Source organism: Haliaeetus leucocephalus, unplaced genomic scaffold (genome assembly GCF_000737465.1).
Source record: "Haliaeetus leucocephalus isolate CR32 unplaced genomic scaffold, Haliaeetus_leucocephalus-4.0 Scaffold228, whole genome shotgun sequence".
Classification (NCBI taxonomy): domain Eukaryota; kingdom Metazoa; phylum Chordata; class Aves; order Accipitriformes; family Accipitridae; genus Haliaeetus; species Haliaeetus leucocephalus.
Window position 1 is genome coordinate 24,056,243 of NW_010972664.1, and position 72,089 is coordinate 24,128,331.

The following is a 72,089-nucleotide window of genomic DNA, read 5'->3' on the forward strand; positions in this document are numbered from 1 at the left end:
GCCAACCAAAAAAAGTTACATTGTTGAGGCAAATTTTTCTTTTTGTCCAGTAGTCCATCTCCATGTGTTTCCCTCCTCATCTGAACCATGACCAAGTCTCTTAGTCTTGTCATAACTACCCAAAGTCCTATCTGTTTTCTTGTCAACCTTAAGTCTTCCACATTTTTTCAATTCTTTATATTGATGAGTTTAAAAACAAGATTCTGCTTTCACATTTAAATGCCATGTAAAAGGAAGAGTTCAACTTCTTGCTAGATTAAATTTAATAGATAAACTTCTTGCCTTCATTAACTGAGTATCAGTAAACCAGCAATTAGTTGAGATTAGAACTACATTTATCTTGAAGATACAAAGTCAAATAATTTTTTTTAGGGCTTTTGGTGGTGGTGGTGGTGTTTTCCCAAAGTTTTCTGCTCTGATGGAGATGTTTCACTATCATGTTCTTCTCAGACTATTATATGTGGAGTACCAAATGCAGTTCAGCAGGTGCTTGGAATTGAAAATGCTGAACAAGACCAGCTCTATTTTAGTGCTTTGAGTGGTAGTGGCAAGCTTGGCGTAACATGAATCTCTGCCCAAAACAATGATTCTAAGCAACTGCACATGCTATTTAGGAGAAAAGCAAGCTTCTGTGGTTCAAAACAGCCTCAGAGCTTCTTGTTTTTCAAGGTTTGTGCTTGGATTTTTGGGGGCAGATCTGAGATTTGACTTTCTAGCTGAGTGGGAGGGTCTCACTGCTGATGGTACAGATTCAGGGGGATATTTTGGGTTGGGGAAAAAAATGATTTTTGTGTGTAGGTAGCCAAGTCTGTGCTGCTTGGATAGGATGAGAGATGCAGGTTTTAGAGTGACAGATCAGCATGACTTTGCCTGGCAAAGGTTTCAAGTTTAAACTTTGAGGGGGCATACTGGGATTGCCTGAGAGGGTGCAAGCTTAAAGTTCCCTTGACAAAGGTCCAGTGTCAGTTTACTGCACATTTTACACCTATTAAAGTACTTGGCATCAGCTCAGTGAAGATTTTATTGGTAGAATGGAAGTGGAAACTTCTTCAGCCATCACAAACCATCTCTGCAGTATGTTTTTGTCCCCTCCTGGCTCCCTACACACATTCATGTATGCATACTTTTTCCCAGGTGAGAAAATGGTGCAGATGAATGCTGCTTCTCCTCCAAGGGTGGGGGCATACCTGGAACAGATCTTGAGTAATGCCTCCAAAGAATAGCAGTAACACCCACTTTTCAGCTTCCCCACAGAGAGCAGACCAGCTCCTCATGCTACCTCTGGGACAGCTAAAGGCAATAGGAATGGAGAGAGAGGTGTGTGTGCACATACGGGCACACATGTGTGTGCTTTTGTACTCTCAAGTGGCAAACCTCAAGAAACTTTACAGGTTAGCTTGTGTCTTAGTCTGAGCTCCCCAAGCCTCTCCATGTGTATCATTTTTTTGTTCCAGATTCATCTCCCCCAGCTCACAATCTGTCTGTCATGACTCACACACTCTCTGGCTTTGATTTAGACTCCATCTGCTTTCTCAGCCAGTCAGATCCCAGTTCTTCTGTAACACACCGTAGGAGAAGTGTGGGACTGGAGCAGAACATATATCTGTATTCAGGAGAGAGGAGGGGGAGATGTATTGACTCCAGCCTCAAAGTTTCTCCTTGTCTCATCTGTCTTGGTGCAAGCATTTGGCTAAGCTGCAAAATGTTAAGTCTGTACTTGCTGGTAATAAGGCTGGGGCTGACTTGGAGAAACTTGTCCTTCCTGAGGTGTGTGGACCCTCAGATCAGATTTGGTCTCAGAGTGTTGCCACTCACCGCACATTTCTGGGTTCTTAAAAGGAATGTCCTTTCTCCGCTGCTTATTTAAAGGACTATTGCAGTTCCCTGAGAAAAAAATAGCAGTTGTTTCGCCTCTTCTCTGCAGGCAGGGGAAGGTGACACAAAGGTAGCAGGGACACTGTGTGCTAATGCCTGGCAGCCAGAAATGTGCCACAACCCTCTGGTGGAGGCAGGCAGCTGGTGTGCGCAGGAGACTTGCCCTCAGATCACCACTGTCTTCTCACAAGGACAGGGTGACCCTCAGAGCACTGAAGATCACTTGGGCAGGGAAAGGCTGTCCCCAGTTAGCTTATAGACAGGGATCACGTCTCAAAGACAATGCAGAGCTGGTGGGCTCTGAATTGCAGACAGCAAAAATGAATCTCTCCCTCTTCAAAAGACTAGCTGGGCAGATTTCCCTCTACTTCAAGCTTGTCACAGACTCTCCCACCCATGAGCATCACCAGAGAGGAATTGGTGCAAGGTCAATCCTTGGAATTAAAGCCAGGAAGGAATTTTCCTAGGAGACTGGGTTAGAGGTAATGATATTTTTCACTTGCTCCTGAGACAGCTTATGAAGAACCACCCATTAAAGGTGAAACTGGTCACTCTAAGTTAGATAATGCTTTACTAATCAGGAAAGGGGATGTGGTCCAACATCCAGGAGAATACCCCCAAGAACATGTTCTCAGAGCTTGGATTTCTTCTCTGTTGCTGATAAGGGGCAACACATCCAATAGGCTGCTTGGGACTGCATCTAAGTGTTATGACACACCAAATATATGATAGAGATGTAGAATGTTAGAGGAAAGCTACAAAATACACAGAATTTGATTTTGCCTATTTACTGAGAAAACCTCACAAGGACAGTGGGTTAAAGAAAGCAGCGTCTTATCTTTGGATGCTAAGGTTTTGCATGCATGACACGAACTGACAAGACATCTTTTTGCAAGATACAGATCAAGATCTGCTCCAGATTTAGAACAGGAATAGAGGGGGATGCTGCAGACAAAGGTTGAGGTCTCTGCTGTTAGTCACAATGGAGACAAGCTGGCAAAAGTGAGAGCTCACAAAAGTGAGATTCTCAGATCTGAGGTATGCAGAAATATGCGGAAAGTAGGCAGGGTAGAATTACCAGGAGAGAGCGCAGGAGTTTTCAGAGAGAAACCTGTTTTCAAAGTGTAGAAAATGTGGCCTCCCTCTGCTGTATTTCTTGGCAGCCTGCTAGCACTCCATAATTTATTTTTTTTTCTAGTTCTTATATTTTAAGACTATAACTTTGTAAAAATTGTGAACAATGGTTCAGAGCGACAAACACAAGTGTTTGAAATGTAGGTGCATACATGCTGTTTACTCCTCTTCCTCCAACACTGAGGATGCTCCCTCTTAAGATTTTCCCATTCTATTTAAAAATTCCAGGGATGATGGGAAAACAAAGAGGCTCTCCTCCCTTCCAGTGCTTTTCTTAGAGCCCTGGCTGAATCCAAGACATGAGACATAGACCAGATATTTTCCTTCCATCTGTTTTTAGGGCATGGCTCAGCTAAAGGACAGAGGAGAAGCTCCGAATTGCACCCCCATCCAGGAAAATCCCAGAGTAAAAATTGAGCAAGAGGAAAAATGTTCTACATGGGAATGTTTGCGGGGGGGGTGCAATATAAGAACTAGTGAAAAGGAGCTGCGGCAGCATGGACACGATTGCAGTCAGAAGCAGCAATATGCTTCTAGGCTGTAGGTCTGGCCATGTTTACAGTTGTGCATGCAGGCCAGGTGCGACTGGAAGGATGACTCCAATGGAGAATGAGAAGAGCTGCTCCTCCTCCACTTTCCACAAGGCAGATTGACCCAGAGCATCCTGACTGTGTCCAGCAGTATTCATGTCCTGTTACAATCCCTTCTGCCATGTTATGTAGACATGGTAGAAGCCTAAGCATTATAAGCTTGCCCTTAGCCACCTTGCAGTCCACATCTGACTCCTGCACACAGCCGTATAGTCCAACAGCCTAACAGTCTTTGCAGAGAAAGAAAACAGCAGAAGAAAGGGTCAGTCCAATGCCCCTTCTGCCAGCTGAATCAATCCTCTGTGGGGATTGTAAAGAACATCCAAAAGTTTCTCTTTGAGGAGCAAACACAAAAAGACTGGCTCAACTAAAGAGTGTGATGGACCACTCCCCTCACACCAGCTATAAGGGGACATCCTCATCCTCATCTTCATCCTCATCCAGGTCAGTGGAGCGTAGGCTTATGTCCTTGAGGATGTCTGAAATGTTTTCAGCCACTGGCCCTGTCAGCTCCATCTCGTCCAACTCAGTATCAGTGGCATAAGTAGAGCACGGGACTTCCCCCTCTTCGTGGAAGTGTGAGGACTGGGGGGAGTGCGAGCAGGGGGGCAGTGGGCTCTCTGTGCCCAAGTCCGCTCCTTGCTGTGCTGCCACCATACAGTTGTCCTGCCGGCTCCACATCTGAGTGGCCTGACTGACCTTCTCACTGCTGGTGGAAGTCCGGTTGGTATCGCGGAAGCTGGCAAGGGGTGGGCGGAGGCGAACTCCGGAGCGTGTGGAGCCTTCTATTGCCTTCTGGAGCTATGAGAAGAGAAAAAGTTCAGAAAAAATGGATGAAAGGGAGGCTGACCCAGCCCTACCCAGCAGAAGTTCATCTATCTCCAGGGTAAGGGGAATACAAATAGAGAGAGTCACAGCTCTACCTCTGGGGCCTGTGGAGATCATCTTTTACAGTGGTGGTGTAATTTTTCGTTCCATGGTAAATAACTAATTCCACGCCACTTTCAGAGACAGTAATAGCCACCCAGTTAAGAGCCCTATGTTCATGAAAAGGATGAACCATCTAACATCCCTGTGAACAACTGCCTCCTCTGAAATAATGTAGCAATCACAGTTATATACGTTCCCAGCTGAATCCACTAGCACCTGTAAGTTATTGCAGTGATCCACAGTACATTTGCAGTTGATGAGGAAGAGATGAAAGGATCTGTACTTACCTCTTCCAAAGCCAGTACTCCCCTTAGCTTCCCCATACTGGTTACATAGGCATGGCTGAGGCCCAGTAAGGAGAACAATGTATGCGTCTATGAGCAAAACCACAAAAGACCATTTCAGGGACTTTGGCAACTGGTAACATGGTACTTGGTGCTAGAGCTGGGACTTGGGATTTAGAAATGGGAATCACAAAGGCGCACAAGTCTGTAGTTATCCCAGTGAGAAACTACCTCTTCCCTTCCCCTTTTGTAGCTAGCAAATACTACCCTTTGGTCCTTCTGCTGGGCAGCCATAGTTGGGAGTGTGTTGATGATGGAGAGCACATTCTTAAGGTCACTCTCATCCTGCATCTGCCAAACAGAGATTCACATGCAACACCCTGTATATGCAGGGACTTAGACAGATCCTGTTTCATTTTGGTGCTGGAAATTAAACTATCATATGTAATATGCAAAGTCAGAACCTACTTAGGTTATTTATTCCAGCGCTTTCCTTAACACTAGAAGATTTCTTTTTTTCCTGTTCCAGAATATTTCATGTCAAAACTTAAGCTTGTTGCTGCTTATCCAGTGCAGTGAGAACACTGAGAACAAGGTATTCCCTTTCTTTTACAAAGCCTTCTTAAAAGGACAGATATCACACTGCTATCAGTCTTCTTTCCTTCAGCCTAAACATCCCTCATTATTTTGCTGTTCTTCATAGATCAGGCTTTCTAAAAGTTTCAGCATTCTCAGTGCTCATTTGTGGCCTGTTTCCAACATCCAAGTTATTTACGCCGAGTTCTAGCTAGACTTTACCTGTGGTCTTACATGAAGTCATTCTTTCACAGCTCGTGTTTGCCTTTTTTTTTTTTTAACATCACATGAGATATTGAATGTCATGTTCAAGTGTAAAGTAGGGAAAATCTCATTTCTCAGGAACAAGACATTTTACCCTAATGTAGAAGAAAATCAAACTGGTTAAATACAATATGATCATGATAAGCTGTGATATTCTTGCTATTGTCAGTAGTCTCACATTTAGTTCTAACTGTGCATACCTCAGATGGTTTAATTATTTATTCCTGCATTTTTTGTGCATCCAAGTTTACTAGTCTGTAATTTCAGAGTTTCTCATCTGCTCTTTTTTATGAGGTATGAATCCTTCCCCATTTGCAGTCTTCAGGTATAATTTCTTGGTACCCCTGTATTCTCAAAGACAAATGCTAGTGGTTTTCAGATTACTTCAGCCAGCCCTTCAGAAAACACCAAACTCTTCTTAAGTATATGCTAACCTGTTCTTATTTTGCTCAAGGCTGAGATCCTATCCCTTTGATAACAGTAATTAATTAATTTTGTGCAAGGCATATGCCGACTGTTCATGTTAAATTAATATTGATAAAAATATGCACTGTGCACTTTTGCTTCGGTAGACTGCTTTCCCTTTCGATTGAGTGAAAGCCCAGTCCTCTCTTACTCCTGATACACAACAGTTGCTTTTATCCCCAGTCATCCTGTGGTAACTCTAGAAGCTGTATGATCCAGCTTCCTCTTTCCTTGTGCTTCAGTTCAATGAAGAGCCTATGGTATAGGGTGGTTTCAGGCAACTCTTCTCAGGCACTGTGGCAGACTCTACATCCTGACAGAAATGCTCTGAGAAATCCGGGACTACTCATTCCAGTGCTGCACACTGATAAAGTAGAGTGTAAATCTCAGTGTAATGCCCCCAGCAGCAAGGCATACAATGCTTCTGTTAATGTAGTGGCTGGAAAATCATATGTGATGTCCAAAAGCTATTTTAATAAATGCACTCAGACTTCTTATGTAGGCTTTCATTTTGCAGGAGATTGGAGGTACACGCAGAAGGTAATAGGAGCAAACTGACTTCTGTAGCTGGATGTGGAAGTAGCTGGTGATAGTAGTTGTAGGTGAAGACAAGGAGAATAAGTCATAGACTAGACTTGCAATGACAGATAGGGTGGAGAAAAACAGTGTATGCCTCAGAGACATCTGCACCCACCTTGTGCAGGGAAGTTCTCTCCACTAGTTGGAAAGGGGAAGGGTCAATGCGGCAGCTGTCAAAGCACACGTTCTTGTTCAGCTCCTCCTGTTCCCAAGCATCTATCTGACACAGGAAAGAAGAGGAATCACTCTTACAGTAATCAGCAGTGTTGCTGTCTTCTGTACCCAAACCAGTCCCATTCTCCTGTTAATGCTTCTCCCTTCCTATGTAGATCATTCATCTTGCCCATTATATCACACCCCTCAGATTTCCCATCCTTTCCTTGCCAGATGTCAAGTCCCTGTGGAAACAGAGGAATTCCAGTACCTCTGAGGTACTTTCTGAGGAGGTGAGGTTTTGCTCCTTCCTGCTTAAAGAGGAAGTGAACATCTTAGCTTTCGTTTCTGAGTGCACCTTCCCCTTGTCATTGCAAGATAATTGTTCCTTTGTGTAAAAAATGAAGGAACAACATAGACACACAGAAAGATTTAGGTGAGGGGGCACGTGTGGAGGTCTCTAGATCAAAACCTGCTCAGAGCAGGGCTGACTTCAAAGCTAGATCAGATTAGTCAGAGCCTTACTCAGCACATCTAGCAGAACAATCTCTTCTCTTATTGGGGGAGACTTGCCTCCTGTGCAACTCTAAGAAGAAAATGGCTTTAGCTATGGCTGTATGTGTCAATCACTGAGGTTGTCGAGTTCAGGAAGTATTGCAAGTGATAGGAAATGGGCAAAAGAAGTAGTCAATTAACCTTACTCCCTTTCTGCACACAGTCTTACCTCTTCTGGCCTCATTGTGTCAATGACTTCCACCGGCTCCTGTAGGAGAAAACACCGTTCAGGACAGACAAAGAACCCACAGTTTCACGGAGTACAGAAAGGAAAAAATTGCACAGCCTCCTCACCGCATGTGGTCCCCTTTTTGTTCCAAATAGTATGTTACTGAGTGTTTAGATTTTCTTTATACTCATACATTATAAAATGTACCCTGTACTTGCTGTGCTTCCCTTGCCAATGAAGATTGACTATGGAACGCTGGTGGAGCAATTCAGGTACCTAAACATGGTCATCTAGTACTGTTTTAGATGCTCTCTGATATCCCATGTGGGGTCCAACCACTGCCCTAAAGTGGATGGCTCTGTGTGATATCCACCAACCCTGCACAGCTATGCCAGATATCCAAGGTCATCTAACATAGCACAAGGCAAAAGCATTTTTTCATTTTTTATCTGTCCAAAACTGTTTGCCAAATGGAATAGAACTGCACTTTATTCCAGGTTAGCCAAAATAGCATTAAGTTGTTCACTGAGAAAAAGATGCCCACACTCAGTCATGATGGTAGCCTTGACACCTGAGCACAGATGGCTGTTTAGGAAGATGCACACTCCTTTACAGTAATCACACCCTTTCTCCTTGGAGAGAGTTCCCCACTGATGCTGTCAGAGTTCAGGACCATAAGCGTGTCCACGCTTTGGCCAAATGCTGAATGGCTTTGAGTAGTAGGTTCTATTTCCATTGCATTCCTTCCTCTCTTCAGGGTTTGACTAGGCTCTCTGTATCCCTAACCTGGACGGCACTCTCTGTTTCAAGTGGACGGTTGTAATGGCACAAGAGTTGCTGGATCAGTTGCCTCAAACTCCTGAAATTGCCTGAAGGATGAAAAGAAACACATGGCTAAGAAAGAAGAATATGTGAGAGACAAAAATACAAAGCCCCATGCCCATCTCCTTGCCCCAGACAAGCTGGGAAATAATATGAGGGACATAGTAGATGATATATGACAGGGCTGAGCCAGTCACAATCTAGCATTCAATTTGTAAGATTGTGTCTGGGACATGCCAGAATAAATATTCCCATGCAGTATCTTTTCCTCAGGAAGAGGAACCAAACCATTACAAAGTAGCCCTTGCAGATAATAGTCATAATCAGTGTTCCTGAAGAAAAACAACCAGAAGCAAGACCACTAACACAGCAAACAATCTGATACAAGGGACAGACTGCTGTGACGAGAGGTTTCTGCAGTCCACAAAGAGAATGTGGTTTGGAGGATGACTATGGGAAGGGGAGGTGAGAATTTGGAAATACCTTCAAAGAGTATCAACAGCCTGAATGTGATAGATACAAAGGGGTGAGAAGTCCATGGGTTGTGCCAGTAGTGTAATGGTGGGAATGAAAAAGACTGCAGAATTATTCTCTCAGGCAGAACAGTCAAGAATTAGCAAAGAGGATGAGACAGGGTTTGGTGCTGTTGTGAAGTGAACAAGGCTGTGGAGGAAGGTTGGTCAGAAACAATGACAGCTGTGAGCCAAACTAAAAATTATGTCAGGGAAAGCCTCGTGAAGTCCCCCCTGCTCCACTTCCTCTTGTCACTCCTGATCACTCAGTACTAGCTCCACGTAAAATGTCTCACACACTGTCCTTGTTTTGATGTGATTCTTTTTCTGCTTTGGTAAGGAAGGTGGATGGCTGTCCCACCACTATACTGCCCTGGAAGCATGAAGTGGATTTTCCTATGCCTTAGAGGTTTAGTCATGCGTGAGTGGTGTTAAGGAACCAGTATGTGCTATATGCTTATATTACATGCTAACCTGCGGGGTGCCCAAAAGCACGAGCCAGAGCCCTATTCCCTGTATTCATGCTCAAGATTGGGCTACACCTCTGTGCTTACTCACTCTCTGCATATTTCAAGACACATGAAGGAAAAAAACCCCCACCATCCTGCATCAGATACGTATGATATACAAATCAGAAATGAGCTATGAGTACAGCCTTGGAAGCAGAGCTAATATAGGCTGGGGTGGCACACAAAGAACACAATACATCAGTGTTTGTCCATCATATTAATGTAGCTGAATCAAAGAGATGCGTGTTCAAGGGAGGAGCTGTTCAGTTTTGGAGATGGCTGAGCAACAGCCTAAGCTACTCAAAAAACAGGTACAGATGTTTAGTTCTCACGCTGCTTTTGCCAGGGAAATTCATTCACGGGGTGAAGGAGGCAAGAGATGGGACCCTTCCATGCAGACTCTCCAGAAAATATCCAAGGAGATGTTATTGCAAAGGATGGAGTGGGGACTACTGACAGGAGAGAGAGCAGCCTGAGTGGCCTTACTTTTACCATGCTCTCTGAGGGATCACAGACAGAAGATATTTCCACGTGCGTTACACCAATGTTGAGGTGCATTAACAAAGTACCTTTAATAAAGGAATAGCAGAGAAAGCTCCTCTCAGTCTCTGGGAAATCAGCACCTCACACAGGCATGTACACACAGTTAGCATGAAAGCTTCCACAAGCTGGCTAGGATGTGACTGAGGCACGCCAGAAGTTACCATACCCGGCAGTTGCTGTGGCTCCAAAGTTTCAGGCATTTGTTTAAGAGGACTGGTCGGGCCATTGGGCTCCTCTGGATAACTGGGAGTGGGACTTGGGGGCCGAGGCAGCTGTTATGGAAAGGAGAAAAAATAAAGTCCACCCTGTGTCATTCCTTTCTCAGCCTCTCCAAACACCTTACTGCTTCTTCAGCAGCTTCTGTGTTGCAGTCTCTCCACTCCTCTCCCTCACCTCTCCTTTCTCATCTGTATCCTCATCCTCATCAACATAAGCAAAAGATTCATGCTTCAGCTTTGGTAGGGTTGCCCATGGTCCCTTGCTGTGCCCATCGTAGGGTGCCTCAGACAGCTTCTGCTGCATTTCTCGGTTGAGGAGCCGTCGCCGTTCTGGGCTTATATGTCTCTGGAGCAGAGCCTGCAGTTCCGATCGCTCTACAGACCCCAGAAGGATCATGGTCTCTGCATAACACAGAGCAGAGAAGCCATTAAGCTGCTTCAAGGTTTTGAATGGCCCCTGCCACGCACTGCCCCTTCCTCCCTCTAACCTCTTCAGAGTGCTTGGACTCATACTATCTAGAGCTATAGAAGAGTCATTGACAGCCCTGGTAGTTGCTGTTAATACACTGTGGGGTTGTGGGAAGCTCACCATCCCTGAGTTGTGCCACTCCTCAGCACCACATCAGAAGCAGGCTCTTTACTTATGCAAGAGCCCTCCCTGTCATCACAGTTCAGCCCACAAACTTTCCCCACACCTCCCTTACCTGCTAGAGCTGCTTCACTGCTCACACTCCAGCTTACCTGTCTGACCAGCAGAAACAGCCTTCTGTCATACATCATTCATAGCGGAAGACTTTTAGGATGATTTTTTATGCAGTGGGTCACACTGTCTCCTTCACAGCGTGTGATTTGAAAGCTAGTTTCTTTGGCTCTTTAGGCTGAGACAGTCTTCAGGAAGGACTAGTTTCTCCACATTGCTTACCTGGTGAGTCCACCAAAGGCAAAGTCTTAACAGTGGTGCTTTGGAGTAGAGTTTGCAAGTCTCGGTATTTGCAGTTGGAGGAGACGAATTTCACATCTTGGACCATAATATCCTCAACAAAGATATTGTATTTGCTGTGAATTTATGGAAAATAAGGGGAAGAGTTAGCATATTAAAAATGTCTAGCAGATAAATTCTTTAAAGAAACATATAAATGACCACTTCTTTAAGAAGTGTTCTCAATACAGTTGCTAAATCTTCTTCTGTGAGAGTAACCAAAGAGGATTCCACCCCATTACCCCTCACCATAAAAATACACACATATATACATATATGTATAGATGTTTTATATATACATACCCATGTATATTACATTTACAGAGAGAGGAAGACATGTATATGAATAACTGAATTTTGTTTTAAGCAATATATCCAAATAAAATGATATTTCAAACATTTTCTGGAGGAAAAAAGTCCAAATCGCACTGAATTCAGAAAAAAATAGAAATGAGACACTTGATTTTTAGATTTTTAAGCTGAAGCAATTTGGCAATATTAATGCAAATTCAGTAATGTAGCAGATTATTCAAACCTGTGGTTTCAGTGAAAAAAAGGACTTTTCTCCGTTTCTGTGTAGGAACCCTAATTCTACTCCACCACTTGTTTTTTCTCGCTGCAGGCCTATTCTGCATTTTCATTTTCTTTGTAGTACTATCCCCTTTTCATAACCTTTTATTCTCCCATGGTCTCATCCTCTTCTGCCTTATTTCTTTGCCACTCCCCACCTCCTCCTCTGTTTTACTACTATACCTTATGTGATTCCAGCCCAGGTCTGGCAGGTAGGGCAACTTCTTCACCTGGATGATGCTATCGTAGAGGCTGGGCTGCAGACTCTGGGCCACCATGTTGGCAAGAATGACAGCCACCATCATGGGGAGGATGTGAGAGATCTGACCCGTCAGCTCAAAGCAGATCACAGCAGTGGAGACAGTGTGGCTCACTGCTCCTGTCAGAGCTGCTGCACCTTTCCCAGGTAGGGTGAAAAAGGAATAGGGAGAGAAGAAAACTGTCATATAGAAACAGCATGTCATATCGACCAGGAAAGTCATGGGGATGGGACCAGGCGAAGAAAAAAAAAAAAAGACATGGAGACTCACCAATGACAGCATACCCTCCAGGTAAGATTTGATAAACAATACCATCAAAGAGGATCCCATTGGGAAAAAGCGATGCCATGATTTCCCCAATAAGACGCCCAAATGCAGCACCTGGAAAATATCACTGACAATTATGGAATTAACATCTAAGGAGCACCCAGTCTGTGCTGTGCAGCTGTGCTGGGCAATCACTTGCATATTTTCTAACAGAAACAAAATCAAAACTTACATTAAAATGGTACTGGGGATAAAGAGTAGTTCTCAGTTACAGAATATAGAAGTTAGACTCCAGGAGGGGAAAAAGGTTCTAAGATGTGTAAATACAGTTGGCCCCTCATTCTTCCACTTAGGCACACCAGGCACAGCGGTATTTGTGATTCCCAGATAGGAGGAAATATTTTCAGAATATGTACAATGTCAGTCCAGATCACCATTGAGGCCCTTCACACACTCATTCTATGAATGTCCAGACAATAGAATCACCACTTACAGACGAGTTTGGGTGGGAAGGGACTTCTGGAGGACTTGTTCTAACCCCTGCTCACAACAGGGCTAATTTCAAAGTGAGATCAAGTCACCCAGGGCCTTGTTCAGACAAGTTTTAAAAGTCTGCAAGGATGGAGATTCTCCAGGCTTTCTGAGCACTTTAACCAAGGAAACAATTTTTTTCTTATGTCCCTTCAGAATTTCCCCTGTTGCAACTTGTGCCTTTACCTCGTGTTTACTGTGTGTATCTCAGAGAAGTCTTTCTGTCCTCTCTATCTCATGCTGCATTAGGTGGTGAAGGCTGCAGTTAGATCCCCTCTCAGCCTTCCCTTCCACAGGCTGAACAAACCCAACTTCTTCAGGTTTTCCTTGTTTGTTTGGTGCTCCAGCTCCCCAACAATCTCGGTGGCCTCCACTGGCCTCATTGCACTTTGTCAAAATCTCTTGTACTGGTGGACACAAAATGGCACATACTCCAGAATTGTGTCCAAAGTGCTGAATGCAGGGAAATAACCAATTTCTTTGCCTTGCTGGCTAGGCTTTTTCCTAATAGAGCCTTGTTTGTGGTTAGCCTTCATCACTGCAAGGGCATGCTACTGACTCATGTTCAGTTGCTGCCTGCCAGAACCCAGAGGTCCTTAGCGCACACCGTTCCATTTAAGAGCTGTGGGTACTTAATGCTGAACTTCATGAGCTTGTATACTTTTGTCTAACATAGCCTCTCTTTCTTAACATTAGCATCATATTCTTTTTACTTTTTGGACTTAGAATTAAAGCCACTTAAAAAACAATAAACTCTTGTATGTTACTGCACTTCAGTCAGAAGAAATTCGTAAGTGGTGGATTACATTGCAGGTAATAGTTTTGAGGTTATCTCTTCTAGTTGGCCTTCAGGGGTGAAAGAAGCAACTACTACTAATAGGATGAAAGTTTCTATGTAGGAAAAGGCAGAGAAATTAGAAGGCCATGGCTCAGCATGCTTTCCCACAGTGTGGCTTTCCTTATGTAAAAAGACAGGGATTTCCTCCTCAGCATTTGGATTTGGGGGCTGGGAAAAATGACCAAAGCAGAGCCTCAGGTGCTGGTATATGGACTGTTAACAGAGCTTGCCATAGACATCAAGTGATGACTCCTTATCCACTAGAAGATACCTACTGGGTACGCACACAAAGTCTCTTTTATTCTCTCCACCTGTCAGACCTATATGTTGCAACACAGAATTGAAACTCACCTATAACAAAAACAGGCATGAATCCTCCGCAGGGTATTGGCATTGTGGTAGCAATGACAGCCATCCAGAACTAGAACAGAGGCAGAGGATGTGGTTCTTACTGAGCAGCAATAGCATTTCCCATAACCCCACTCTACCACCCAGCCTGTGAATGCATGAGAAGACACGTTCTGAGGGATTTGGCAGTTCAGCCAGAAAGTGAAGGGTAAAGGGGCTGTGGGGTGTGAAGGGGAGCTGGAAGATCTCTGGCAACACACCAGAGCGGCTGCTGTGGTGGCAGGGAGGCTGAATCACCAAGGGGATGGATGAACATGAGAACTCCTTTGCCTTGGACCTCAGAAGTTGAGATTTCCTACTGCTCCAAACAGCTTAGATTTTCACAGAACAGGGTTGTCAAAATTTCACAGACTTAGAAAGAATTCGGTGTGAAGGGAACTGGAGGTCTCTCTCCCAACTCCCTGCTCCCAGAGGTCTAATTCCTAAGTTAGATCAGGTTGCTCAGGGCCTTACCCAGGTGAGTTCTCAACATCTTGAAGGGTGGAGATTTCCTAGCTTTTCCGGGCATTTGTGCCACTGCTGACCCACACTCAGGGGAGATTTTTTTCCTGAAGTCCAACTGTCATAAGTTTCCTTTATTCTAGCTGGTGTCTGTTGCCTCTTGCCCTATGACTATGTTGGGCAAAATGATGAAATCCGTCCTGGTACTACTAAGACCAATTCAAACGCTGACTTAGCCCAGCACATATAGAGTTCTTCTGGAGGCAACAGCCTAATCTTACAAACAGCTCAAAGGCCAATACGGTCAGACTTTCTCAGGCAATATGACGAGATTTCCGCAGTTGAGGGAAACACAGACAATGCTGCTGTTTCAAAAGTTTGTACAAAGAAGTGTACTGGCAAGATGTCCCTTGCTGCAGCAGTATCATCCATAGCAGAGAGACAACCATGGACCAGCACATCAAGAGCAATACTTTCAGGTATTTCAGGACCACATTCTCCTCAGAGTGGGCAAATCCTTCCTGTTCAAGGTCCATCTTTGAGGAGGTGATGTCTCTGCAGACATTGTTGTAGCTGTAGACAGATGAGATGCTAATCTGTAGACAGTCAGTTTGTGAGAGGAAATCCACCCAAAACAGCTTTTCTGCTGTAACTCTCATAGGATGGTTGGCATAAAAGGGAAAATGAAGCCAAGATATAGCCTGCCATTTAGGCAAGTCCTCTATGAAGGTACCAAAGAGCCATCAGAACAGCATTTCTCAGCCCATGGTAAAGGAACATACTGTGAGGATGGGTTGGACCATCAATTTGATGCTGGCTGTTGCTCTTCCTTCCATAGCCATTGGAATATTCCAGAAGAGAGGTTCCTGGCTGGCTACAGAGGCCAGCAAGCTGCAGCAGTGGAGTACTGCTACCTAAGGTCTGCCTTTGCAGTACCAAACCCAGGCCAAATACAGCTGAGAAATGGGACTATAGTGCAGTGGAGAATCAGACCAAGTCTTTGCCCAGAGTCAAAACAGCGGTTTCATTTTTACGTGGTCTGTCCCAACTCTGAATATATCCAGAAGGAAATAAACTGCTTGGAGCAGTTAACTAGTGAGTTGAGAAAGCCTTTAGTTAATGGGACAAGGCCAATGAATCTAGTGTCTGAGGATACAGCTCTTCCAAAGGAGAACAGATGAACTCAGGATAGATACACCATGTATTCCATCCCTCTTTTCTTCAAGTAAATGAGACCTTATCGCTTAGTATGCTATAATCAGAATTATCACAGAAGCAGAACTCTCAACTCCCTGTCAGAAATTCAATACAGTGTTTTACTTTAGGTGGAATCAGCTGTGTCAATCAATCATTGATGTCAATTCCTGATCTACTGAAATGTTTAACTGATATTGCAAGGGGGCCTCAGCTCTTTTGCTCCTTTGCAACAACAACAACAACAATCACCATTTCTGTAATATTTTTACACTTATATCTTTTTTTTTTCCCCTCTTAGGAAAACGTCTTTCTTGCTACTTATATTTTGAACACTGGAATATAATATTTTCTTCTTTCAAATCTCTTCTCTTGATCTGTCATGTATCAGTTACATTGCTGATCTTTTCAGAGGCTGAACAGTTTCAACTTCCACAGACCATGTCAGCTCAGAACATTTAATCTGCTGTTGCTTTCCGAGAAGTGAGCAGAACTGTTTTCAGCTGCATTTCTCCATGAAGTTACGGTACTGCTAACAAATCCGTGAGCCTCACACAACTATAGATTGTGCTTGGATATTCTTATTTGTCTCCTATCTGTAGTCAGGAATATCAAGTAGACTGTATCAGACTTTATTTAGACCAAATGTAAATTATCTGAGAGCTTTTTACTCAGTTATTCATTTTTGTGGAACTTTAGAAATCTTTCCTGACGTAGTCCTCCCTACCAGGTACTACACAGTGGGTACCAAAGGTCAGCAGGACGCAGGAGGAAGATGATCTAGGGAGCAGTGAAGGAGGTCACTAGATTAAGGCCAGGAAACTATTCCCTATAATTTTGGTAATCTTGCATTCAAGGTGGGCAGACATCACATCAAAAGATGTAAGAACCTATTGCAGTTGTAGTGCTTCATTCCATACCCAGCAACTCCTCATTGGCAGTTCACAAACTATTTTACGAAGGATTAAGAACATTCACTCTGAGTGGCGAAGGGTTACGGTGAGTTGTGTTTCCTACCTTCATGAGGAAGAAGAGCAGAATGATGATGAAGACGCTGACTTTAGGATGGATCCAGGCAGCAGATTTCCCTAGGATCTGAAGGTCCCCTGTGTATTTTGCCCAGGTATAGTTATCAAAGAGAGAGCTGATGGCTTCCCGTGGCATCAGCTAAACAGCAAAAAAAACCAGGCATGACTTATGAGATTAGGTGGAGTAAATATTCTACCACTATCCCAAGAAAGTGGAGGAGATTTTTACTTCAGTAGTGCATGATTATGAGACTTAATTCACATTTTTAATCTTCAGGAAGAGAGACGGGACTTTACCTGAACTGGTGAAAGGATAACTACTTTTACACATGGGGTAACATTGTCCTTATTACTTGCTTAGGAGAGTAAACCTTTTTCAAGTTTTTTTATGAAGGAGATGATAGCAGAGATCATGAGTCTCAGAATATAGCCCCTCCTCAATCCAAACTCCTCTCATATCTTTCTTCCCCTTTCCATGACACAAGGTTATTGGGGCACAGGATAAGGCGAGGCTGTTCCACAGAATTGCAAACACACATCCCACTCTCACCTCTCCTGCCATGAACTGCCCAAATCCGGGAGGAAAGGTCACAGTTGCTATAAGGAAGGTTATAACCCCAGGGTATATGAGGCGGCTGAAAAGAAAGAAAAGTTTGTTAAAATATAGCCTCACATTTTTTTCTTGTAGCACTATCACTTCAGGACTTTGAATGCTATTTCTGTATAAGCTCTCTGCCAAATCTGTATCCGTTGCTTTGGAGTCTGTTACTGGCAATTTAATGCCCTGCTCCATGGATCATCATCATTCATAGAGTTCAACTGTCAGCAAAGCCATTTTTCCTGTCAGAATTAATGTAATGGGAGAGGTAGAGGGAGAGAGGGATGTACAAAATGCACAAACCTGAATACTCAGGGAGGGGGGATGTGTATTTACAATGATGTGTTGACCTACTGTCAAAAGCCAGCACCTCCTCCATTTTTCTGATTGTGCCAGTCTTGCTTCTTCATCCCCCATGCAATGTAACCTGTTCTTGTGTATTTAAATGTACCTTTTTTTCATACATTTCTGCATGCATCCCCCATTGCATTAATTCTTATGAGAAAAACTGCTTTTCTTTCCATTGAATTGCTGACCATCACAAATTTTGGGAAGGTGTCCTTGGTGGCCAGCGGGTCTAGCTGTGCTGCACCAGTGGGGCATAGCTGGACAGCAGGCTGAAGCCATCTGTGTTTTCCTACTGCTTTGTCCAGTCCCAGGATGGGTTTCCAGGTACACCGTGATACTTCATGGGCACTAAGACAACACAAGTCTAAGCTGCCTCCACGTGCTGGACTAATCCTGTCAGGTCTCCCCTGACAAATTACTGTTTTTTTTACTGGAAGTTCTGGCTGAGATGCTGTGGTATTTAGGAAGACAAAACATATAACGTTTAATTTCTTTCAGTCTAAGGACCTACACAATTCTGAGAAATTAGTCAAAAGTTTAAAGTAAATTCCTGCTTTTCAGGCTTAGTTCCACTTCTCTATTAGCTTTGTCTGATGGCTCTGCTGGTGCTTGTGGGTAACGCTACACAATGAAGAAAGACAATTTTTCTTCCACATAATAAATTAAATTAGTCTGAACTTCTTTTTAATTAGTGGTTTTCTTCTACTCAAATCTGCAACTTGCTAAGAAATGTAGGTCCTCCACACCTCTCAACTTAAAAAATTCTCACAGCATCAGATTTCTTCTGTAAAGAGACTGAAGACATTTACAGTTAGCCACCTCTTCTTCTTCAGGTTATACCTTTGGAGGTTATAACTTTATTAGGGAGGGGAAAAAAAGTATCTTCAAGTGCCCTGTAAAACCTTTATTGCTGAGATTTTTATTTTGTTTTGCATTTCTCTTTCATGCTGCAGTTCACACCATTTGGTTACTATCAGTTTCAGCTTTTGGTTCATAAATATGCAGTAACTGCAATACTGCAGCACATTCTTTACATTTGTGTCTACATTTTGATTAAAAAAACATTTAGAGTTTAAAGACATAGTTAGATTTCAGTTGTGTTTAATTTTCTTAAAAATATAAATGATGTCAAATTTATTTTTTACATATTCTAAAAAAGTAGACACAGCATGACCTTAAGAAGCATGATCATTGATTTTCTAATTAAAAACATTTTCTGTCCAATCAAGTTTCCCTTGCCCTCTTAATGAATATTACAGTCTCCCTTCTAACTCAAGAAACTATTTGAAACTATTGGGGCTGATCAAGAAGAAAATCCAGTGCGGAACAAATTGTCTTGATGTTTGCAGCTATCTTACTTTCGTATAATTTCAGTTTCTCATATTTTCACTATCTTACACTTGAAATAGTTCTACTAGCTTCCAGAAAGCATTTGTTACTATCCAATACCAGTAGGGTACAAAAATCCGGTCCCTAAAGAGAGTATCTTCAAAGGCACTCACTATTTGGTGAGAAACTGGCTCAGAGCCGTATGACGCCGGATGCATAGGACCACTTGGCGATTGAGATAAACGAAAAACGCTCCAAGGAATCCAGAACATATCCTAAAATGGAAAAAAAGAAATAAAATCATACCAAACAACAGATAATACACAAACCATCAACCAAGAAAATGAGTTTAAGTGTTTTTCACCTTCAGCTGTTTATGAAGTCTTTTAAATGTCACCTAGAGGTGACAGCAACTCCTACAACAACTCACTTAAAGACATTGACTCCCTGAAGAAAGGAGAGCGGTTACTTTGGACCTCTTTGTCAGATACACTGCCATTTTGCAATGTAAGCCTAAGGGCTGCACAGTGAACTGAATTTCTTTGTAACACTATATTAAAAAATAGATCCATCCATTCCTGCCTACCAATTTGTCAATAAAATAGAAATGGTCCTCCTGTATATATTTTGCAAATTAACAACATTTGCTGTTGTTGCACAGAAGAACAAGATCTACATGTTGATAGTGCTTGGGCTGGCACAGTTTTTTTGTCCTACCTGAAAGTGAAGAAATACGTCGGATAGAAAGAGAGTTCAACTTTGAGACTTAATATTAAGAGCATTTGGAGTATTCCAAGCTGGCGTCAGGACTTTATTCAAGACTATCCAAGTCTAGCTTTTTTTTTAAAAAAAAAATCACGTTGGACAGCTAGGCATTTGAAAGCACTTCACAGTGGTTGTATACTCCTTTCCCTAGCCTATGTGCGGTACTGAAAAAAAAACAACTCTGCCAGCTCTGTTCAAAACACAATGACAAGAAGTTTTGCATTCGGTCAGCTGTAAATCATAAAAATTACCTTTTTCCTTGCCAGTCTAAATAAATAGATTCCCCCGAGTTCAGCATGCAAGTCTATTCAAGGAGAAGAACAAAGTGGATACATACTACTAGCAAAAGCTCCTGTATATTAATAGATTTTCACCATATCTGATGTCATCAAAAAATCCCACTTGAGTTCATATACAAATAAATGAATATGAGGGCAGCCTACTAAAAGGAGCTGGAAAATTTCAAATATATTTCTGGTCTTGGATCCAAGTCTTGCAACAGCATATGTTCACAACACCAACACAGGCATTTGTTCCTACAGCGTATTCCCTTCACTACTGCTCTGCAGTGATTTCCCTGGAGCCTCTCTCAAGCTCTAATGCAAGACTTTTCCTCACAGCAATGCCAAACTCTTTTTTTTCTCTAGTATTTCATAATTCTCTTCTCATTTTTCTTAAGTTCATTCTTTCATTTCCCAAAATTTCCTCCACAAATGAAACCAACTCAGATATCTCTGTAAATAAAATAAAACTGACACTCATCTTAATAAATTAACTGTTCTCTCTGAATCCATTTACGGTTAAGTTACCCTTGCCACCACGTTGAGTGTACCAACCTCTCTTGAAAAGGGTAACCATTCTGACCTTGTAAAAGGGAAACTTCCTGGTTAAATCTTTTGTCCCATTTTTGTCAAGTGAAAAGGCCATACTTGTTACATCAGTTCATTTGGGGATGCCATCAAAACAGTTAAAGGGCCATTTAGTAAATCTATATCCAGAACCTAGACCAAGTTAGACTTACTTTTTTTCCCAGAACTTAATTTCTGAAAAAGTCATATATGGAAAGGAAATAACAAAGAGCTTGGTAATACCCACATTTCCTTCCTTACCCATTGTGCTACATGGGCACCATTTCTGAAGGAGGAATCCCAACAAGCAGAGGCCTTATTTGTGACAATCAAAATGTCTAAAAGAGATGTATGTAACTGTTTTGCAAAAGAATTTCTAACAGAGCTCACATGATAACCTTTGTAGAGCAAGGAGCCAGGTTCCTGGGAACTTACCCTATTACAGCAAATGCTGGCAGCTCTTGCAGATCAAAAGGGAAATCCATGCGAAAGTTCGTTCTGAACAGGGCTGTGATGGTATCTGCAAGAGAAGAAAGAGGTAGAGGAGGAAAGGGAAGATGAGAAGTTAAATGCCCTAAAAGCTAGGGGTAGGGACAGAGCAACTAGTTTATACGTGCTCCTGTGTGGTTTCACGACATTATATACAATATTACAGACTGGCAGACTGCTCTGATTTTAGTAGTGCCTATTTTGAGTGCTTCCAACCCTAGCGCTCTAGATGGTACAGGTTTGTTTTCAGAGAATGTCTATATATTTTTACCTACAATCCCAGATTTTTAAAGGGTTTTATTTCTTTTCTTCCACCATCTAGTCTCTAGAAAGTACTGACTCTGAAAACTCTCTTTGCCAAGGCAGGCAGTGCTTACATATCCAAAGAAGCTGTGTCATGCACAGTTGTGATTGCCTTCTAGAAACAAAACTCAGATCCTCTCTGAAGTTATATCTGGAAAACTTTTGACTGGTACCAAAAGAATGAAAGTCTTAGAAATCAGAGATGGAAAATAACAGCTAAGCCCCATCTTCTTCAGCTCACCTCTCCTGGCAGTGTTGCACTGCTAAAATGACTCAGATGTTGAAACCTGTCCTGCTTTTACCTGGAGGTACCTAATTGTGTGGAAACAGTAAACATCTGTATGCCAACAGGTGAAGTACAAATTAGCAATCTATGCAGAGTGGAAATGCAGCTGAATGAGGATGGATCTAAAACCCAACTTGCCCTGGATGAAAGATTTATTTGCACAATGAGGAGAGAAAAGAAGCAGTGAAAATCTAGCATTATATGATTATTACAGGAGGCATTAATTACTTGTTAATTGTCCAGACAGGACATTAAGGCATTAAGATCTGAGGCAGATTAAGAATGAGGTAGATGAGCTATTTAAAAAAATAATTCACCTCTAATGAGCATCAGGGCTTCCAGGGCCTGGAGGGGGACTGATGGGTAGCATATGTGTTTAAGAAGGTTGTGGAGCAATGTGGTGAAGTGCAAAGAGACCTGTGCATTAGCACCTGGCAAATCGGTAATACACGTCTAGATTTTAAAAGCAAGCACAACCCTGTAAATACTTATTTTGAACCTCAAAGCCAGGGAAAAAACCCAGAAAGGTAATTCAAATGTATAAAAACTTTGTGATGTAGAGTTTTTCTTAACAGAACAGTGAAGCCAGATTAAGGGGAATGGTATTTATTTAGATTATTAAGAGGTCCCACATGAGGCTGTGGAGCCTCATGTAGAGGTCCACTGATCAAACAGCAAAAGGGAAAATATTATTATGGATCAGAAGCTACCCCAGAGAGAGAAAAAAAGTGAGTTTATCGTGTCAGTCATGTAATGATACATGCCATAGTACACATGTAGCAGGAGTTCTTGGGTCCCCGTGGTGTTGAATGGATTTCTTCAGAGGTCAATATTGGAGCTGATTCTGTTTAACATCTGCATCAGGGTCCTAGATGTATAGGATGGAACTCACTCGTCAGTTACCATACTGAGCTGGGGAGGGAGAGAAGGGGGTGGTTTGTCACCTGGAGGGTTTCACACAGAGTGGCCTCCACACACCGGAGGAGTTGACCAGTAGGAACATCATAAATTCAACGAAGACAAATATTTAGTCCTGCACCTGGAATGGCAGGTGTGGGGGCCTAGTGAAGAGGAAAAGCTCTGCTCTCATGCCAGTGGGTCCTGGTGGAGACAATGCTTAATATGTGCCCTTGTGGAAATGAAAGCTAACCACTAGGCCACGTCAGCAAAAACACAACCAGCTGGTAGAGGGTGGTGATTATTTCCTTCTATATGGCAGTGATGAAGCCACATCTAGAAAACCCACTACAAACAAAATGTTACAAAACTGGGGAGAGCCCAGTAGTGAGCCCCAAGAAGATGCAGGGCATGGGCACAGGGAGGGGCTGCAGGAGATAGGTCTACTCAGTGTGGAAACGAGAAGGCCCAAGGGGGTTCTAACAGCAGTCTCCCCTACCTCGTGGGGAAGTCGTAAAGACACAGTGAAAGAAAAAGAGGCAATGGGCATGACTTCCAACACGGGAATTTTGTCCACCTATAAGGAGCAAATGCTTCTTTTTGGGGAAGGGATTCAGCGCTGGAACAGATGCCCAGGGAGGCAGTGGAAGGTTGTCCCTCCTGTAAGCAGGAATTTGGAGTAGAGAGCTCCAGGGGTCTCTTCCAAACTAAATCTTTCTATGATTCAGGATTTTCTGTGGAAGACGGCAAAATCTGCACGTGATGATACTGAATCAGTTTACCCTGGTTGGAAGCAGAGAGGACTGCATAAGAAAGACAATGTTCTGCGTTGCTGAATGCAAAGTAATACAGTTGGGCAAGATTACAGATACATTAGAAAAGAATCTAATTTAACAATTGTATTTCAAGGAAGCTAGTTGTATCAGTGTAGACAGCGCAAAGAAAATGGTCTTTTTACCATTTTCCTAATTGCAGCTGCTAGAAATGTGCAAAAGCTGCATAAAAATGATATCGTAATGCACAGTATTGCATTGCAATATTGTAATGCCTTCCAGTAGATCCATGCAATAGCCACACCTGCTTGGAACTCTGATCATTTTATCTCAAAAATAGTCTGGAAGAAGATGGCAAATGCTTGCCTAAGCAGAAAAGTTATTTCACATATTACGTATGAATTTGCAATAGTTTACATGTGGCACATGAACATTATAGGTAGGTGCACATAAGGGAAGCAGTTTCTTCCACTTTCAAGTACATTAACCCACCTCATACAAAGGCTTTCTTACTGGGTGATAATAGTAGCCATACAGGAAACTAGCACAAAGACATCCGCTTATCTACCGAGTACATGACTTCTGGGAGTAGGCAAGACTTTAGAGGTTGTGAAGACACTAGAGAGGGGGCCTAAGAAAAACCCTTGCATGAACAAAGACTAAAAAGACAGGGCTTGTAACTTTCAGAAGGAAATGAGCAAGAAAAGACATGAAAGAAAAGTTAGAGCAGGCACGATAAAAGATCATAAAATAATGAATGACTTAGCTAGACAAAAGTTTCTAGTTCCTTAATACAAGGACAAGGATACTGGCAACACAGACAAAGAAAATTCAGACCTATGAAAAGGAACTATTTTTCATGGACAATTGGATCATGGAACTTTTTAACCCAGACAGTCAATGAAGCAGAATGTAAGGAGCCATTAATGTGGGTATTAAAGCTGTCTGGATAATTTTGAAGAAGGGACAGTAATTAAGAGGTTTCAGGATTAAGCTGATTTCTAATGATTTGGGAGATCAGCAAGGGAGCTAGAGTAGATAAAGTGAAGGATAGGAAATTATCTCCTGTCATCTATCTTTGAATTTCTTATATTTTCCTCTGGAAAGAACAGAAAGATGTGGGTTTTGTGACAGATTGAATACCGCTCAGTATGAGGCAGTGTTTCACAAAGAAAGATGTAGTCACTTTCTACATTCAGGTAGAAAGTGTAGTCCCTTTCTGTATTCAAGAGAATATTCAAGCCAAATAATGTTTTAGTACAAAAATATCCAACCCTGTGAAGTCAAGAGAGACATAAGTTACAGCAGTTTTAAGTAAGGGAACTGCCCACATAGAGCTCAGCTCAATAAAATAGCTATAACTGTAAATATAAAAGATGAAGACATTATAAGAGAGAGGTTTACAAAGAAATGGTAGCCTTCTGCATCAGCTAGAACTCCATCCCCACAGTATCTGAGATTCTCTCCTGAACAAGCTTGTCCTGTGCTGTTTCTGTCTGCACAGATGTTGCACACACACTTCTCAGTTTACTTGAGACAGTTATTCTTTCAGGACCTTCAGTCACACCATACCAATCCTGTAGCGTCCTAATCATTTTATCATCTCAATTTTCTAGACTATTTGGTTTTTGTGCTTCTAGTCAAGAGATGACAAAAGCAGGCCATGGCATTTCCAGCAGATCACAGCAGTATACACTGCAGTATGTATTACGTCCTTTGGGATGGGATACCTCTGTGTCTGCAGCCTTGACATTATGCTGAGAAGAGGCAAAAATCCCACCTCAGAGGCCCTCTTACTTGCCGAGGACTCATATTCAGTCATTTTCAGTCATATCTCCAGCACATCTAGGAATAGGTTGGGTTATACAATTGATGACATAAAATACTTCCCTTTCTCTTTCCTTCTGTAGTGCTAGAAGTCACATGTCACGGCAGAAGTTTCAAACATCATACAAGGTTGTGGTTTTCAGGAAGATGGAAAAGAATAAATTAATAGAGCAACTTTTGTACAGACAGTGGGAATGGCTCTTAGCTTACCTGCATCCTTGTTCCAAACAGCAAGGACTCGAAAAATGAAGGCACTAAAGGTAGCTGCAAAGAAACCTCTCCAATAATTGCGCACAGCAAAGTAAGTGGAAGTGACCTCAATGCTGAAAAGGACCCCTAGAAAGAGTTGGAAAGGGAGCTAAGTTAAAATCAGAAGTGTAACATTAGAAGTGTGAGAGAGACTTCTAATAGCCTTCTAGAGCAGTGGTCTCCACACTTCTTTGATCACACACCCCTACCAATAAAAGATTTTTGAGCACATACCCCCCAATATATGTGTATTTATTTAAAAATTATATACGTGTACTACTGTACTAATATATTATGTACAATATAAAACATACACAAAAAATAGAAATTAAAAAAGGACGAGGTAAAGATGAAATAAACAAAACTTTAAAAATTTGTTTTACTTATTAATGGAACAAAAGAATTTTTGTTCTCGCTAAAAATATTGATATTATTCTTTATTTTTTAATATCTTGGTTTAACGCTTTGTGATACAGTGATCCAAAGGTCTGGTTCTATGTTCAGTTTATTTTGATACTTGGTCTTAATGGCTGTCATAGCCAAAAAAGATATCTCATAAAGATACATAAATCCACATGCAAGAAATGCATCATTGGCTGTGCTGACTAAATCATGGTATTATTTTTTCAATCCCATCCACCACATATGCAAAGATTTTTGTTGAAATTTGGATAATAAATTTCCATCTTCCCTGATGTCAATCAGTTGTTCTTGCAAACTAATCAGAAGGTGTTGAATTTTTATATCTTTAACAAATGGGTTCAAACCCTACTGAAACTCTTGATCTGGAAGATTTTTAAACAGGTTAGAAATTTCTGTTTCCGAGGTTTTTTTTAAGTGTACACATATGAGAGTTTTTGTAGGTGACACACTTACATTCTACTTGTACAGTTTCTTTTGAAAAGCAGTTACTTTCTCACCCACTGTTACAATGTCACTTTCACCTTGAAGGGATGCATTAAATGTGTTTATTTTTTTTAAAATAACTGCTAGGTAGCATGCTACTGACAGACGTGTGTCATCACAGAAAAGATCAGCAAATTCAGAACACTTCTTTTTTTGTAAAAGAAAAACGTGTAACTGGTCTTTAAATTCAACAAGTCTTTTAAAAGCCCATTACCACGAGATAACCAGCAAATATCTGTATGGTACAAAGGATTTTCGTGGTCACTCCCCATCTCATTAGGAAGTACTGTAAAGATTCTGCTGTTCCAAAGTCTTGTTTTTACAAAATTAACCACATCGATGACATCCTGTAGTACTTTGTGCATATTGGCTCCCATTTCTTTGCTGCAATAGCTTGCCTGAGAACAACGCAGGGAATGAATTTCAGGTGTGTTGCTATCTATGTAACCTTACCACGCAATCCTTTTCTTATGCCAAAGCAGCTGCTCCAGCAGTCATTACACTTGCACAGCTTTTCCATAAAACATTTTTATTAAAGAAGTAATTTACTGTTGAGAATGTAGCTTCTCTGGTAGGTCTTTCCTTTAGTGGCTCACAGAAAGTACTTCTTCATGCATTTCACTATCAAAACAGAATCTAGCAAATACCATAAGCTGCATAGCAAGCCTCTCACACTGTGTAATTTGTACTGATACTTGTTTCTTCAAATCTTCAGGAATGTTTTCTATGCATCTTCCAACAGTGTTTGCTGACAAAGGAGTGCATTTGTTTGCCACCATATTGCTTTCTGCGTATCACTGCAGCCATTTTTACCATGGCAGGAAGAACAAGTGTTTCCCCAGTGGTATGTGGCTTTTTGTCTTTTGCTATGAAGTAAGAAACCTCAAAGAAGGCTTCTAAACATTTATCATTAAGTTCAATGAAATTCTGTAAAGTACTGGATTGAATATCACATAGCTTGAAACATCATTGAAAAAAATTGTAGAGGTTTGTCTTCCTGTTCTGGACGCTTAGCTTTTAAATGTCTTGCTAATTCTGCGGGCTTCATGCCACCATTAGGTAACTTCTCAAAGCACAGTATACACTTAGGGTGAGGTTCATCATTAATGATGGCAGATGTAAATCCATATTTAAAATAGCCTTTGATAATTTTAATTATTTTTTGCCAACTTCTTGTCAGATCTGATTAGCTGGTCATTGTACCACGTAATGTGGCTGATTAAGAACCTGTACTAGGAGTAGGACAAGTGTCAGCTCTGCCATTTTCTTGTCATTCATCTGTGCTCACATTACTAGTAGTATCTTCAGTCCCCTGTCTCTTTGCAGGAATCTTTTTAAGCCACTTGTCCATTTTGTGAGGGTTAGTTAACACTATATAATATAATTCATAAATCCACTTAAGTGGGCACACACTGACTGCAAGACATTGCAATATGTTGAAAGTGGGTAAATGAATGAGGACACCACTGTCAGCCCTCCGTGTTGTGAACAACTCTACACCCAGGACAACTCATGCATTGTATGTGACAAGCGGCCATCTGACATACGTACTGAGTGAGGGCACCACTGCCAATACATACGCTCCAATATTAGTGAAGCTTAATTTAGTTCCTTTTTTTTTTTTAATTAAAAAAAACCCAAAAACCAGAGACATTCCAATATTTCCTTCCCACACCCCAATGGATCATCTTGCACACCCCTTTGGAGACCACTGTTCTAGAGAGCCTTCCACCCTTGCCTCCAGAAGGCTGACATGTGGAAAAAAGACTGTGTCAGAGATGCTGAGGAGGTTGGTAATGCTAAAAGTAAGCTTCTTTGCTCAAAGTAGATGACAGATCAAAAATACGGTGCAGGAAAGGGGGAGAGGAGAAGAGGACTATGCAGGAGAGGATTTAGGTACCTGAGAAAAAGGAAACAGAACAGCCACTTGCCTCCAAGTGGTGTCCCAAAGCAGCAGCCGACCCCCACAGCGCAACCCACAGTCAGGACATCCGTGTAATAATATGGCTGCTACTGGTGAAAGAGACAAAGAGAGACAGACAAACAGAAGAGAGAAGGACAGAAAGCAGAGAGTGAGTAACAGAATTGGCAGGTACAGCCACATGCTGTCACCGGTCTCAGAGTTATAGCTATATTGATATTGCTTCTCCCTTCTGGACGGCTTCAAAACTTTCAAAAGACAAGACCTGGCACAAGACAGGCATATACCTGGAATCACATCTTCAAGACATGTGGACAAGGCAGCAACTCATCTTGCATTGAAACATGCACATTTCTGTTACTGTAGAAGAAATATCTTGTGGAAAATCCTTCAGAGAGTGGAGGGCACATAAGTATATTTTACTCCGTCTCTTTTACTTTAGCAGGGAATCTCAGGATGCATGTGTCTTACGGGTAGGTGAGTGGGTAACAGATCACCTAGTAAAGCTTGCGCTATCCTGGTAAAAACAATCATGATAATAAAAGGAAATGGAAGGTATAAAAGGTAGAGTCTCTCCTGAGGTTGTTTTGGAAGACACAGAGCTGTTGAAAGGAAGAAAATGCTCTTCCACTCTTTCTCTAAGATTTGGGCCTGAGGTACCTGAGAATGGTGAAAGGTGAGATAGGATATAGACAAAATAAAATAAACCAAAACCTAGGTAGTGTATAATACACCAGTGTTAAAAGCCTGTGTATTTGGTACTTTCTACTATCACGTGTTCCCAAAGTAGCCTGTTAGATGTCCCATGAGAGTTTTGAGACAGGGTGGTCCTGTGTTATGGTGGGAATCTAAGTGGCCAGGCTGGATTCTAAGGCCAGAAGGCCATGAATTCCTGTTTTCCTGAGCAGGTGTTTGACAGACGCTCAACCAAAAGGCATCTCAAGGCTGTCTCTGCCCAACCCAACAAAAAAGGGTCATGGACCGTTCCCTGACCCAGAGGAATGTGTCCATATCCACAGCTTCGTCCTAGGTAACTTCTGGGCCCTGCTAGTGCCCCTGTGGCCTTAAGACATAATCATGTCCAGAACAGGGATGGGGTTCAGTTCAAAGTGTCTGGAATAGCGGGAGGGTTGTGTTACAGCCCACCAGCATGCTGATTAACAGCTTGAAACTGAGGGTACATGCCACATGGCCTGCAGTATGACAAGAGGTAATTAGAGTTGTTTGAAGGTGCGAAGCCTGATGGGACAGCATTGAAGAACAGTGTGAGATAGAGAGACCTAGAGCAACCACTGAGAACAGCCTGTGGCATACAGCATCGCCCAGGACCCAGCACTGTGTCAGAGCGCTGGTGCTGTGTAACAGCATAGGACTAGCCAGATAGACCAAAACAGACAAAGAGTACCAGAGTACACTCAGAAAAAGTAGGCTGGCCACCTTTTGCTTGTTGAGGGCTAAATTAGCTTTTCAAATCCATTTTGAGGGCTCTTCAATAATACACAAGGTGATGTTCATCAGCAACACCACCAAGAAGTTATACACCCTGGGCATATGATGTGAAGTTGCAAGCTATGTCCTGAACTAAGGTCAGCTAAAGAATACATGACTCCCAGGTAACAGAAATAACTTTCAGCAATTTGGTGTGAATCCATAAGAGGAACCCAACTAGGGCTACAAAAGCTAACTTGCAGTTTGTTCCCATACTACAACGTTACCACAGACTCACAGCAAGTTTTAGTCTGGAAGGTACCTCTGAATGCTTCTTCTCCAACTCTCTGCTCAGAGCTGGGCTACCTTCAAGGCTAGATCAGGGTGCTAGGTGAGCCCTGAGCACCTTTAAGGGTGGAGATTCCCCAGACTCTCTTGACACCTGTGCCACTCCGAACCACCTTTGGGGCAAGGGGAGAATTTTTTTTAATGCATAGGTAGAATTTCCCTTGTTGCAAGTTATGCCTTGTTGTCTCCTGTCCTTCCACTGTTCTCAGAATTTGGCTATTTTGTCTAACATCTCCTTTAGCTACAGAAGACAGCAATTAGACTACTCCCCCTTTAGCCTTCTCTTTTCTTCTCTAGCCTCTTCTAGTAAGCTATGTATAATGTGTCCTGCAGTCTCTGAGACTATATTAATTCCAAGCACTGAGAAAGAAACAAGAATTGTAGACTGTGTTATGGAAGGTTTTTTGGGTTTGGTATTTTGCATTGTTTTTTTACCATTAAGAGACATACCATTCTCCTGTATACTACCAATGTTTCCACCTGACTGTGGTCTAAACCTTGGTTCAGAACCTGCTTTTTCTCAAAGTTTTTGGCAGACTTACAAGTTTTGCCTTGAAGCCTCAGGCTTCAGCTCAGGCTGTCTCCAACTTGCTATATTGCCCACATATACACAGCTCTCAGCCTCTCTCTTGCTGAACCTGATTTTCTTCCTGGCACATCTTTTCTCAAGCTTTCACCAGAAGAACCTCTAATTTGTAGCTGACAAACTATATTCCTTCCTTTTTTTTTAAAGCAAACTAGAGTAAAGATCATTATTATTGTTGATGCAAGACCATGTTGCATTTGTCAGCTAGCTCATCCATTTGAAGACTATCAGAAAGGTAGTACATGGTAGAAATAAAGCCAACTTAGAAAAAACATCGCATTTCAAAAGCTCCTTAAATTTCTGGGCACAATAAGCGTGGAGAGAGGTTCAGGGCAGTGCATGGGTGGAAAGTGAAATGAAGGCACAACAAAGAATGGAGAACATTTTAAGACAAATTATTTATGAATATATTTCCACTGTTCTTGGAAGAAGTTACCACGTGCCTCTGGCACACGTGCTGTTTAAGGAAATTCTGTGAAGCAGAAGACTAGTACAAATGCGAGGCGACAGTTAAATTTCCACATTTTTCCTCACAGCAGCATCATAGAAAGGTAGGAAGGGACCACTGGAGGTGTCTCCCCCAATTCCCTGCTCAGAGCTGTGCTAATTCCAAGGCTAGGTCAGGTTCTTGTCCAGGTGAGTCCTGAACATCTCCAAGGGTGGAGATTCTCTGGACCCTCTGGGCACCTGTGCCAGCACTGAACCACCCTGAGGGGATGGGTATATATTTTCCTTATACACAGTCAGAATTTCCCTTGTTGCAAGTTGTGCCCCTTGCGCTGCACTGCTCTGAAAAAAGCCTGGATCAATCTTCACTAAAATCCCTCTTTAAGTGGTTGATGACATCAGGCAGACCATCCCCCTTTAGCATTTTCTCCTTTAGGCTGAGCAAACACAGCTTCCTCAGCTTCTCCTCATATACTATTACTCCAACCTCCCAACCATCTTACTGGCCCTTTGCATCTCTTCTATATGGGGAGCCCAAAACTTTACACACTGATATTTCTGTTGTCCAGTCCATTGATGAAGTATTCGTAGTCTCCTGTTCACATTATCACTTCCTGTCATACTTGCCATCACCTTCTGCCCTTCGATGTTGCTACTCCTTACATGAAGGTTTTTTTTAACTTCTGTTCTCTGCTCAATCCTTACTGATTTTCTGGACAGCCCTTGGTGCTCTCCAGTTTGAACAATGTCCACAGCAGGCAGGGACTGAACAAGCTGCATCATTAGAAATCAGCACGTCAATAGGTGTCACTTTTCCTATAATCTTCCTTTTCTTTCACTGCCACCAGTTACACGTGAAAACAAAGAACTCGTGTTGCTAGAGCAGAGAGGTATCCGTGGAGAACCTTTCCTGAGAGCAGGAAATCTCACAGCAAGAGGCTAAATGAGTTGTACATTAAATGTCACATATAGGAAGACACTTGCCTCCAAGAGGAGCCCCGAAGCAACATCCAACTCCAACTGCGCAAGCCGGCACCAGGAGGTCGAACTGCCTATGCACATTCTGGAACAGAGAGTGCAGCCAGAGAAGGGCATGCTGGGGTTAGAGGGAGCAAAGCCAAGGGGTTAGGATCCAGAACAATGAAATAAAGCAACAGCCAGCAGCAGATTCAGCCATTGCTATTACAAGTAGCAGGCTCTACACACTTTAGTACTGTCAGCTGGTCTTCAGCAGTGACATCTGGTCCTTACGCACAGACAGGATCTACTCAAGTAGAACAGCACCGCCCATTGTTGTATTACACAGCCAGTTTCTGCTAAGAGCCTGTATGTAAAGCAGTTCCTACATTTAGCTATATATGCAGTTAATAAGATTGTTTTTTATACAACTAGTCAATACAGTGATCAGCCTGCAGAGGCTGTTCTGCAACAGCAAAAGCCTAGAGGCAGTGTCAGTGTCTATAATTAGCAATGCTGTATAAATTTGGCTTAAAGACAAATTGATCTTTGTCTGCAGCTACTTTTTTATGCAGACAACGATCACAGTGCAAAGGTATCAGCATCATGATACTGAAAACTTGTCAAATGCATATTCCTAACCAGCCTCTGTGTAATTGGTAGGTAACATTGGTGGTCCTGCACAGTTATTTAACTGTATATCTGGCCTCCCACTACCATTTTCTTTCGCTTGTATTTTACTGCTCTGTAGCAGTACAGTGAACTTCAATCCATGTTTCCTCTGTGTTTTGTGGCCTACCAAAACTATCCTAAGTGTCTTAGGAGTTCAACCCGTGGAAAAGCTGTATGCAGAGACATGTGCCTTACCTCATACACACCACAGAAGATTGACATGAATTTGCTGAGTACTGCAGCACAGATACTGGCAATATGCACAAAAGGACCCTGCAAGAGAAGGAGAAAAATCAGAGAGGGTTACCCTCTGGTTACTGACAACCACTTAGCCATTGCAGTTCTCATAATTTCTCTTTGGCCATCTCAGCCAGTCCTCCAATCTTCTCCCCCCCCCCCGCCCTCAGAGAACACCTGACTTGAGTTCTTTGATGTTTTCTCTATCAAGCCTTTCAAAGTGAAAGGAAAATGGCCAAGAGAAGATAAATGCTGCTGGAAAGAGCAGAGCTTTGAGAAGAGGAATGGTGGCAAAAGAAAGAAAACACTTATAGACTCTGCTTTCACAGACAACCCCTTCCACCTCCCAGACCCTGGCCACTACTGCACATGAAAACAGCAATATTTACCTCTTTCCCCACAGGCATGCCACTTCCAAGCCCAGCTGTGAGGGCTACGACTTTGGCCACAAAAGCTTTGAGAGTGAGATATTCCTTGAGGACCACTCCTCTCATAATGGTCTTGAGCTCGGGGATCCCAGACCCTGAAAACAACAGCAGAGCAGGGGATGAACAAAACCTGCAGGCAAATGGAAGAAGAAACAGACAGAAACAGATCTTGCCATGCCTTCTGCCCTCACCAACAGCCTGCGGAGAGACGAGGTGGCAGAAAATGGCCGCAAACAGAATAAGAACAAGTGGGTATGTGACCCACGCCAGATACTGCATAGGAACATTCGGGTGCAGCTCTCTGTACATCCACTTGTAGGCTGTAGGCAGACAAACAAAGAAGTTGTCAGTCACTACAGCTGCTCCGAACAGGTTGATAGACATCAAAGAATCACACACTTGCTAAATCTGCCCATACTAAATCTCCCTGAGAAATGCTATCCTAAAGTCCTCATTTTCTAAGACAAGCCTTGTTAGATTTTGAGTACAAGTTCCCAGATAAAACGGGCATTCTGCAGGAATGGATAGAAGTGGCTCTCTGTTCTTAGACCCTATTAATACCTGTGCCCAAATGTGGTGTAAGAAGAGGTGTGTTACATGCAGCAGTGAGGATGAATCACTGTCCAGGGTCTTTTCATTTGGCAGCCTGAGGGCCTTATTTGGGTCCTGAAGGATGACAAACTGGTCCATCAATAGCTAGTGCCCTCTCCTCCATCTCAATCACATGAAAAATCGTTCCTTCACAAGAACTACCTTAAAAGCTCTAGTTATGATTTGCCTTTCAGAGCAGCAGCATGAAGGGAGCTGTGCCAACCGTTAAAACAGCAGTGGTACCATTGCTCAGCCAGGTACAACAGCACGAGCTGCTGAGAATCCAAACTGAACTGCAACTTCTTTGCCCGAGCTGGCTCTTCACACAGCAGAAGGCTGAGACTTGGTGGAGGGAAAGAAAAAAACCCAAAGGACTAAGCTGCAGGGAGTATGAGGGACAGGGGCTCTCTGAGACTGGTAGGGTGAGGCAGACACCTGGTAGATGGGGAAGCTTTAGAGGGAGGAATGCTGGGCTGAAGGAATATTGGGAGCTTTGAGGAACTGCAGTGTGTGGTGGACATCAGAAGCCAAGACCTCTGAGAGGAAAGGGGTGGGGTGTGCGTGCAGCCCAGGATTGGGACACGGAGGGTAAGGAGAAAGCAGCAGTGCAGTTAACAGGATGTGGGCAATGTTGTGTGTGCACCAAGGCGGGGGACAGGGGGACTGGAAGATCTTGTAATTGTTACACCTGGCAAAGGGGAGAGGGACCACAGGAAGAATGGAGGGAAGGGTTATAAGACAGTGATCAGGAGATCTTTGTGAAGAGAGCCGAAGGAGAGAGCACTATGTGGCCAGGTAGCAGGAAACTGCAGGGCACTGTATAAATAAAAATTGGATAGAACAATAATGAGGTAAAAAGCAGATACAGTGTCAGGAGGGCATCTAAGAGCTCCTTCCCCTCCCCATCCCCCATGTGCTCAATATTCCTGGGGCGGATGGGAACCAGTATAATAGGAAGGACCACAGTACCACTTCCCTGTGCCCTACATACTCAAGGGAGCAGGAGGGAAAGGCAGTCAAAATAATGGTTTGTCTATGACTCATCATACACATATCCTTTGCTCCTACCTGCTTGCTTCCAATTTTTTCCCTGCCATCCCTTTAAAGAACCTCTCCCTAGTTAACTTTTTCTCTACTATGTTGCAAGTACTTTACACTTCCCAGGCAGCAAGGGGTGAGGATGAGCACCCATGTTAAAGGAGGGGGAGCATTGGTCACTGGGGTTTGTAAAATTTTCATATCATTTACCGTGTGCTTTTTGCAACACCTGAATGGGACCCACCCTGTAGGCTCTTCGCACTGGCATAATCCATTCCCCAGCTCACCAACGCCATGACCAGACCCAACAGAACCAAGAAAATCCAGTCCTCTCCAAGCTTCTTGGTAACGTATTTCTGGATGCGTCTAGCACAGTCTGCGGAGGGAAGAGCAAACCAGAAAAACTGAGGGAACATAGATGAAGCCTGTGTCTGTCTCATCTCTCCATGCTGAGAGCTGGCTACAATAAGTATTTATTTGGAAGAATCACGGTCTTTGTGTTGAAGGACTGGTACCCATCCATCTCTTACACAGTCCTGCAAAATCTTATGCAGTTTAAAAAAAAAGGGGGGGGGGGGACGACACAGGGCAGAATTTAATATCTTGTGCACTAGCAGCAAAAATCTGATACAAGAAAGTCCTTTTCCTCCTGTTACAGAGATCTGTTATGGAAAAAATTCTTAACTTGGGTCTGGTCTTTTTTCCAAACAGGTCTTGACTCTTCCTAGGATGAAAGCTCACATGAGAAAATCTTTTTGATCCACCGTGATTCCTTTTCCTTCCTTCCCTGCTTCTTCCCAGTCACAATTTTCTTGTCTTTTTTGCCTTGCTTAAATTCCATCTCTCTGGCTGGCCTACTCAATATCTGGTCATAGGATAATGACAGATGAATTGTCCCTACCTTGACATTTGGAATAGTGCTCTTCTTTGATCTCTACTTGACTCTCGCGTTTCAGGGGTCTTTCATTGTTCTTTTGGGCCCGCTTCTCATTCAGTAGTTTTGCTGCTTCCTTCTCTGCAAAGTCAGTTATCTGGTCTGTGTATTGGCCATAAAGCTAGAGGAGCAGAAAGCAAGAGATATCAAAAGGAAATCCTTCACAAATAGCATTAAAGATGAAAAGGCAGATCTACTAACAGTCTGAGGTGCAGACCCAAATGTACCCAAGCAGGAGAGACAGACACAGAAACTCTCAGACAGATGCAGCTCTTTTTTTTTTTTCCTTTTTCCTTTCTGGGTACCTCTCTCCAGTCTCTCCAAAATCTTTTCATCTCCTTTTTGGGGGTACAAAATAAGGTCACAGAATATTAATTGCTTTCTAAAATCCTGAGAAAGAGCTGGCTGTGGTCTGAAGATACTGAGCAGGCTTTTTGGAGGTACAAAAGAAGGTTAAAATAGTTCACATGAGGCTGCCACCCTCAGGGCTGTCTTACAGATTTCAGCAGCACTGTAAAACATCTCTGAAGGCTTCGAGAGGTATTACACTATCAAACAGGCTGCAGGAATGTCCTGCATCTGTTCCTCCTGCTGCCAAGGAATGCTTAACAGGGCACACGGCCACTGATGGTGTCTGCGGAGGAAAAGAAGCAGCATCAGCTCAGAAATATCACAGGGTACTGCACACCTCCTCTCATTATTTACCAAAATCATCATGCTAAGTCCTCACGTATCTCCAATTCCTCTGAATTTCCTAACTACTTAATCTAGTCTTTGTCTTCAGATACTAATCTTGAAATGCAGCTGGTTATATGCAATTCACAACTAACTACACGCACTTACCAATGACATTTCATACATAAATCTGTAGTAAACTTGGCAGCTGTGCCACCTTGTCAACAGCAAGTGAGCTTGAAGGATCCTGACTGCATCCCCATGTTTGTTTATCAGATTCTCTGAAGAGCAGCTATCCTACCTCACTCTTCCAGAGTACAGGTGGGGAAGGTGTGCATTTGAGAAGCAGAGAATAAGCCTCTCCTCCGCACATGTCCTTCTATGAACCAGCTTTGGCTTTACCACCCGATGCACGGCCTGTGATCTTGGCACTTCCCACCTGCGAGAAGGTGACCCTTTGCTTCCTCCCCAGCACAACATCTGCTTCTCCAAGATTTTCTGAGTGGCAAGAGGCAAGTGAGCAATGCTTTGATGAGCAAAATCAGACACTTCAGCTGGAGAATGACAAGACATATGAGAGACATAAAGCACTACCACATGCTTAGGAAACGTTTCTAGTTGACAGCTCCTCCTTTCGAAGGGACACAGGAGATGTTGCTTTTGTTCCCTTGAGATTAAAGAGATTCAGGGACCCACAGAAAGATTTACACTGGAAGGCACCTCTGGAGGTTTCGAGTCCAAGCCTCTGCTCACAGCATGCGAACTGCAGAGCCAGACCAGGCTGCTCAAGACCTTGTCCAGGGAACTCCTAAACATCTCTAAGAGTGGAAGTTCCCCAGCTTCTCTCAACAGCTGTTTCAGTGCTCTACCAATTCATATTTCTACATAACAAGTATGACTGAAGGTCTTAAGTAGTTTATTTATTTGCATATATTCCTCAAGAGACACTTGAGCCATGTGCAATAGCCCCCTTTGAACACCCTAGTGTTTTATCACAGAACACACATTTAGGCTTTTTTAAATCATCCTGCTCTTAAGGTGGCTTACCTGCTGTCTCTTAAATGAATTGATCCTATCTGAACATCTGAAAGCATTCTTCTATTCATCACTGTATTGGAAGCTGACAAATTTAATGTAATTGTTAACCACAGGATTAGCAACACACTCTAGGCAAACTAAGCAATGCAGATTCTTTGCAGTGAGGAATGGCCATGCTCTGACCCCCATAATACAGACAGGACAGTGAAACATCAGGCTGAAGAATTTCATATACAAGGTAAGCTATCATATATGGAATCCAGTCCTAAATAGCAGACTGCTCCTTTTTTCTCTCACTGTGTCTGTTTCAGCCAGAAATGCAAAGTACTAGCAGATTTTAGACAAATGCATCTTCACATCACCTCAGCTAATGTTTCATTGCCTTTACATGGTCACAAGGGATGGGTTTATATCAAATACAGCTTAATCCAAACTATGAACTCAAACCTGTGTGAAGTATGATGTTCAAATTAGAGTCTTCAATCTGCCCAGATGGAACAGCATGACAGTATAATAGCATGAATGGTAAAAGTCCTCATATGGTATCCTAGTTCACTGCTTCTATCAGGCTGGAAAATGGCGCACTCAGGATGTGGGGAAAAAATGAGTTAGTCTCCAGACACAAAAATGAAGGTTCTTGCCTGAAGAACAAGTTAGTCTCAACTCAAAGAATGCTGCATACATGTGCTTTGCTTCTCCAGGACTCTGGCAGTATTTAAAATGGTAGGAGATTGTGGGACACAGAAAGAATCTGGAAATCATAGGATGACCTTAAAGCAAAATTAGGTTAGGCAAGAAATATCCACTCCATTAGAAGACATGTAAAACTAAAAATATAACACAATAGGACTTAAACCGTTCCTTCTGCTGATGCTCCTGCTTTAACACAAGAAACACAGGTTTTCTGAGCAGCAGAAAAACTGGAGAGAATTTTGAAAGATATCAATTACCACCTAAAGGGTTGAGCCAGAAAAGGTACTATCATGTCTAGCTTGGCTACGTGCTGAGACCATGATAATGGTGCAAAACCAGCTGAGGGTATAAAGGGGGACCCACCCGCCCCTATATATATACACACACACACACATTTATTTATATACCACTAAAGGCGGGGGGGGGACCCAAAAAAACATCCAGGGAGAACACACAACCAGGATAAAGTTCATTTTCAGGGAGGAAGCATTTATTAATGTTTAACTGTAAACCAGCAGGGTTTGCCTTTCCAAAAAAGATGGGGAGGTTTCATTGCTTGAGTAATGGAGGAAAAGCTGCACAGCATCTCAGTGGAAAAATATGTACAGCACCACAATCTCAAGCCTTTTCTGGGAGCTATTTTCTGAGAACTCAGCACCTGCATAAAACTGCCCTCCTCTTACCGTCCAAAGCCTAGGCTATTTTCTATGCCACTCAGGCAGAACCATATGTGCCCCACAGCATACTCCAGTCCTGAAATCTGTCCTGGTTTCAGCCCAGCTGGTAACAAAGCACCGGGCAGCCGCTAGCTCACTGCCCCCCCACCCCAGCCCACGTGGAACGAGGAGAAAATATAACGGCAGGCTCGTGGGTCGAGACAAGGACAGGGAGGGATCACTCCCCACATATGGTCACGGGCAAAAGACAGGCTCAACTCAGGGAAGAAACAAAATCAACTTAATTTGCTACCAATCAGAACAAAACACGGATATTGGGAAGTAAAACCCAACCTGAGAACACCTTCCCCCCAGCCCTCCCACCTTCCCGCCTCAACTCCACTCCCAGTTCTCTCCACCTCCTCCCTCCAGTGGCACAGGGGGACGGGGAATAGGGATTGGGGTCGGTTCCTCACACCTTGTCTCTGCCGCTCCTTCCTCCTCAGGGGGAGGAGGACTCCGCGCTCGGCCCCTGCTCCGCCATGGGGTCCGTCCCTCCCGCGGGAGACAGCCCTTCACCAACTTCTCCAGCGTGAGTCCTTTCTGCAGGTGGCAGTTCTTCACGAACTGCTCCGGTGTGGGTCCCTTCCACGGGCCGCAGTCCTTCAGTCACAGACTGCTCCAGGGCGGGCTTTCCCATGGAGTCCCGGCCATCTTGGGGGGCCTCCGCTCCCCTCCATGGGCTGGGGGGGGGAGGGGGACAGCCTGCTGCCTCACCACGGGCTGCGGGGGCATCAGCCTCCTCAGGCGCTCCCGCTCCTGCTCCTGCTCCTTCACTGACCTCGGTATCCACAGAGAAGTTCCTCTCACATTCCAATCCCCTGACTCACTGGGGGTTCCCCTCTTAAATCTGTTCTCCCACAGGTGTTACCACTGTCACTGAGGGGCTCGGCCTGGGCCAGAGGCCGGGCTGGCTGGGAGGCGGGGGAGCTTCAAGCAGCTTCTGACAGGAGCCGGCCCTGCAGCCCCTCCCCTGCTACCAAAAAAACCTGTGCCACACAAACCCATAACAAAATATCTTCCCCCAGCATGGCCAGTGCATATTGTTTTTAATCTGCTGCTCCTGGCCATTGAGGCAGCCTTGGGCTCTACTGCTCATCCCTCTCACTACCACCTTGTAGTCATCCTGCTATTCCTGAAATTATCTTCCTTAGGTTTTTTTTTTCTGATGGATCACAAAAGAGTAGCCATATTTGGTCTCAAAGATGAGACGTCCCCAAACTCACTTCATAAGTAAATTTAAATGTCAGTGAAAAGTCTAGGCTCAACTGCTTAGACACAGAGCCAATGAGGCACATGTGAAGGGTGGGGGACAGCAACAAAATAATAGTTCTTCCTGAAGAACAGAAGGCAAAGGGGAGATCTAACAGCAGTCCCACCACCTGAAGGGAGAGGGGGGTTGGAGAGAAACATCAGAGCGAGACTTCTTGGTGGCACACAGTGAAAGACAAAAGGAAAAAGGCTTAACTTGCAAGAAAGGGAAGTCAGTGCGAAAGGAAAACATGTCCCCATCCACCCCGTCTTGAGGGTGGTTCAGCACAGGAACCCAGAGGGGCTGGGGAATCTTCTGTCCTGCAGATGTTCAGAACGTGCCTGGACAAGGCCCTGGACAACCTGACCTACCTTTGGAGTCAGCCCTGCTGTGAGCAGGGGCTTGGGCTAGAGACCTCCGGAGGCCCCTTCCACCTACATCTTCCAGTGGGCCTGCTATTCTATATTACTGCATTGCCTAATTACTTATTACACATCCCTCCCACTACACCCATCTGTGTGTTGCTGAGTGAGCTCTCTGCCATGAACACCCTTTCTATAGTCATGAATAACACAGCGTCTAAATACTTCACCAGCTGTAGCTGCTTTCTCATGCAGAAAGAAAACAATACAAAATCCTACAGTGTATGAGAATGTATATTTTTATCAAAGTATATTACATCATCTATCATATATCTACTGTTATCTTAATTGTCCAAAAGTATGTATATATTACTATTATTATCCTACTACTATTATTATTTTATTATCTATTAACCACTATATGGGTTTTGACCATCAATTACCTGAAGGTCCCAGGCCAAGGACCAAGATTTCACCGTTCTGGGGCCTGAGTAAACCCAACCAAATCACAGAGCCAGTCTGAAATAGCTTCCAACCTACATACAGAACAGAAGGCAACAGCTAGCAAAAGAAAAGGGCACAGCAGAATCAAAATCTCTCTCTGCCAACTGTTTTTTCACATGACAATGGGGAAAGAAATCTTAATGGTTACTCTGCATGGAAATGGATGAAAACATGCGCAGCAGGCTGTTTTTCATGCTAATAACGTAAGTGTGCATGTTTGTACAAGGTGTACATTAGCATATATATTTATACTTTATCTGCATGTGCGTGAATGGCTAGCAAAATATACACATGCACAGCAAGCCTGGTTTTGCCAGAATATGTCTGCATACAAAGTTTCATATATAAACATACATGCACATGTGTATGTGACTGTTTATGTAAAAATATTTCTAGGGCATATTTGTCAGTAAATCTATAAACATGGCTGCCTGGTTTTTAGGTTGCAAATTGTGTTCACAAATGAATACTTGCTTGGGGGGAGATACTGCCTGAAGCTGTGCATGGGAACGCATTTGATGGCCTGCATGTTTGTGCATGAGGTTGTCTGTCTACATGCATTGACCAGTATGCCTCTGGAGCTGGGAACAAAGACACTCCAGTGCCAGGGAGCAAGAGCATGGAGGTGGGTTGTATTGCCTCACTGTGTCATCCGCGCCTGCTTGTGAGAGTGGTTTTAGGCGTGTGAGACTAGCATATCAGGTGGGTACACGTGAACTGGGATGGTTTTGTGCATGGATGTGCTTTACTGGAGAAACAGTTTGCATCGCACAGCTCCCCCCACCCCCAACTCACTAACGGTTTGTGCAGCACAAGGTGCATTCCCTGAAGGCACCTCAGCTCTCCAGCCCTAGGCATTGCTCCAGCTGGGCGCACATACCTCTCCATTCCCATCCCACTCCGTGCTCACCCTGTTAGCATGGCTGCTGCAGCCAAGCCATTGCCTTGCATTAGTGTAAATAAAGCATAAACTGCTCCAGTCAGACCTCTGTCCAGACGCCTTCCCGTTTGCGCTGCTGCTTCCAAATCAGCCAGGGAGTGGTTTTGGAAAAGTATAGTGTAGGAGACATTTGCGAACTCTCAGATGGTTTAGACAGTTTCAGGAGAGAAATTCCTGAATATGGCCAAGGAACTGATTCTGTGATCTTTTGCAATGTGGCACATATAATCCTCACTGGGATACTTATCTACTGGAAGAGATTTTCTTGGTGGCAAATGTGGCTTTTTCCCCACCAGTAAATCACAAAAGTCTCCTGGAGATGATGAATGCATCCCCTCCCTCATTGCCCAATCACTCACTTAAGTATTCATGTAAGGGGATTTGTATTCACGTAAGGAGAAACATCCTCTCTGTGTGAATTTCACATTCACATGCTCTCTCTCTCATCATTTGACTGGATCCTTCATTGCTCTAAAGCCCTCTTACATCGGCTTAGCCTGAGCAGAGCAGTAGGTAATAAGACACCAGAACTCTGCTGTAAAACCTCCCCTGTTCAGGAGGCTGTCCCAAAAGGAGAGGTAGAGGAGATACAGTGGGTAATGGAACAAGAAGCCATAACCAGACTCCCAGGCATTTTTCTGAACCGCTGCTTGTATGAACCAGAGCAAGAGTCAGGTCAAATTTAAGGGTTAGAAAATCTCTCACTTACAGCTCCCCTAAGAGCTACCAAAACTAGCAATATACATGTATGGATCTATGACCATGAATTGCTTTTTGGTCAGAGAAAAGCCAGAACAGAGCTCTGCTTGACTTCCTCTATACAGCTGTGCAGACAGATACCCATCTATATACATCACTGTCCTCTTTGTTTTTATTCACTCTTCTGCTCTACTTAATACCACTATGCAGCTGAAGGCAGCCGCAGTTTCTCTTTGCTGTTACAAACACATTAATGGTCTGGTTGATTTTTCCCATCCCAGCTTGCCCCTTCTAACTCTGTTTGTGCCCATGGCAGATGAAAACGACCCCTGACTCAAAATGCTGATAGCACTCCTGGATGCAAGTACAACCGTGAAAGTCAATACCTGACCTGGGAGTCAGCAAGCAAAGGGGAGAGTTGGCAGGATTGGGAAGGGACAAGGTGTGTGCTCTACCAGCACCACCCTGGGAACCCCAAGAGCCTATGTGATCCCAGGGAGACCTGTGCTGCCACAAACATCCCAGTTATCCAGCCCTACCTGTGGGTAGCTGAGGGAGTTCTCCAGGCAGTGCAGGTCGTCCCCTGTCCCCCCGGCCTCGTGTCCTGCCTCCAAAGGTATCCCGTAACGGGTGCATTTCTCAAAGCAGACATAGTCGTATTGCGGTGTGCCCTCCCACAAAGCTGACTTCGATCTGGATTCCTGCGTCATGGTCTCTGAGCTCTCCGTGCCTCTACTCTTCCTCACTCTCAGTTGTAATGGAGCTGCCACTCTGGGCCTTACCTAGAACCACCATATGTTCTGGCCAAGAGCATGGCCTCCACACTTTCTTCTGCTCCCTCCTTCCTTTCTTCCTCTCCTCAGACCACTCTGACTTGTCCTGTTCCTGCACCCACTTTCTCTCTGCCCCTCCTCCTCCTCCTTGTGCCTCTCTTCCCTTGCTCCCCTTTCTGCTCAAAGGCAGTGACTGCAGGGTTTAACTATATTTATAGCAACCTTCCTCTGCCACATGATTCCCCAGTGCCGTGTCTGATCTCAGCAAAAGGTGCTAACTCTGCTGGGATTGAATATCAGGTGTGGGGAAGAGGGGAACTCCTGAAGGAGAGGGAAGGGCGGGGGGGAGGGGGGGAGAAGGCAGTAAGACAGGCAGAGCTAGAAGGACAGACACAGAAAGCAGACAGGAGGAAGCAGAAATTATTATCCAGGAAATCTCTTCTTTCACACCTTTCCATCCTAAGCAAGCCATATTTGCAATGAGAACAAAATTCAGTGGTCTTCCTCGTTCTCTCCCCAGATACCAGCTGTCCAAAGACTGAGTGACAATCATAAAGATGCCAGGAGCTATGGTGAGATAGAACAAGATGGACACTCAGTGTCCCAAGACAATTTTTCTAAGTCCATGGTCCAAAGGAGAAGCAGCAAGCCCTAATGGAGAAGTCAGGCATCCTTGTAAACTGCTGAGTGTTACAGCTTAATCTCAGCCTTCCCATGAGGAACACTCTATGCTTTTGAAGAATGTCACCAAACTGCTCTGTGGGTATTCAATTATGGGTATATGCAGAAATTTATTCTTCTTGATGCTCACTTTTCCACAGGCTAGACCATTCAACAGCTTCTCCTCTCTACTCTGCCACTTGTTTCTCAGCCAGGCAAAAAAGCAATAAGCTCAGCCAACACCAGGGAGCTACAAGCCAGGGACAGGAATGAGAAGCATGTTCCAGCAACATGGTCTAGAGACACCGCCCAGTACTGTCAGTGAGCTGCCTGTAACCATATGTCTTTTGATGGCTATTAATCAATGAAGAGCAGTGAGTTCAAGATCCTAGAAATTGTGTACAAGAAAAGAAGACCCCACATGCCTCAAACGCAGTCACTAAAGAGGTGCTATTAACTCATTCTTTCTCCTCTTGTACACACTCAGCTCTCCAGAACAATGATTTCCAAGCTCTCACACTGTAGGATAAGAGATTCGCAGGCAGGATGGGGGAGAGAGAGATTGGCAAAACACCCTTTGTTTGGGTCCAGAACAGTAGTCTCATTATCTCATTTTGCAGACCCCTGTAAAACATTTCTCTTGGAGGCTCATTTTGCTTTTTCTCAGTCTGCATGGTCCTCAAGAGTGGGGTAAAAAGACAGTCTCCAAGAAGAAGACACACTTGATTTCCTCCATAAACCACCTCTCCACCTCCTCCAATGTTTCTGCTAACAATATCCATATGGGTACCCATTAGCAATAATATCCATATGGATATTGTTAGTCTGTACAACCCACACCTGGTGGCAGGCCAGGCAAGCTCTGAATATTTACAAAAGCACTATCAATGCTGCCTCAAAACATATAGGCTCATCTGTTTCATTCTCACCAGCACTCACTTTACTGTCAATAAGCAATGTTTCCTGGAGGAAGACTGTGGCCCATCAGTAGGACAAAACTTGTAATGAACCACCTTAAAGACGAGTTTCTAAGTGACCATGTCTAGGAAGTCAGAGAAGAACATTTGGATACCCTCATAGATTTCCATCATAAAGGCATTAACTGTTCCCAACCTATTGAGATGCTTTTGGAAGACCAATGTCACTATGGCTTACATAAAAAATTATGCACAGCATATACTATACAGTGTACAAAATATAAAAACCTGTATAGAATGTGTGCATCATATATAGAAAACCTAAAGACCAACCACAGTAAGACCCAGCAAACATCAAAGCTATAATACAGCACCAGATCTTCAGTTACTATTACATTTACTGGAGGAGAACAGTCATCACAGCCACTGGAGAAAACTAATGGGAACCTTTACCCAAATGTGCACTCTTCTAGCTCTTGTTTTTCAAGAGGCACAAGAATAGCACATCAGAAATTGCTTCAGTATAAAAAAGAACCCCCTACTGCCAGCTGATCAAACTCTACCGTCTCTCTTGTATGATACTGTTGTGGAACTTCCATGGAAAATAATTATATAATTATAGCCTAAAATAAGATGATCCTCCCCTGAAAGGTTTTTACCAAGAACTGTCCCTCTCAGCCTCCAAAGTGTCCCCAGCCTCACTCACCTCATCTATAAAAGCATGAAGGACCCCAAGGCCAACATTCACCAAAAGACTCCACATGCTACTCGAACAAGAAACCTTTACTATCCTCATGAGGAAGACAACCCACAAAACCCCCACGCCCTCACATGTAATACACCTCATCCAGTGCACCAAATGGGAGACTGATAACTGTACAGATGAAACTGAACAATCATTATACACATAGTGGTACATGTGTACACTCTAAGGACTTAGCATTTATTTCATTCCCAGTGGGACAGCACTTCTCATCAAACAATCTTTCTACCTCTGATCTCTGTACCCTGATATTGTCTACCAAGGAAAAGACTGAGAACTGAAATTCACCATTCCAGTACATGACAAAATATATGCCACCTGTAGAGATACTGGATTTCTGTCACATTATTTCCTGTGTCCTGAACACTAATCTTATGATGCTCCACAACTCATAAATCACCCCTCTTGCTCTTTCCCCTAGGAGGAAAGCCTTTTGTCAGCTCTCTGGGCACAATTAACATCCTCTCTATTCCACAATAATCTTTTGTCACAGCCTCACTGACACTGGTCTAGTTAAATTCAAAGCAGCTACTCTCAACTTGTATTTGCTCTGAGATCTGCTGCTTCTGTTTCAGACTCAGAGAAGAACTTGCAGCCCCAATACCTCACCCACTTTTTCCAGCTGGCACAGCTGACCTAATGGAAGGCATTGTTCCAGCTCTACCCGTTGTACTGTCCGTGTTTTCAGATCAGCAGAGTCCCAAAAGTACAGAACACTGAGCACAACCTGAAAAGATCTGCCTTTCTGAACTGCTGCTGCCCAGCAGCTGCTGTCAAATCTCCCCTATCACTTTTCCTGTAATTTCCTGCCACAGTTCTTTATATATTTTCTTTATTGCTCATCTGTCCTAGGCCTAGCTCTTCCCTTCTGCCAGAACACAGCAATGTAGTGCTTCTATTGCTTGAGAGGTTACCAACCGACTCAAAAGACTACCACAGCAGTGGAGGAAGATGTAAAAAAAGAGGAAGATGTAATAACCATCTTGCACTAGTCACAAGCACAGATGACCTGTACGTATGGCTTGACTCCTCAGGTGCTCCTAAGCCTCTTGAAAGGGCTCACAATAGTTTCTAGACTGCCCCACAGCCCATGAGAGGAAGGGTACACAACCTGCTCATACACCATTTTTTTCTTTGCCTATTACAGGCCCTAGAGGGACTCCAAAGCATGTTTCTGTGGTACTTCCTTCAAGCAGGACATCTTCATGACAGATGAAACTACAGCTACAGCCCAAATCAGGGCCTTAGGTGAGGAAGAAGAAAGGAATAGAAGTTAGAAGAACTCTCACCCAAGATGGGTCTCTTCTGCAGTCAGCCATCTATCCTTCTCCCTCCTCTTCCCAGTTTTCTCTCAGACCTTTAGTTTTCTCTCCTGAATGCTTTTCAGGATGCAGAAACATAATTCCTAGCCTTCCCATCCTACTGCCTTTATAGTGAAAGCTCTGATAGTATGGGGGGAGGGATGATTGAAGACTTGCACTTCTCTCATGGTCCTGTCCCAGGAGATTTATCACCTGAAATCCCAGTGCTGTTAATCAACAGTGACACGCTTAATGTTGTTCCCTGTGCCCTGCCCACACAATTATCAGACATCATACTAACTTATGAGCCTTCTGCTTATGTAAGAGCTTTTTGTTTGTTTGTTTCTCTAGCAGATTCATCCTAGACCACTTCATGACCTCACTGTATACAAACCTTATAGCCCACCACCAGACTGCAGCCTCCTCTGGAATGAAACGTAAGGTCTTTTTTCCAGCTGCCACCAACACTGCATGCACAGACATTATAGCAGATGGCAATGCAGAGACCTCTACTACCCTAGACTGAAAGGAGTTGAATTTGCGGGGGCAGAGTTACTGTTACGCAGAACCATATATGTAGAATAGAAAAATAGTCATTTAAGAATAAAGAAAAAAATAATATTCTGTGCTTAAGAGAGCTCAGTCCAAGAGGTCCATAAGGCTGTGAAGGAGAAAATATAAAGGATAGGCTGAGACAAAAGAAACTTTAAAGGTGAAAGGGAAAAGGGGAGTTTTGAAGGAGGAAGAGGAGAAAGGTGACAAAAAGAGGACTACTTAATAGTAACAGGGTCTCTAAGAGGTAAACACAGAAGCAATAAGAGACAAAGCACGGAAGGACATGAGGGCATGAGGTGCAGGACAGGAAGAAGTCACAGCAAGTGTACTTTGCCTCAGGCAATAGCTTCAGATGGAGCAAAAAAGAGTGAAAAGGCAGGAAAAAGACTTGAGTAAATATAAGATACGGCAATGTCTTGTAGATGAGAACAAGGTGCTTGAATGGGACATTTTATTAGACAAGATAACTCGTGGAAGCTTCAAAGAGATACAGGAGGCTATTGGAGCTTTGGGAGAGAAAGAATGCAGTGCAAATGGTTAGGAAGAGGGAGGGAGACTGGCTGAAAAGACAGCTTTTATAGTGAAAGAAAGAAATAGACCATGGACTAAGGCTTGAACAGTAGCAAAAGACAGAAATTTAAGCTGTGCAGGAGCACATGGTAAGCAAGGCTGAATATGGAATGATGACAGAGAACTCTTAGAGGACAAGTCCAGAAAGTTTAAGGGCTTTCATCATGGAGAAATAACAAGATAATATGATGATATTCAAGAGGACATGTACTGACTAATACTAGACTGAATAGAGCAGAATTGACAGAAACGGGGCAGATTTTGAGAATCATCAGCTTTTGATAACTGAAGTAGGGAGATGATGATGTTACCAGAGGAGAGGCAGAATGAAAAAAAAAAAAAAAGATAGATCTCACAAAGGGAAGTGGGAAGCAGATAAATACTTACAGGGACATGAGGGAGCCATTGAAGTAGATGTTGGAATAGATGAACTTGGAAGGAAACTTGAACAGGTCATGATATGACATGATGACATTGTGGTATGACATGATATGACAGTATGATATGCCATGACTTGGCAAAAAACAAATGAGCTTTAAAGGCGAAGGGTTATGTCCCAGTTCCAGAAACAAACCAACTGTGACAGTCTGCACAGAGCACTTTGTGAATTCATCCCAAAATCAAATGAAACAAAGCTGTATCTATGTTGATACTGGTACCTAAGGTAAATTACTTGTTAATTTGAGGTTGTCTTATTTTACCTCACAATGTGGTCACAGTTTGGAATTGAGAGCAAAAAGAACAAGCAGAGAGAACTTAAACCCAGCAGCAAGAGCAAGACACAGACAATCAGATGAAAGAGAACACAGCAAAATTAGGTTTTATAAATGGATCCCAACTCATCCAGAACTTTAAAGTGGATCTGACCTGATGTCCTGGTGAGCTTTCTGGTCAAGACCAGCAGGCTTCAAAACTCAAAATAGAGCAGTCTTTACTAGAATAAAAATAAGATTATTTGATTTTTTTTAAATAGACAAAACTTCAAGTGTGTAAGTCAGGAAGCACAGAAGTAAATATATAGTTTATACACAACTCTCCCCTACCCACTGCAACCTTGCTTGCAATTAACTCGGTGACCTTCTGAGCTGCTAAAATTTTGTGCTTATACTCCATTGCCTAGGAGATTGTTTCCACACCTCCACAGCTTGGATGGCTCCTCCCCTACAGCTGCCCTTCTTCTTAAATTGCAACCCTCAATTCCCTCAGTGACTCTTGACCCTACAGCACCCTGTAGCCTCTATTAAATAATTTCTTTCTTGCATATGCTTAATGGCTTTCCAAAGGAAGTGGTGTCTTACTGATGGGGTAGTGTTTTGATTGTGTTGTCTTAGAATAAACTGAGAGCAAATCAAATAGGCACAATGTGTATACAAGTATCAAAAAGTTAAAGAAAAACAATAGAGATAAAAAGTAAAATTAGACTGCTGTCAGGCAGAAAACTTTTTACAACTGTCTTATGCATCCAAAAGCAGCTAAAGTCAATAAGAACTAACAAACACTCAATGAACTGTTTGAAGTGGGTTCCGTGGATTTCTTATTTTCTAGGGGAATAACGTTGCATCACAAACATTCTCTGTAGTAATCAGCTTGAAGACAGTCTTAGCAGAAGAGGCTAAGGAACATCTAGGAAATACAGATTCATCCCCAGTGCTCAACACCTATTAGGGATGCTTCTAAGCTTGTGAATTTGTTATTATTCCAGGACAGAGCATCTACATGCGGTCTGGGAAATGGCTTTTTACCTGTATATCGAGATGATGAGCTCTGATTCCAAATGGTGAATGTTCCCTAATAAGTCACCTGCACCATGACCTGTATTTTTTTGTCAGCTAAAAACCATTCTTGAGAGATGGTAGGCAGCGCATGGTAGATAATTTGTGCCTTTCCTCCCCTCCTCCCTGTAGATTGCTTGTTGCATAGGTAAAATTAATAATTGCACATTCAAGCTGTCAATCATGCAATTACATGGCAGCGTGACTGACGTTGTGAGGGTGGAAAGAAAATGCAGTGATGAGCTGTGTAGAACTGGGCTTGCACAGGCTGTGTTAGGGCTCCTGGTTTTGTATTGGACTTGGATAATTTCAAGAGAAGAACGCTGCCTCTTATGTAAGCTATGGCCAACTAGGAAAAAATGTGGTGATCGCTGAAAAGGTTAGGAAGAAGATTGGCTTATGAAGCAAAATTATTTGGACTGAGATGAAAAGGGAAGGTTTCAAGGACATGTTAGAGGTATGCTTGAGCTGGGGTTGGACAAGAAGAAGGGACCGTGAGTGTAGACAGATATCCCCAGGAGGTCATGGCTAGGATTAGAGTTATGCAAGAAAAGACATAATTTATTTTATTTTCCTGATACATGTTCAACTTTCAAATGCTTGAAAATTCACTTCTTTGAGGCTAGAATCTATTGATCTCTCTGAGAGGGTGATTGCACTGCTGATTTAGGGGACTTTTACTTAAGGAGCAGACTGGTTGAAAAGGACAGTCCTAATTTGTTAGGTACTGGAACTAGTGATCAAGAAGCTTGATGCAACAAAAAATTAATTTTCAGCCAGCTCAGCTCTTCATTCCAGATGATGCATGGCCACATGAATGTTAGAAAAGGGGTCAGGAACACAGCTAGAAATGAGGAAAGGGACTGACTTTGCTGATTGCAGCAGAGGCATAAGCAACCATAAACCTTTTCTCAGTAACACTGGAGTCTTGCTTACATATCAGACTTTCACCATTATTAGAGCAAATGCTATAAACTACTTATATGAACTTCATAGTTGCCAAAGACTAGTTGCTGACTGTACTAGTTTGTCCTGTCCTGTCTCAGCTGAGATAAATGATGTCAATATAAAAGTTGTAGAACACACGTTATCACCACCATTAAAGATTTTTTAAAAACCTCATTTACTGTCAAAGTTATACTAGTAAATCTTGTGCAGTTTTGACTAAGCTTCCTGTTTTCCTTCTCCTTCCCCCATCCAAATGCAGATCCCCAGACAAAACCACCTAACCCTCCTGCACAGGACAGGTCTTGCCTGTTTCCCATAAAACAATCTCTGGTAGTAATAGGAGATAACGACAGAGGTAAACAGAGGGAAGATAGTAGTTCTCTTGCCAGCCAGAATAATAAATCCATCACAAACGAGGGCAAAGCAATTCCCCTGCGGCAATAACCTTTCCTGTTATCACTGGCTGCTGATACAGAGATGATAGTGACAGTCAGCATGACATTCACTGGACTCCCTCCCTCTTTTATCAGCCCCCTGCTTTGACTTGTAGGAAAATGTTGGGGGAAGGGAAGAAATGCATTGAGTCAAGTGCATCCAGGTTGAAGTACTGGGTCACACTGGCATGAAGGCTGCAGAAAGTCTTTTTTCTGTGCAACTCATTAAAATAAAGCAGCAAGAGCCAATTTTGACTGTCACAAGGGGAAAAAGGTGCAAAAAGTACCCCAGGGCGATGAAGGAGCAACAATCTCCAGATGTCAAAGAGACAGGTAGCCTAGTATTTCAAGCCCAGGACAAGATAAGATAGCAGAAGAAAGTGCAGGAAATGCCCCACAAATGGTGTTGTGTCCCAGGGCTGACATTTAATGTCCATGCCATCTAAAAATATTAAACCTGGAACAGGAATCCAGGGAGTGGCTGTAGCTCGACATTAGAAGCTATTGACCAAATTCAGGAGTGGTGGAGGGATAATAGGCCAATGAAAAAGAAGGTGCAGAGGATAAATGATGGGAACTATTCTAACTTTCTTTTAACCTGAGAACTGAAATAAGTTCTGTAAGCTGCCAACTCAGATTGTTTATGAGAAATTACTGATTTTTGGATGCCATGGTTGTATGTTTAATAACATTGCTCATAGTCTTGCTCATGTGCATTATTTGGTGTTCAGAGTCAGCAAAAATCACTGAGAGTATTTGTGGTATCTTGTTCAGACACTGCCCTTGGTCTGGAGTGTAACTCATTTTTTGCTTATCTGTATCAGAGTCATCATATTCTATTCCACAAGTAGTATTATGTGTATAGCATATTTTGATAGGGATCAGTCAGAAAACAAAAAAAAGCAGAGATGGTCCTTGTGATATTTTTCAAATCCCACTCCCTCTGCTGCTTGTCCTCCCGTCAAGGGGAGAGTCGTTCCTCTCTGCCAGGTGCACTGGCTGGGCTGGGCTGGGTTGGGGACCTTTACTTAGCGGAAGAGGGACAGAAATGTCCCAGTCCACGGGCTTTGGGGCACTACAAGGACCGTGGCCTCACACGAGTCTGCAGGGTCCTCAGACCCATCGTGCTGAGGGACAAGCTGTGCCACCTGCTGAAGACTCCTTGCTCTGTGAAGAAGATGCAGCTGACCCTTGCCATGGCAGATTACAACCTCATCTTCATCAGTGAGGGCCCTGTTCAAGGAGTGAAGGGGACCCAGAGGGCAGAATGCTTCCCTGTACCATGGGCACCACAGCTCTGGCTACAGAACTTGCTTGTATACAGCACTGCTGGTACCACTGGCACAACCACTGCTGGCCAGAAGGTTCCTCACCCAACTTCTCTTTCCCTCCAAGTGAAACAGCTCAAAATCGCACCACTAAAGCCCATGGGACGGAGTTAAGGTCTCTGTAGGGATGGGGTACTCTCCTTGCTTTGCACAGGAGGGTTCTCCGTTGTCTTCCTGCAGGAGACCTTCACCTTGGCAATCCGACCGTACCTTGTGGCAGGACCACTTGGACAGACACGTCTATCTATACAATTTCATACTGAGTTTTGCCACAATGATCATTACAACCCTGTCCTCTCTTGACCTATAGTCTTGAATGCTGGGGAACATGATCGTTATACTAGATCAGCTGCTGCACATTCAGATCTGCTTGGAAGTGCATTAACGTCTTTAATATCTGTGTTCTGATACCAGGTCTGCAATGTCATTTTTACCAGGATGCCTTCCTCAGCAGTATCAGTCCACAGGAGTGTCTGGCCCTGGCTGTGAATTTTGCTTCTGCTCTGCTCACAGAGCTGCACTGGAAATAAAAGGCAGATATCACTGGGAAGGCAGGGGGTCAGCACTCTCTAAAGGACGCCTGGTACCACCTCCAACCAGATGATAGTGCTTCTTTCACCTATATCCAAGTGGAAAAGATCAGCCTGAGCCACTCCTGACTAGACAGAATCTGCATCTTGCACTGGAACACCTCACAGACAGCCTCTGACACGAAACTGCTGTTCTTCCCAACCACCCATCCACTCTCTGTGAGGGCTGCTGTCATGTCTTGCTGGCCTACTGGCCATTTTCCCCAGGTAGGACCTGGGTAAAGACAGGGCCAAAGGCTTTGGGAAATGGTGTGCGCCTGGCTATCTTGCCACAGCTATACATAGAGATGGCTGCAGGATGTAGCAACAAGGCAGCCGTAACAGGAGGCTTTGGAGCTGGGTGGGTGTTTTCCTGTCTTGTGATCCATCTTTCTACACTGAGTGCTGGGAGAAGCAGGATAAGCTATAGGATTTGGAAGTTTGCTTGTCCTGGCTTGTTTTTTTTTCTGGTTATTCATGCAGCTCCTTTGGAAGACCGATCATACCAGACATTTCCTCTGCACCCTGGAGAAAAAGAGGGTTCTAGGGAGCATATCATTTGCATCCTGGCAGAGGACAGCACTCCTTGCAAGGATCTGAAGCAGATGAAAGAAGGACTGAGGGCTTTCTCTGTGGACCTGTTCTCTTTATTGCTGTCCTTCAGTAACCTCCATGTCTTCTGGAAATGTTTCATTTTTTTGGTCACGTCTCTTAATTGATTAAAAGGCTTCTTCATTTTTATGTGGTTTCTGTTTGACCCATTCTAGTGGAATTTTTCACCCTTATTGCTTCCACAGGAGTATTGACTCCAAGCACATTGTGGTCACTGTGCAGCAGTGGTTTCAACTAAGAAGTTGAATTGTTTAGCGTGGTATCTAGACATAACCTTTTGTGGACTTCCTGGCTGACTATTCCACAATCGCCAGTTGCGTATACTTCACATCCCAATGTGACATGTGTCCAGCCTATATGGAGGTCATTGCAGTTTTTTTTGTTACTACTGTAGTTTCTGCCCTGGCTGGGTCTCTGATCTCAATCAACATATCACATTGTTGCAATCTAGGTTCAGAAGGTGCTGATGCAGATCCAGCACTATACACTTCCTATTTAGGTCTGAAATTTCAACCTGTTTGGACACTATGTTCATTAGTTTGATCAAGGTTCTCATCATCATGTAGTACTACTCTATCACTAGTATGGTTTACCTTATCTTTCTGCATATTTTGTATTCCGGTATTACAACTTCCCATTGATTGTCTGCCACAAAGTTTTTAAAATGCCTTGTGTATCTCCTGTTAGGACAAGAGACTGGTCCTCCATGTTATTTTTCATAATTCTACCATTTGCATAGAAGTAGGTATACCACTACTTTGATTCTTGTTTTGGTACTGTATTTAAATTGAACCATATTTGCTTTCTATGTTTAATTGGATTTTTCACAGACTCTGATCTGCCCAGTACTTGAGGGTACAGAAATTTTTTAACTTTACTATCCTTCATAGAAACACCTGTTATCTTCTCCTAAATCTCTAGTAAAAAAGTGTACTGATAACCTTCTTCATGTTCAGCATCAGAAGCCTGATTCCTGCAGCTGGTCTGTCCCTCCTGTACAAGGTCAGCCTTTAAAACAGTCCCTAGCAAGAAGCTGTATTACCAAACAATTTTCTCTTCCTTTCATGGGGTTTGAACAATCATGTGTCTGAGAGGTGACCAAGCTGGGCTGATGGGAAACTAATTGTTTTGATGGGTTAGATTTCTGTTCAATCAATGGTCTGAGCTAATTTAACATTGTAGTCATGAGCATTAGGTCCATCATGACAGGGGCAGCAGGAAAGCATGTCCAAGAACAGAGGGAAGAAAATAAGTCTGTCCGTTTTCACAGCCTGCCATTAGATCATATTATATTATATTGTAAAACTTCACCCTGAAAAGTATAGTCAGCTGATATACTGTTATGGAATCAGTTGTGTCAGTCCCACAGCCCTCCACATTCAATAGCAAAATGTCATCAGCTGGTGATTGCTCATTCTCTTTAGACAAAATCTATTTACTGCAAACTCAAACACACTAATCTGGGAAAGTAGGGAGAAGGAGAAGGAAGCCTACTCTCATAAAATGGGGTTGTCTTGGAAGTGGAAACAACTAGAGGTTCTTAAAGAGCCAAAAATCCTTGCTGAAGGATTTGGAAAGGGTGTGCCAGAGTATCTTAGGGTGTTTTGTTAATATATTTGTCCTCGTTTCAGCTGGGATAGAGTTAATTTTCTTTCTAGCCGCTGGTATAGTGTTATGTTTTGGATTTAGTATGAGAATAATGTTGATAACACACTGATGTTTTCAGTTGTTGCTAAGCAGTGTTTATACTAAGTCAAGGATTTTTCAGCTTCTCATGCCCAGCCAGCAAGAAGGCTGGGGGGGGCACAAGAAGATGGGAGGCGACACAGCCAGGACAGCTGACCCAAACTGGCCAAAGGGCTATGCCATACCATGTGACATCATGCCCAGTATATAAACTGGGGGGACTTGGCCAGGGTGGCAGGGGTGCAGATGACTGTTCGGGGACTAACTGCACATTGGTCAGCAAGTGGCGAGCAATTGTATTGTGCATCATTTGTTTTATATATTCCAATCCTTGTATTAATATTATTGCCATTTTATTATTATTATCATCATTATTATTTTCTTCCTTTCTGTCCTATTAAACTGTTCTTATCTCAACCCACAAGTTTTACTTTTTTCCCTGATTCTCTCCCCCATCCCACTGCATGGGTGGGGAGTGAGCAACCAGCTGCGTGGTGCTTAGTTGCTGGCTGGGGTTAAACCACGACAATATTACACTAACATTATACTATGTACTTGCTATAAAGATATCGGGTTCTATAAGGTATCAGGAGTTAGATGGCTGAGTAGAATATGAAATGAACACGACTGGAAGAAACAGCACATCAAGAAACTGTAAGCAAGCTATATTCAGTCAATCTCTTGGTACCAAGTGAGGATATATGAATTCCTTCCCTTTCTTTCCCAGGACTGGCACTTTCAAAGGAAAAGGTCAGTTCAGGACTTGCCCAACAGAACCCCGGGGTTCTGTTCCCTAAGACTCTGCTGAGATGAAGGAGTGGGGCAGAGCTCACAAGGGCACTTTGGGCAGTTGTTAGTACTGCCTCACAAGTTTAAACCATTGTGATTCATGGTTCGAGGGTGGTGTTTCTTTAACATGGTTATGCCTACAGGGAGCCTATGTAGCATTCAAGCAGTTTCCCACAGTGATGGAACAGTAAAAGTAATGAAAAAGGGTGACGTGAGGTAGCTCAGGGCTAGCACTGAATGCACAGTGAAACGTACTATGGGGAAGGACTATTTCTTGCAGATATTCTGACTCTCTCTTTCTGTGCACTTGCTGTAAAGGGCTACTGGTCAGGCTGGAATAGGCCACAGTACCCAAGCCCTAGGCAGAAGGGGCTGCTGATCACACTGTGCACCTGCCTAATCAAAACCCAGTAATGTATCAGATCTTGAACTTCTTAGTCTCCCTTATTCCACATTTCCAGACAAAGTGCCAAGTCTGGTCTTTTATCTTTTGGTATGAGGACAGTTAAAAAAAAAAAAAAAAAAGGAACTCTTTAGGGGTCATGAGGTAAGAGTAGTTCAGACTGCTTTTGAAAGATAGAGCAGAAGCTGGGTTAAAGAAGAGAGAACACACAGTGATTCAAGATTTTTCAGTGTGGGCCTGGACCTTCGCAGCTGCCTCAAAATCGTGAGCGGCATAAAGAAAGGACAGTCACATTCCCTTCCCTACACCAACTCTGGTATGTCTGCCCTTAGCATTGTGAAAGGTAAACTGATGGAAAAACATTCATGTCTTTATGCGGTTAACTGCTCAGTGTCGTGCCCTGAATGAGTTCACCATAGGTCAGGGAAGCAGCATTTAAGTAAGAAGCTGTTGCACGTGTCAGTCAATAGATCATCTCAGCTACAATGTACACCCTCACATGAAGCATTAAAACACATGCGTAGGCAAGAAGAGAACTTTACTTAGCCCTTGCTTCATCCTCCCAACAGAAAGATTTCCATGTACCTCTGGAATAAAGTTCCGACACCACACTGGCTGTTTCTTCTGTCACTACTATGTTGTACAGCTGCGATGTGTTTAATCTTGCATTTGCCTTTAGCATTCCTGGAAAGCTCAGGTGAACCTGCAGTTCTTCTACCCTATGGGCCTGGAGCATTATGGACTTCCAATTAATGGAGACGAGATTTCCAACATGCCCTATTTCTATATGGAATTGGAACTAAAAGCAGTGTACACTCAGTGCCTTGTCCTCTACCGCTGATAATAAACTTGATGCCAAGCAGTGTAATATCAAATACCTCTCTGGTCTGGAAAAGGGCTCACGGTTTCTTGGTAAGTTATTCAGAGGAGTAGAAACAAAAGCTGACTGAAAAATTGTGTAAGGACCTTAACAGGATGACTGAGTGATAAAATGACAGATGAAACAGTCACAATAAATGTAAAGTGATGATTGCAAGGAGGAACAGATGTTCTAGCTTTGCATACACAGGAATCATCCAACTGTTACTATTTAAGCTGACTTACTATTTAAGCATAAGGTTTTGGGGTTAAACAGAATGGTTATGATAATGACTCCCTCAGTATTTTTTTAGAACTATGGGTTAAGACGTAGGAAAATAAGACCAAATTAAATGCAATGTGCAACTACATCTTGAGTAATATTTGCCTTTCTGTTTCCCCCAATCTCCAAAAGAATATAGTAGAACTGAAGAGTTTCAGAGGATGGTAAAAAATATGGAATAGCTTCTGTATGAGGAACAGCTAAGCAGACTTGAACCTCCCAGGCTGGAAAGGGCAACGAGGGCTGGACATAGATAAAATTATGAGCGATATGGAGAAAGTGAACTGAGAAGGTTTGTTTTGCTGTATCTTGGGAGGTAGGCAGTGGGTTCAGAACCAAAAAAAATTGTTGGTCAGACAATATGCATCTTGTTCTATTAAAGTCACAACTTCTTGGAATTTACATGCAGGCAAACAGTTTTCATTTGCTTTTCTGTAATAGAAGTAAATGCCATTTTTTGGTGAGTCCTTTAAAAATAAGGCTAGATAAGAGAGTTCATTGCAGATGAGGAATTAAAAACACCTTCTGTGTCATGTAATATTTAGAAGACAATAATCTTGTTGACCAGTAGGCAACTTGCACTGCTGTTCCTCTGAGTACTTTAGTTAATCACAGAATCACAGAATATTTGAGCTTTGGATGGGACACCCGCTGTCTTGTCCAATACCATGCTCAAGCAGTGTCCACTGGAGCAGGTTGCCCTGGGCTATGTCCAGACAGCTTTTGAATATCTCCAGGGATGCAAATTCTACAACCTCTCCAGGCAACCTGTGCCAGTGCTCAATCACAGCAAAAAACCTCTTGCCTTATGGTCGGACAGAATTTCCTGTGTTTCAATTCGTGCCCATTCCATCTTGTCCTGTCACTGGGCACCACTGAGGAGAGTCTGGCTCCATCACCTACAGTCTCCCATCAGATGACAAGATCCCCCCCGAGCCTTCTCTTCTCCAGGCTAAACAGTCCCAGTTCTCAGCCTTTCCTCATATGAGAGATGCTCCAGTCCCTTCATCATCTTTGTGGCCCTTTGCAGAACTCTCTGCAGTAGCTCCGTATGTCTTTTGAACTGGGGAGCTCAGAACTGGACACAGGACTCCAGATGTGGCCTTGCCACAGCTAAGTGGAGGGGAAGGATCACCTCCCACAACCTACTGGCAATGTTCCTCCTAACGTGGCCCAGGCTGCCATTCGCCTTCTTTGCAGCAAGGGCACACTGCTGACTCGTGTTCAGCTCGGTGTCCACCAGGACCCCCAGGCCCTTTTCTGCCAAGCTGCTTTCCAGCCAGTCAGTCCCCAGCATGTACTGGTGCATTGGCTTATTCCTCCCCAGGCGCAGGACTCTGCATTTCCCTTTGTTGAACTTCATGAGGTTCTTCTCTGCCCATTCCTTTTTTTCAGAAAAGAACATACTGCATGTAATTTATCAGAGTTTTTAGAGCTGCAAGTAATGATTTCCTTTGAAAAGTTATAGGTGCCACTAACACTTGCATTAGTGCTATGCAATACATATAGTGAAGATGTTTTGTATTCTTATGTACTTTTAGAATCCACTCTCCACGCCAAGAGCTGATAGGCAAACATTCCTGATCCATGACCTTTTATAAATATTTTGTGGAAATGGATGACTGTCAATCCCAACAGTCACTTGGTTCCTTTAAGGACACATGAGAATCAATTACTTCACCAGGAGGCAGGAATTTGTTATAGAGATATATGGCTCAGTTTTAACAATGTGAGCAAATCCTTTAACCCTGTCTATATCCTTAGCAACATCCAAAGATTGAAGTGTCTGTTGCAGTAACAACTTGTGGAGGATCTCTTTGCTACTCCATCTTCAGTGTGGAGACTTGTGCCATTATCGAATATGAAAGTATAGTATGTCTTCCTATGCAAATAACCAGCAATGAAATCTTGTTCCCCAAGTAGTTCTAAGTCACTTAATAGTAAATGAAAACACTTTCAATAAGCAGGTTCTGATAAGGCAGTCTCCAACATTAATAGCCTGCATCTGTCCTCCCTCTGTGTTAACAGTTACCATTGTATCATGCAGGTATGTGGAAGCTGTTCTATCAATATTAAAAGCAGCAGCTTCAGCAGCAACTTCCTGCTACTTCACTAAAGCAAGCATTTACAAAATAAATTATTTTTGAGTTGTGTTTACTGCCAGCTTCTCTCCAGCATGCCCAGGTTCTTTGCTGTGATTTTGTGGAGATGCACAACAGTAGCTGAGTTTACCTTGAGAATTTGTATTTGCTGTACATTTCTGTATTGATGTATTATTTCTCATGTACTGCACTTTGTATGCCACCTGCTGTACAGCTTGGGCAGTAATCTCTGCATTCCAGTTGCCCCCCTACTACCACTGTTGATAATTTTACTAGCAACAGGTCTAACTTTTTGAAATATCAGGAATGCTAGTACATGTTCTTTCCACCCCGCCCCAAACTTGTCTGAAATAATTTAATCTGCTGTACTGCCAAATTAGCATGCAAGTATCAGCTGTCAAAACAATGATGTACCTTGTCCACGTAAAAAAGCTTATATCATGCAGCTACCCTATTAGGTTTCAAACAAATGTGGGATGCCCCTTTATCCCATTTACACACAGGCAGGTTATTTTTGCTTTTTACAGCACCGGATCAATGGCAAGGGTTAGATTGATCAGCATGCTGCCAGCTCTTGGCATTTATTTGCTTGGACAAGAGATCTGTACAATTCGTGGAAAAGCTTAAATTTTATAGCATTATACATAAGAGACATGTAGCTGGGCAAATTCACTGAAGTATAAGTATACTCTTACTGCTAGTGTGCTATAGCTGTGACAGCTTTCTCAGGAATAGACAACTGCAGTGCTGAGAGACACCACCACTGCTATTCAGCCAGCTCCTGGTGTGCAAGATCTCCACTTTGCACCTGGACACCTCAGATCGTTTGGAAATAATGTATTAAAACATATAATTCTGGGCACCTTCATGACAGAACCCAGTACTTGAATTATGTTGGAAATAGGTGAAAAAAATATTTTTCTGCAAGTAGCAGAAAAGGGCCCTTGCAGCACCCTGACAAGACGTCGGTGCCTTCCAGGGTAAGGTGGCTGCGGGCAACCTGCACCCGTGGGGCTGCGACTGCTCCCGCGGTTCGGTGCGAGGACAACATGGGCAACAGCCAGGCAAGGTGGTGCCAAGTGGCAGGCAAAGTCCTTGGTGCCATTTCTGCTGCACGTGTTACTGCTAAATCAAACTTTCTCCATGGGAAAAGCATTTAGGTCAGTAATAAACAGCACCGGTGTGCAGCTGTGGCTGTCACCTCGGGAAATCTTGCCTGGGTTGTTGACTGGGGAGGCTGAAGGAGCTGGGTTTACTCAGCCTGGAGAAGAGGCGGCTGACGGGGGATCTATTGCTGTCTGCCACTACCCAGAGGGAGGGTATAGACAAGACGGAGCCAGGCTTTTCGCAGACATGCAGAGGAAAAGCACAAGAGGCAACTGCCATGACTTGCAACAAGGGAAATTCATGACCCAGTAGGGGGTTGGACTGGATACTGCCAGAGGTCCCTTCCCATCTAAATCTTTCTGTGACTCTTTTTTTTTTTTTTTTTTTGCTTTGATAGAGACAAAACCAAAATACTGGCAGACAAACTTCAATTATTAATAGAACTATGAAGATGAGGTCTGCTAGCAATACAAACTAGAAGTGAAAGAATTTTGTCAAGAAGCTGCTAGGTCTCACAGTGGAGCTTATAGCCACAGCAAAATATATGAAAATTTCCTACCCCCATGTTTTAAACAGGTAGGGCAGCTCTGAACACCTATCCCATGCAGTGATGGACAGAGCACTACTTTGTTTTTTGGGGAAGACGTTCTTATATATATTGTTTGAAACAGGGTGAATAGGACAGCTATAAACAGTGCCTCATGATTTGTCCCTAGGGCCTGGCACTCTGGAGAAGTAAATCTATACTCAAGCCACCCTTTAACCTGCTCCTAATCCAGAATCAAAGAACACCATGTGTATGCCACCTTACTAAAATCTTAAAAACAAAATCCATATTACTTTAAGAAAAAGCTAGCTGTTAGTAGGCCTGTTCTCATTTTTCTTTTCCTCAGCCTTCCTCCTGGCATGTCGGGTTGCACAAGAAACACGCTGTTAGTCACTGGGATCCTGAAACTGGCCCATTCCTCAGCTAGGAAGGGTCCAGGCACAATCCCACAGCACAAAGCAGGAGGTCTGTTTGCCCAGTGACCTGCTAGTGGTTGCAGAAAAGGAGCAGTACTACATCTACATTGCAGGGGAATGCCTTTCAGCTCCCCAGGTGTTTGTAGCATGCAGCCAGGAGAAGACCCTATCACTGATTTCTGCAGCGAATTTCTGGCAAGGCAAGGTATTAGTTCTGTGATCCCACTAATGGGAAGTGGGGAGAGAAATCAATGCAGATCTTCAAATATGCTTGTAGAACTGAGGCAGTAGATGCCAAAGCAAGGGGAAGTAGACGGCAAGGTGGATACAGTGGATAAGCTGATAGGAAGCCTTTAGCTTCAGTAGATAAGTAAATTCCAGTCTGACTTACGGGAAGACGGGCAATGGCCCTCTTCTTTTCTCCTCTGTTAGTTTCAGCAGAGGCCAGCCTGTGAGCCAACAAATACTGCCCGTATACAAGAGGTGACTCTCTCCCCGGAAAGACTGAATACAGGAAGCTAAAAATTGTTCCCTAATAGGAGTAGGTGATGCTCCTAAATGCCCGTGCTTTTAATCAGACAGCAAGAAACCGAAGAATTCCTTTCTTTCTTTCCTATGGTCACTGTCAGCAGCCTACATCTTGCCCTGTAGAGCTTGGCCCTGTATTCATCTGCATCTTTTGTCCTCTCCAGCTTTGGAATTAGCGATAGAAATCTGCCCAAGTGATCTTTCTCATGACCTCAGTTCTCCAGGTCTCTTCTGCCTTCTAGCATTACTTTCTGTATGATTGACAACATCTTCAAAAAGAAAAAGAGGGCGGGGGGGGGGGGCTGTGGAGAATCCCCCCACTGCCTTGGGACAGCACAGGGAAAGGGTCATATGGGATATTTTTAGAACAGAATCCAATGGCAGTGATGTGAGGAAGGCGCAGAGAAAAACACAGCTGTGAAACCTAACACTTGGCTTCATATATACTGAGAGCAGGAACAGCAGAGAAACAAACTGAGGAGACACAGCAGAAGGCAAGAGTGAGAAAAAGGTATGTGAGGATAACAAGAGAATGGTAGAAGAGTAAGTGACAAAGAGGCAATGAACACCTGGGAAAGAAGTGGCTAAAAGAGAATATGGGAGAGAAATGGCAAAAGACTGAGCCAGGAGGAGAAAAATTTAATGAAGTGGCCATGTTATATAAATAAGCAGAGATACTTTAACCACGGAAGGGATTGAAGGACAAGAAATGGTCAGCTGATTCATCAGCAGTCTTATGTAGATGATTTGTGACCTTGAAGGCTGACCAGCAACTACCCAGTCTACCATCTCTTCTCATCCCATAGTATAAGGGCTTCATAGGTGACTTAGGTTTTGGACTGTGACACTGCAATAGATTTTCTAAATTGGAGGAAAATAGAAGCCATTCCTACAGTCTCTGAAGCCAGGTGATGACCTACCATCTCTCTTTTACTACAGACCAGCATGCCCAGAGAGCAGCGATTGCTTTATGTATGAAAAATTATTTATGTAGCATTAGTTTGGAAGTGCACTCTGTGGCTGTTCACTCACTAAACAAGAAAGAACTAACATGACTGACTACATGGAGTGGATAGTGGTAATGATGATACTTGATAGGAGTATGCTCCTAAAGATAGCATTTTAAGGTGTAAATTGCTAAGACACTCAAGTCCCAAAAGTGTGTGGGATCCACTTCAGGCAACTACATCCAGAATTACAGTCCCTAGTTCACTTGCTACCTAATCCTTATAACTGTTATTCATTTCTCTTGTTTTGAGAAATAATTCACCCCTCATCAAGGTTAGTGATTCAGCATCTACTTAGCACTGATGTCTGGGTTAGATCCAGCAACTAGCTGCTCTCAGTAACTAGCTGCTACTCTGCATGTGATCCCTAAGGACTCAATTATATGTGGTTATTCTCAAAGAATTCTTGAATTTATGGCCACCTCTCTAATGAAACAGGTTGTAGCATACTTGCCTCTTTATCATAAAGCTTATCAGGGGTGTGGGTGACGAATTCAATTAAAGAACTAAGTGTTTTGGGTTTATCCATGCAGACAGTTGAGGGATCAAACAGCTACCATTTATTACACAATCCTGGCCTGTCCAGAAGCCAAAAAAGCACTCAGGGACAAACATTTGGGATAAATTTATGAATAAATGAAGATTGTGCAGTAAATTGTCTTCCTTTCTCTCCTGAATAGCTATTTAGTAATGTACAAATATTTTGTCAAAGACTTGCCTTAGCTCAAGTTATACAGATTATGCTCTTTGAACTCAAGAAATCCAATACTACTTGTGCCTTCCCACAAGCATTCAAGAAAACTGTCACTAGTCTAAATAAGCTGACTAGTCTAGTTCTAAACTAAAGAATCTAAACCTCAAAATTCTAGAGATTCATGAGTTTGTTACAGAAGGAATATACCCATTTTTCCCCAAGTAGCATACTTGCTATTTCTGCATCTTTTGCTGTCTCATGCTCTCTTCTTTACCACTGCTTTTGTTCAGGTTTGTAGTATTTCCTTACAGTTCAGTACCTCATGCAATTTGATCAGCTCGGAAACCAACTCAGTTTGAATTTTTGATCTCAGAACCCAACTCCTGTTCTCCCTCCACAAACCTTACATGTTTGTATACTGTGCAAACATGCTCCTCCAATCCCATTACATTAGACCCAGTCTCAATGCTCTAGTGTTGGCGCTACTCGATCCTGACACTGAGGATGCTGCTTTTTTGTACTGGACTACAGAAATCCAGGCCAACAGAGATAAAACATTTCATAATCCAGCCTTTCCACTGTAAAGATTTGCTCCTTCAGCAAAGTTAATACTCGACAAGTGATAAATAGCATCCTTAGCAAAACACTGTTGAGCTGAGGGCGCGTGCTTCTGATGTGCCTATGCGGACCACTAAGAAATTTACATTCATTACATAAGTCTGGATTTGAAATCAAGCTTTTGGTCATAAAGGGCTATATGGTCACACTGAAGATCATACAATTCTTCATTCATCTGTAAGGCACTACGTCATACACAAGAGCAGGGCTCAGCAGCAGAAAATGTTGGACTGAAAGGTACTCTCCTGGTCTACACCTCAGCTTTCTGTTCCCAAAGGCAACCATACATCCCTCTTAGTAAACTAGGTGTTCGAGCTTCCATAAAAAGTCTCTCCATCTTTCTTTGCAGTAGCTGAAAGAAGATGAGATTTCATGTTTTCCTCAGCCCCAACACAGTCTTATTTGTCTCCAAACACTGCCACTAAAACTTTGCATGCTCAGGTACAAACAGGCCACCATTCATTTTTAGAGCCTGGGATCCCATATATGCTGTTCTTAGGCAATCTGGAGTGTATGATGCTAATTTGCACTTCAGTGACCAAAGGAAGGGACTTTTTAGATACAGTACAAACTGCTACCTCAGCTTGTCCAGAGAAGTGTGAGGACTCATGAGATGCAATAAATCTCAGTTCTCCTAGTTGGCAGTAATCTCTTCAAGTACTTAAACCAGAAGGTGGGGCAACAGCCTGCATCCAAATAGCTACAAAACAAAGCAGTGCAAGACCCCACTGGGATGTGCTCAAAAAGATACCATAGAGCAACATTCTTTGTGCTCTCGCAGCACCTGTTAACACCCAGCATGGCAGAATCCTAACCACATCTTCTGGGAGCTGTAGCAAAGGGCAGGGAGAGGTTTCAGAGTTTTGTCTGTGGTGGTCTAGAAAAAGGAAACCCATTCCCAACCAGCAGTTGCATTTCTATACAGCTCTGCAGACCAGGCATCTTTATAGACTCAGCCCTGAGTCTCTCCAGCATTTTCCTCCTTGTCTGGTGAATTCAGTGATGTAAATTTTTCACCCGTGGGGATTAGGAACAATTCCCATTTTCATACTGAGAAAGGAGAATATGGCCTCATTCTCTTTTGGAGGAAGACACTACTGGGGCATGTGCTCAGGCAGAGCTCTCACAGATTCTTCCTAAGGCAAACAGGGAGGGCTATTTGCAGGCAAAGTAAGCATTCACCCCTTAAGCAGAGAAGGGAACAGCTATCGTGTAAGAAACATTCTGTCCTCCTGCAGGTATTGTACTCACCAGAGTTTGCTGGTATCGGAACGCTTTTGTTGGAGAGGCATCCCCAGTCATATCCCCAGAGAGAATGTCCGGTGGAGTCGGGGTTGTTCAGGGCAATGTCTTCCCGTCTGCTCTCCCCAGCAAAATCATGGAGTGAAAAAGACGCAAGGCTCCAGCTAAAATCCCACAGAGCACCCTGAGAGAGAAGGTTACTGGTGAGGGGACAGCGAGGGAGAGTGTAACCAGAGACTCCCTGCCCCCTCCTGTTCAGTCTGTGCTTGGACACAGCAGCCGCTTCCCGGCTTTAATACCTCACTCTCTGCTGCCCTGGCACCAGGACAGCTCAGTAAATTAACAGGAGGTAAGGTTTCCCTTTCCTCTCTCAGGCAATATCACTCTTCACTGCATTTGGAAGGGGTCAACAGTGTGGGACCATAGAAGGAATGGGGGCTGATGACAGAGAGACACTAGGGAAGAAGAGGATGGGGATAAAAAATTACCAAAATTAAAGACAAGAGAACCACCCTGCAACTTGAGCAGGATTATTCCTACAACCTGTTTCAGGGACAACTTTGTGAAGTGTCAGCACCTGAGAGGGCAAGTTCTGCTAGCAGGCATTGGAAGACTGTTCCTTATGTAAATTACATGGTGTCCTCACATTTAAGATAACTTTTCTTAAAGCATACCCAATATTGCCGATTCCCTGGTCACAATACCTCAGCACAAATAAACAGCCTTCCTCACAGTCTTTGTACCTTCATGAACCTTCATCCACTGGCGTAACCAACATTCAGTATCTTTTTCATACATAAATGCAGAAAGGTGGATGTTGGAAGGGAGCTCTGGAGGTCATCTGGTCCAAACCCCCTACTCAAAGCAGGGCCACCTAGAGCCGGTTGCCAGGACCGTGTCCAGGCAGCTTTTGAATATCGCCAAGGATGGAGACTCTGCAACCTCCCTGGGCAACTTCCTCCAGTGCTCGGTCGTCACCCTCACAGTAAAAGTGTGTTTCCTGATGTTCAGAGGAAATCTCCTGTATTCGAGTTTGTGCCCATCACCTCTTGTCCTGTCACTGAACACCACGGAGAAGAGCCTGGCTCAGTCCTCTTTATACCCCTCCCTTCAGGTATTCATATGCATTGATCAGATTGCCTTGAGCCTTCTCTTCTCCAGGCTGAACAGTCCCAGCTCCCTCAGCCTTTCCTTAAAGGAGAGATGCTCCAGTCCCACCATCATCTTTGTGGCCTGTTGTTGGCGTCTCTCCAGTATCTCCAGATCTCCCTTGCACAGAGGAGCCCAGAACTGGAGCCAGGACTCCAGATGCAACCTTGCCAGAGCTGAGTAGAAGGGAAGGATCACCTCCCTTGATCTAATCTGCTGGCAACGTTCCTCCTAATGCAGCCCAGGATACCATTTGCCTTCTTCGTGGCAAGGGCACATAGCTGGCTCCTGTTCAACTTGGTGTCCACTAGGTCCCCCAGGTCCTTTTCCGCTAAGCTGCTTCCCAGCTGGGTGGCCCCCAGCATATACTGGTGCATGGGATTCCTCCTCCCCAGGTGCAGGACTCTGCATTGCTTGTTGAACTTCATAAGGCTTCAACTCTTAAGGATTCTTTTTTCCATTTTCTTTCTAATTTTTTCCCATCATCCTCAGAAGTGAATTTCAAGTTTTGAAACATTTTGTGATAGATAGATACACCAAAAGAATGCATATTCTAACATTTAAATATACATAATTTCATTCCTGAGAACTACCTGGAAAAGATCTTATCTTTTCCTCTTGTGTTAATGTTGGAGTTTTTTTCTTAATCTCTGACTAGAAATTACATAGGAATATAGAATACAACAAAAAAGCTATGCTTAACCAAATTTATTATACCTAAACCCAGTCAAAGCTGCTCAACAGCACAGTCAGGAGGGGTTCGTGGGATGTTGAAGATCCTGGAACATCAGTAAGGGTGCAAAATAAGGAGGTCCTACCTCCTGCCCTTCTGTGTGTTCTGGGCCGTTGGCACAAGAAAAACAAAGAGGAACTAATAGGGTAGAAAGGGCAAAATCAGGGTGCTGCTCTGGGCTACTGCCTTGAAAAACAGGGCACTGAGCAGCTGTGGTAACTGCCATGTCCTCAGCTGAGTCGTAGCTACTGTATCCTGAGGCAGCAGCAAGCCCAGAGGTCTGTGGGGAATGGAGCAGATAATACAGGCCACAGCTCTTTTCACAGACACCTGCTTTTTTTTTGCCTTTTTTTTTTCCCCTCTGTTATCTGTAAAGCTTTTCAATCAGGGAAACTGATAAATTCTATATCTAGGCAAAGCAGACAGTTACTTAGGGCAACATCATGACTTCCTAAGCTGCTTCTCCCACTAAATAAAGATGGGTTATGTAAGGGTATGTGAAAGGATCTCCTTTATTAAGGTTATCCAGTCAAGGACCTTTTCAATCCAGAAGGTGATGATAGAGAAAGGGGGAAGCCATAAACAAAACCACACAGAGACCCAGACCTGAGAGATAAGGGATAACAGAGATCATGCAAAAGACCAAATGTCTCCAGTCACTGTTTGATGGGCCATTAAGAAACTACAGGCACAGCTTTGGAGAGGACTAGCCTGGACTTTGTCACTAGTAAGAAGGGGGAAACAAGGAACATAAGGATTTGAGATACTTGAACTGGGTCTGTGGGACCGCAATACTTCTTAAGGAAAAGGGTTGGGGAGAAACCATGTGGGGAACAGACAGAAAGGGGATGGTTTTCTGAAATCCAAGGCTGGTCAGTGTGCTTGTCTGACTGAGCGCTGCTCCTAATCACCAGAGTCTGTCCTAGCTTCTTATTAAATCCTCAACTATCTTTCCATGAAATCTCACTATCCCATGTACCTGAGTGCTGTAAGGTTGAGATGCCAGCCACTGGTGAGACTGGCATGACTGAATTTGGGGTCAGCAGCTGCAGTCAGACCGGGGTTTGGGGGCTCTGGGGCCAACAACTGGAGCAAGGGGGGTCTGAGCACCGGCAGCTGGAGCAGCCATAGCTCTCTGGATCATCTCATCGGGTGGCCGGAGCATCAGCTACAGTTCAGACCCACATGAGGGGACTTAGTGCCAGCAACTGGAGTCAGACCAGGGCTGTAGGCACCCCAGGCCTGTGGTGTCAGCAAGAGGAGCGGGCCAGTGTCTGCTCCAGCATCTAGGACGGGACCAGAGCGCGTAGCTGCTGAGGGGACCGGCGCAAGCAAGGTGAGGTGGGGGGGGCTCGGCGCCAGCAGCTGGAGCAGGGCTGCGGGTCACAGCCCTCGTGCTAGGTGACAGCTGCTGGCAGGAATGTCTGTTTCTTCCCCAAACCTGGGATGCGTGCATGTAATTTGGTGGGAAACTTCAGTCTGGACTAACCAGCCAGCAGGAAGCCCTGGGTCCAGTCGGGGGTAATAGGTGTTCAGTGGGAACCCCAAGTGTGGGGTGCCTGTGGGATGAGTGTGTGAGCACATCTGTTTGCCAGCAAGCATCAAGCTGGACTAACCAGCAGGTAGCAGACCCACGGAGCAGATAAGAAGGCTCAAGATCCGGGCAGGAATATGGAAGAGGGAGAGGGGCCATGCCCTCTGGGTACTCAACGGATCCATGAACGTGCTTGTGAATCTGGAGAGCGGGGCTGCGAGTGCTTTCACTACCGAACGTCAATCCTTACCAGTGAAGAGGAGAAAGGGGAGGTGGCTGGCTGCATTTCTGCTTTTGAGTCCTGGTAGCACTGAAGCTAGGTGCTGCCGATGGCAGTGCCTTAGCTGTTGCAGGCTACGGAACCAGCCGTGTCAGCATCCTCCATACACGTGTCTGTTTCCGAGATGCATGCTCAGCCTTCCTACTGTTTGGACCTGCAAATGGAAAATCTGCAGGCTGGGACAGAAGGCCTGAGATTTCTGGGCTCGGCCAGAGAAATACCCAAGCCACAGAGCTGCTAGAGGCAGTGGCAGTTTATCACATCCCTTAACTGTTTATTTCTGTGTAAAATCAATTTAGAAAATTTAAGCCTATGCTGCCTCAGTGCAGCATGATGCTCACCTTTGTCAAAGCATGGTTTCTATGGGAGGTGTTACTGTTTCTCCTTATTTTGCAGCTGAAAATCAGAACTTTTAGGAGTGACAAAGGAAAAAAAAAAATCAACAGCCTAAATCACAGCAATTCCAGTTATTTTTCTTAAGTTAGAGAAGCCTGAATACAACTCTGAGCTCTTTGAAAGATGTAGCGAATTACAGAAGATGTCATCTTAAGAATTTGTGCACACAGGCATAACAGTTTATGCAGAAATACAGTCTGGACACTAAGTTATACAGAACAGTGACCATAAACAAGGTACCAAATGCAGATGAATGGAAACAAAAGAATACCAGACCTTCGCAAGACAGAATTCTACAAGTAGAATTGGCAAAAGCAGCAACACTAGGCCAAATTGCACTAAATAGGACTTAGTATTCATTCTTAGTGAAATAGCCTCACCAAGGCTGCTCATCCTGTGACAATGGTCGATTATAACTTCTCCAGAGATTGTTTCATTCCCTTCCTTTTAAAGAAATTGTATTCTGTATGCATATGCTGATGACATCATCACTGTGTAATGAAGATGATCTATTACATAACAATATCTGCTTTTCTTGCATTTCCTTCTCCTAACTTAATAATTTAGTGTTTTGATGTAGTGATGAATTCTTATACCCTGAAGAAAAGGGTAAGAACATATTGCACAACACAAGTATAGTGTATGTTAGGAGTCTCAGCCTGGCATGAATTTTATAAGATGTTTTACAGATGCTTAGCCAAATCTTTTCACGTTTTGGAAAGCACGCCCTCTTTCAGTACTGTTCTGTACATCCTAATTTTTAAGGGGGTCAATGACTATTTTTACAAAGCCAAATCCTTTGACTATCTATTACTTTTCATAATGGCAAACAGGGAAACAAAGTTTGGAATTACTACAATTGTATTCATTTACTGAATTTTGTTCTATTAATCAATACAATGATTTTCCTGCAACTCAAGATTTGTAAAATACTTGTCTAGATCCTGTTCGCTGTTTTCACTCCCCATCCGACAAAACTTTTGACCTTATTATTCTTTTGGTTTCAAGCAAAAATGTGAACCGGTTATAACACTTTGCTGCTATCCCAGCTATGAAAGTCATTCCTTAAACTATGCTAGTAGCTCAAAACTTATTTCTCTGAAAATACAAACATTTTGTTTACTTCACCTTCTGGACTACTAGAAACACTTTTTGTACAGGTAGCTGGTGGTAACTCCACTGCTAATACTACTACTAGATTTCCTGTACCAGAATTTGGTATTATTGAAAAAACAATGTACTTTTGCAATAAAAAGAGAACTTAGAAGACAGGAAACGCCCTTCTAGGTGTCACAGATGAGACGGAGTAAATGGCAACCTCCAGTGGATATGGATACTGGGGATTATTTTATAATTACTGAGAACAGAGCTTTTACCTTCTTATTTCACACTGGCTTTCACTCACTGGCTTTCTCCCAGGTGCATTACCTGGGTCTCAGCTTCCCTTCCTAGCAGCGAGATCATTGCTCATCTGTGAAGGTGGAACAGAAAGTTGTGTTGGTTCTGTGCTGTACAGCTGCTCCCAGTTACCAGACTTGGGCATTACAGGTCACGGCCTCCGGGCACCCCCTGGCATTCGTTTCCATGCAGCTCTCTGATCCCCTGGATCTTCCCCCACTTCCAGGGTCTTTCCTCCAGCTGGTATATTCACCTTCCTTCTGGGCCTTTCCTCCTTGCAAGACTCCTTTTTTCAGGAACCCTTCATTTTGGCACCAACTCTTCCTTCAAGAACACCAA

The 72,089-nt window shown here is 43.4% G+C and overlaps 1 protein-coding gene across 1 annotated transcript; it reads right to left on the reverse strand.

The window, feature by feature from the left end:
• Nucleotides 1-4,001: 4,001 nt before the first annotated feature.
• Nucleotides 4,002-43,488, reverse strand: CLCN1 (chloride channel, voltage-sensitive 1). Its single transcript, XM_010567615.1, has 24 exons — nt 43,318-43,488; nt 35,867-36,020; nt 35,210-35,341; nt 33,528-33,656; nt 33,298-33,431; nt 32,867-32,944; nt 28,244-28,322; nt 25,368-25,493; nt 21,018-21,102; nt 19,143-19,244; nt 17,245-17,329; nt 16,684-16,833; nt 13,975-14,044; nt 12,258-12,368; nt 11,911-12,166; nt 11,101-11,234; nt 10,354-10,580; nt 10,127-10,232; nt 9,987-10,040; nt 8,361-8,443; nt 7,575-7,613; nt 6,813-6,917; nt 4,817-4,903; nt 4,002-4,400 (listed from the first exon to the last, which is right to left on the reverse strand). The coding sequence occupies exons 1-24, from the start codon at nt 43,486-43,488 to the stop codon at nt 4,002-4,004; spliced, it is 3,096 nt and encodes a 1,031-aa protein (XP_010565917.1).
• Between the last annotated feature and the right edge of the window lie 28,601 nt (nt 43,489-72,089).

Bases quoted from the DNA above. Each gene is read 5' to 3' on its own strand.
- CLCN1 (XM_010567615.1), bottom strand. From the start codon at position 43,488: ATGACGCAGGAATCCAGATCGAAGTCAGCTTTGTGGGAGGGCACACCG. The intron at 33,657-35,209 runs GTGGGTCCCATT...GTCTGCCTACAG, and splicing joins CAGTGCGAAGAGCCTACAGG to CCTACAAGTGGATGTACAGA. The intron at 25,494-28,243 runs GCAAGTGGCTGT...AACTCTTTCTAG, and splicing joins CTTTGGGACACCACTTGGAG to GGGTCCTTTTCAGCATTGAG.